Below are 72,089 nucleotides of genomic sequence, written 5' to 3' on the forward strand. Positions count from 1 at the left end.
GAAAGAACTGTCACTCCCTGTTCTTTTCATATTACCAATCCAGAAAAACAAATCGGATATGTACCTCGTCATACCCTTGCCGAGGGCATATATTTCGGGGAAGCTATCGTCACCAATAATAATGGAAAAGTCCATATGCCTATATTCAATACTTCCGAGGAAGAATTGACCCTTAATATTCCATTCATAGAATTGCAAGATTATGATACTCATGAAATAACAGAGAATCCCACGGGAACCCAAGGGCTTCCCAGAGGATTAATCAGAACTTTTAACTCCAACAATCTCGCTGGACTAGACGAACCCCGAGTGGAATTCGTCAAAGCCATAGATAATCCCATTTACTTTAACCAGGCATTATCAACACCAACAGATAGAACTGTTGATGTCATAAACCTTCTACGCCTCGAACATCTGAATTCCGAGGAATCAGAAAATGTTCGACTACTAGTTTTCAAACACTCCGACAGATTTCACCTTCCCGGTGAACATCTCCAAGCGACAAACGCCGCTCAGCATTCTATTCCTACTATTAATGAAATGCCTGTCCACACGAAACAATATAGATTTCCTCCTGTACATAAGGAAGAAATTAATAAACAAGTAAATGAATTATTATCTTCTGATTTAATAAGACCTTCTACTTCCCCTTATAACTCTCCTTTATGGATAGTTCCGAAAAAGCCAGATTCCCTAGGGAATAAAAGGTGGCGAATGGTTATCGATTATCGAAACCTCAATGAAAAAACAATAGGCGATGCCTATCCTCTTCCAAATATAACGGATATATTAGATCAACTTGGATCTGCAAAATATTTTTCAGTACTGGACTTAGCCTCCGGTTTCCACCAAATACCCATGGCATCAAAAGATGCTCATAAAACTGCTTTCTCTACACCTTACGGACATTACCAATTCAAACGAATGCCATTTGGATTAAAAAATGCTCCTGCAACGTTTCAAAGATTGATGGATAACGTTCTATCCGGACTTCAGGGAAATGAATTATTTGTCTACATGGATGATATTGTCGTATATGCACGATCATTGCAAGAACACGAAAGCAAGTTCGAAAAATTAATGCAGAGATTGAGAGCTGCAAATTTAAAATTACAACCAGATAAATGCGAATTCTTACGACGTGAAGTTATGTATCTAGGACATATAATCGGATCTGACGGAGTCAAACCTGACCCCGCTAAGATAAAGGCTATAATGAATTTTCCTACTCCAAAGAATCCGAAAAACATCAAACAATTCCTAGGACTAGCCGGATATTATAGAAGATTTATTCCAAATTTTTCCAAAGTCGCAAAACCATTAACTGATCTCTTAAAAAAGGATAAGAAATTCGACTGGCAGGACAAACAAGCAGAAGCATTCGATATTCTAAGGAATTCACTATGCTCTGAGCCTATTTTACAATATCCCGACTTTACTAATCCATTCATTCTAACCACCGATGCATCTGGATATGCGGTCGGAGGAGTGCTCAGTCAAGGAATAATAGGGAAAGATCTACCCGTTGCCTACACATCTCGAATTCTAAATTCCGCTGAACAAAATTATTCTACAATAGAGAAAGAATGTTTAGCTATCATTTATTGCGTAAATCATTTTAGACCCTATTTATACGGAAGGATATTCACTATAGTAACTGACCATAAACCATTAGTGTGGCTACACTCCATCAAGGACCCTTCCTCAAGATTATGGAAGTGGAGAATGAAACTCTCTGAATATCAGTATGAAATACAATATAAAAAGGGAACTCTAAATTATAACGCTGATGCCTTATCCAGAAATCCACCCGTCGACGTGGCTATTCCGTTATTCCTCATTGATGAAGGAGAATATTCATCCGACGAATCCATATTTTCGTATAGACCTCAAAGGCCAAAGGGAAAATCTAGTACACCTGAAGGTCAAAATGCAAGACCTAATCAGGAAGACATGGGAAATTATCAAAAACCCGCCGAGACCTCGGCCCCCGTAGAGCGTCAACCAGCAGAAGATTATCAAAATTATTCTGTCGAACAAGAAAATAACAATTATGGAGTCACAATCGAGGAAGTTACTGACTCTGACGAAAGCGACGATACGGATTATACTGAAATAATAGAATCCGACATTGTACCGTATCAGTCAAACCCACAACAACTGAATCCACCAGCTCTTCCACCATGGAGTCGAGCCTTAGTGCGAGAAGTTAGAGAAGATTTACTCCAACAGAAAGATAATCACACAATATTTATTTACCAGAACGGGACAGCTTATGACAATGGCGCAAAATCATATCAAGAAGCCAATTTACTCCCCAAATATGAAGGATTGGCATTCGAAAGGGCCAGGGTATGTACTGTAAAAGGAAACACGTTAATTGCCCTCCCCATCAAATACGACTATCATACCCTTATAGAAGCCCAGAATCTTAAAAACTGTCTACACTCTTTAGTGGATGTCATTACTGAACTTGGACTCTCTTCCATGAGTCTTAGTAAGACCGAACGCTTCGACGACCTTCCATGGTCATACATCCTTAACCAACTCAAAAGATATCTACAGGAATTACCCATTAATATAACGATATGCTTAAATTTAATTCAAACGCCTGAAATCGAAAAACGTCAATCTCTAATTTTGGAAAATCATGCCTCAGCTCATGGAGGACATAAAGGTGTAACGAAGACCTATAACCGCCTTAGATCTCGTTACTGCTGGAAAACAATGAAAAAGGATATTCAGGAATTCATTAGAACCTGTCGGGAGTGTCAAATAAAGAAACTAACTAGAGTAAAAACCAAGCAACCCATGGTTATAACGGATACCCCCGGCGCTGCTTTTGATAAAGTATCCCTGGATATTATGGGACCTCTTCCCCTAACAGTGAGTAACAATCAGTATATACTGACCATGCAGGACTTGCTAACAAAATATTCTACCGCCGTGCCATTAAAGGAGGCCACATCGTTAACAATCGCAGACGCCTTCACTAAAGAATTTATCTGTATATACGGTACCCCTCGCGCAATATTAACCGATCAAGGAACAAATTTTTTATCCGCCTTAATGCGACAGTTAACAAGGAAATTTCGCATTCAACATTTTAGGACCACTGCCTATCATCCACAGTCTAACGGATCACTTGAACGATCACATCATGTCCTAACAGAATATCTAAAAACTCAGGTTGATAAGGAGACAAATTGGGATGAATACATTAAACTTGCGATGTTCTCGTACAACACCAGTGTACATGAGGGCACGAGATACTCACCCTATGAGCTAGTATTTGGCCGAATAGCACGACTACCCTCTGCACACCCCATCATCGAAGAAAATATCGAACCCACATACCGTGACTATATTGTTAATCTCTTTAACAAGATAAACGATTTACAAACGCAAGCTAAGCAAAACCTCACACTAGCTAAAGAACGGAGTAAGCGATATTATGATCGCAATTTGAATTTACAAGAATTTGAGAAAGGAAACCATGTCTTTTTATTAAAAGAGCCACGAAAAGGAAAACTTGCTGACCAGTATACCGGTCCTCACGAAATAATCGAACTTTTACCCCCAAGTAATGTTAAAATTAGAACAGGAAACCAAACCCGAATAGTACACACCAACAAGATCAAACTAGCACATCCCCAGCCGGGATGAGGTAATAATCAGAGTCCTTTGTTACAGATGCTTTGGCACAGAAGGCCCACACAGCCGAGATTGGACGCAACCATTTCAAATCGAATAGAGGAATCCTTCTTCTTCGGCCATTGTGTCCATATAACAGGAGCTCTTTGTCTCTTAGACGAAACGAACTTGTGTAAGGAGTGTTACGATAGACTCCGTACCAATATTATTAAGCAACAATACCGGCCCTTGCGGAGACACTTCTTTGTGAATAGTCACATCGTGCGTAATGACCACTGCTCAGCTTGTGGCACAACGGTCATCGAGACCAATTCTCTTGACAAGTGCATCTCCTGTACACTAACAGCGCACGAATTCTTAGAACTTCTACACAACACCTCAACTTCTATCAATAGTTATAGTTACCCCTTAGTCTTAAACGTATACGATAGGACTCCTACGTTATAAGGGGATGCCATTTACCGGCACAGCCTGCTGTGTAGAATTCAGAGGATATCGGTATGATCCCTTGAACGTCTATCTATGTGAACTTTGCTATCACTACGTATTGTCTATTAGAGTACGATTGCCTCTAGTATCTCTACACTTTCTCTCTCCGGGACCACGCCATATCGATCCTCATTGTGCACATTGCTTCCGAATACTTGTCACACAAAGACCTTTAGATCAGTGTCTCATCTGCACTCGAGGTATTGTTGAACTTATGTCCATATCCTATTTGCTTACACTGAACAATGCTTCATAATGTCTCAGCTTTCTCTTAATGCTGTATGCATCAAACTGCATGGTTATCTCAATCTAAATAATCACAACCATTATTGCTGTGCATGTTATTGTATGCTACATACTCCCTGTAACCAAAGGTTTTTCTTTCCAATAGACTCCCATATTATTTCTATCGCTCCACACCCTTATAGAACGATCTGTTCGTACTGTCAACGACCCATCACCATAATACGACCCCTACACACCTGCTCCACCTGTACTAGGAATATCGCTCAAATATTCCGAGAGACTCACCCCACCTTTCTCTCAATAAATGAAGAGAATCCCCCAACCTCCCAACCTTGAAGAATTGAAGAGTTAATATGCTATCGGATACATCTTCCGACACCCTGAACTGTACTGTGCACGAAGAATTCGATGGATATTACTCTCTGGAAAATGGCCTGTATTACTGCCCTATATGTAAAATACACGCGGATCATGAATTAGTCCACATAAATTATCACAGCATATCAGAAAATTTTCCTCATATTAGTCCTTCTAAATGCTGTTTATGTAATCGTAAAGTGTCTCTCATAACTCCCATAATTGATTGCAGGCCGTGCTTCCTAAATTATCTGGAAGAAGAACGAAAAAGAGAATTTGCTAGAGCAAGGCAACATGAATAACGCAAGCAATCCCTGTTGCAATCACCCAATCCATGAATTATTGTCCCACTTCCCCAACATGCATGAGGCAAAATGCAGAAAAGTAATTTTTTACAAAAGATATACCGGGAAAACTCGCACTCCTAGCCGCATGTGTTGCGCATTGTTACGTCCCGCAACGAAAAATTTAAAATCTTACTTATAAAAGTATAATCCCTACTTATTCTCTCATCCTATATAATCTTTGCGCGATACTATATATAATCACTATATATTTGCGTCATAATATTATATATAATCAATATATATATACATCAATTTAATAATAATCAGTTCTCATGTAGTCAAAATACTAGTAACCACCAGTACTAACCGAAAGCTGGACTTATACACATCTATCAATCAAGAAAAAGTAATAGGCTCTTTGAAACAGTCATTTATAATAATCGTAAAAGAATTTCGATATAAATATAATTATTATTTATGCAATTTTAATAAAGCTGCAAAAGCCCCACACAATCACCTTAAAATCGCTTATGAAATTTCATAAATCAATAGCAAAGTGCTGTATATATATATATATATATATATTTATATATATATTCGCCATAATCTCATATTAATACAATACATTGATTGATGTGGTATATAGCCAGAAAAATATTACAATGAATTAGCAGTACTGGTACTGGTCGTATATAATGATACTAATCTTAATAACTAACCTTACTAAGAAAAGAAATTTATTCGAAACTTTATTATCAAGAAAAACTCTTAGCAAAACACTTGCAACAAGACTTCGTATGAATCGGTATGTGAACAAATTCGTCGGTGACTGGCTTATAGCCTCTTGTGCGTTCCTTCACATTCTTCTGGTAAATTTGGCATGGGAAAATTTCCATAGCCATGAATCCCGAAACCTGAAAATATTATAACTAATTAGTATTTAGACAAATAAAGACATAAATCAATAAACAATGAAAAACACATATATATATAAAAGTTTAATTATTATCAAATAATAAATATATTTACTTTGATTATTTAATTATAAAATTAAAACGTAAAAACAGATGACCAGTAACAACTAAATAATAATCCTTTGTAAAATAACAAGCTTCTTTTAAAAAGGAAAATGATTTAAATAATTCTTAACGAATAAAATATAATTTGTTTCGAAGAATAGTATAAAGAATTTCGTATCTTATATAATCTTTACTTGTAATTATATATAATCACTATAAATCCACTTTATATTATATGTAACCAATATATATAGATATTCACTCAATATTCATATTATTCCGTTATCACATATAACCAAAAAAGGATATCCCTATGCGTGTATATGCGCTTACTACAAAGGAAAAGACATAAATCAAAATATTTTATCAAACGATACTCACCTAAATTCTATTAATAAATGATTTTGAGCCCATGCGTATCTTTTTAATAAACAGTATGTTCGGTTGTCATAAAAGAGATGCAGCGATTATAAATTTTGAAACCTGAAAATCAAATAATTAATTAATATTTTGTAATAAATATCTACAGTAAAAATGCTAACAAATGCTCCGAAAGTGAGCCACATAAAATATTAATACGAAAATTTACAAAGAATCATCAATAACAAAAGGAAAGTTATAAAGTTAATATTCTACGTACATATAAGAATATAAAACAATAAATAAATGTACCAAGTCAAACAAAAAATTAATGCCCATGAATAATAATTGTTACTAAAACAATACGCTCTAAAAATCAGTAATAATAATCCGTAATAAAATAATTAACAATATATATATATTTTTTATATTCATGAGAAACAAAATTAATAAATTTTCCTTGAATAAATATTTTCCTAAATGTTATAATAAATCTTTACTGTACATTAATACCATTGGCCAAATATGTCTGTATAAAATTCTAATTATTACTGAATAACATTTAACTTTGACTATTTAATTACAAAATGTAAATGGCCAATAACTAAATAATAATCTTTTATAAAGTAACGAGCTTCTTTTAGAAATTAATGATCTAAACATTTCTTAATAAAATATAATTAATAAAATATATATATATAATATAATTAATGAATAAAATATAATTAATTAAGCAAGAATTTCCTTTAAAAATCATAGATTATTTTAATTTTTGGTCCTCGTTGAGTTCCCGTAAATATATATATATGTTCACTATCAGGAACTAATTTTCCTCAGAGTCTTGATACCTGAAAAATATAATAAATGTATAAGAAAATCTACTATAGAAATTATTAAATAAACCATTCAAAATATAATACATACTTACACACTTTTTATGATCCTATATATATATAATATTTATCCTCTTCCTAATAATGTAAGACAACTTCTTATAAATAAGTAGCAAGAATTCCAAGTCCCAGCAACTGAAAATAATAATCAAATAATATTTGGCCGTATGAAAAATTAACTTAACAAAAATGTACTAAAAAATCAATCTATACAAAAATCTATTATCATTATAAAAGTTTGATTGATCAAAATTACTATATTAAAAAGGTTTAATATTTTATAAATGTATATAATTATATAGGAATAAAAGAAATCAAATAGTAAAAGAAGTATAATAAATCAAATATTAATATATTAAATTTCAACAATAAATATATTAAATTAAATAATAATTACTAAACAATAACTAAATAATAAAGAAATGTCAAGAAATTATTATGAATAAAATTTTATACGTAACTCTTCGCTGCATGCAGAATAGTAAGTCACCCTATAAACATAGCCTCCACTTGGTTGTCCACCGGGTGTCCCAATATTTTCATCACCTAACGAAAACGCTATACGGAAAAATAAAAATATATTTATTAATAAAATTCCTTAGAAATATATTTCAATAACAAACCACAAATATGCCTCCTCAAATATATAATTAACCGACTGCATCTATCGAAATTTATACACGAGACCTCAATAGGTAGTAGTACGTGAAAGTGAGAGAGACCGCACTATCGGGTGACTCGCGCGAGTGAGAGAGACAGCGCTATACGTAATACCATATGTAAAAATTAATAAGAATTAAACCGCGAAACAAGCTCGGACAGACTTGTCACCCTCATTATTAGTATAAATACATATGTAGTTATTAATAAAAATTTAAAAGATAATCCATTAAAATACTAAATATTAAATACATATAAAATACATAATATTATACATGAATACATATATTATATATATGTATATATAATATATATTTTATAAATATATGATATAATTAAATAAAACCTTTAATTCATTAATTAACTTATCAAAATAATAAACTTACCAAATAAACTCCCGAAATAATTCGCACAGATTCCTCAAAATCCTTTCAATGCTGCATATTCTTATATGGTTTAAGCCTGTCTGTTGTCCGTGAATAATCCATTGGTCCATATCCCTTCCAACATATATATATATATTATATATGCAACCTAGACAAATAAGAAAAATTCAAATAATAACACGTTTAAACTCTAAGCATAAGAACATAATAATTAATACATTATAAAAATCTCTTTTCATATACGTATATTCTATATAGTTATTCAAATAAAACTTCACTATATAATAATAAATTATATAAAATCTAATTTCTTATCCACCCATTATTGCCAAATAATACATATATTTTTCATTTTGATTATTAATTGCAAAATTTTATATACAATTAAAATATAATGAGTAAGCAATGATAACTAAATAATAAACCATTTTCATTATGTGAAAAGCTCAACATTAATTAATGTATGTATATATTTAATAAATGACCGAAAGTTGTCAAGTCAAGCGCATTCAAAATAATATTAACATATTTCAAAATATCCAAAACTTATCCGCAATTAGAGGTGCATAGAGTTAATAAGTCATGGCCAGATGATCCTATGTGAGTATTTTGATCCGCTCCGACAATAGTCTAATAAACGTTCTATATTGTCGATCAAAATACAGCCAAGCTATAAATGATATGCACCCTCGAATATCTTCTGTATAGAATGACGTTTTACAAAATATCTGAAAAATATAATAACTATATAAGACAAATATATTAAATTATTTAAATTATTAATAATTATAAATAATAAAGATTCTGATTTAATAAAACCAATAATGCAAAATAAAGCTCATAACTCTTTACTGTGTGCAGAATTATAAATCTATATAACTACTAAATAAATTTTGTTATAACAAAACTTTACACATATATAACACACATGAAATATAAAGTTCAAATAATAATAATACAAGGTAATAAATATACATATTAATAATAATAATGAATGTATGGTCTTATAAAATTCATTATGCATGATTTTATTATTGAGACGAATAATAAGTCTCCTTATAAGAGCACAAGGCTAAGTCCAGCGTACCGCGTTATCTCCCCTATTACTTTGTTATCTCCCCTAATGTTTTCGACGTCCGTGCCGAGTCTTAATGCGAAAGGGACTCGCGAATATATAATGTATGAATATTATAAGGAGCGCTTTCTTATTGCAAGAGTAATAAGTTATTACGAAATTATAAATTATAAAAGAATATATATATATATTATATGTTAAATTAATCCATATCATTAACTAACAAAGATCCAACAGTAATGCAATTTTTTAGCAAACTTTCAAGCCTTCAAAAGAGAAATAACAATATGTATAATACATATTTGATTAATAAAATAATGAAGATAAAATTTTTAACAATTACATTTATTAACTTTTACAAACAATATATATAAGTATATATATATATATATCCTATACAATTAACAAGTAAAGAATATATGAATAAATTATAACGAACGAAATTATTAAATCGATTTATAAAGCGTTATAAATTCACTCACCAAAAGATAAGCGACCCTCCGAGCTTCATCCGGTGCAGCTGCACATGAGCTCACTCAGCGATAAGATAAGGCCTGGCGCGACTGCCTGGCGCGACTGCCTGGCGCGACTGCCTGGCACGGCGAACGCCTGCATCCGGTGATAAAACAGCCCGCCACATCCTTTGTTCCAAGAGCTAAATAATGAAAGAATAATTAATACACTTTTATATTATAATGTAACACAATTATTATTAACAACTATCTAGACCATGCACCTATATGCACATACATATATATATATATATCATATAATTATTATATAGCAAATTGTAATTATAATGGTTTATAACACCAGAATTTGTTTATAACATTGTTAACTAGAACTATATAATTAATATAAAGAAAGTTAAAAATCAATTCTAAACGGAACATGCTAGAACGATCATTCACACTTCTATTGAAAGAGGTTGAGATTCTATATTAAAAAATATATGCATGCAAATTATTAAAATTCTGGTGACTAAAAACCTATTGTAAAAGCCTTACCTTTTGTAAAATGAATTAACGAGCTCGATGCATGGACAATACTGACAGCTCCGTCGTCCCCACTATCCCCACGCAAGAGCGCGGCCACTACGTCATAGCGCGCTCGAAGAAGAAGGACAGCTATAGCGGCAAGCGGCGGTCGAGCCGCCTACGCCCGGGAGCGCCGCATTCTCCTACCACTGCGGATAGCCGGCACGGAGTAGGGACCAGAGGGTACCTCAGGGAGCGCAGCTCAGTCTTCCGCGCATTTGACCAGGAGCTCTCGAGAAGAAACCAACTAAAGCGATCACGAGCGTATTATAGAACATTTTTCGAGCCAAAAAAGAACTTAGTCGCAGGATATTTTTCCGGACTAAGAACTTAGTCTAGAGAGCAGTCGAATATTATAGTATACTTAAAGAAAATAAAGTGTCTTTGAACCATCACTTGGGTCTTCTGCCAATCATTTGTCACCGGTTCCTCCGACTCTCCTACAGGGACATCGCCGAGGCAGACCGTCCTCCACGGAGATTCATCGCATATCCTGACAGCAGTACTTTTGGGTAAGTACTCGTTTTAATTATTCAATAATTTCCTTTTCATCTCTCGTGATCTGCAACCATCAACCGAATATTATTAATTATTATTTTTGCATGACATATTGAAGAATTTTATTACACATAATAGTCAACAACTTACCTTCATACAATTCCAACGTCTTCTCCTTCTGATAACACGAGTACGTTGATTGCCTTTGAATGTTCAACGCTCAGTCTGTCTTTGGTTTTATCCACAAGAGTGAATCGTCGCCTTCGACTTGTCAATCGATGTGCATTGGGTAGTCTACTCTACCCCTCTGCCGTTTCCGCGAAGAATTTTCTCCAGGGAAATTTCTTTACGGACTCTGTGCCGCTGTGACGTGACGTCTTGCACATCGAAACTTGTCGTAGAGCACGGGACGCGCTCTTTAAGGACCGACTGACACATAGTATGATAACTCTGGTTTAGTATAATATATTAGAGGAATTATTTTATAATAATAAAACTAAACCAGCAGGCACGGTATCCATCTTATATTTAAATATCCCTACACACCCTTCCTTACCACGTCACTGCACGTAAGGTAACTATCTAATAATTTTCTCTTATAATAAATGAGGAGTCGCGATTTCAGAATCTGTCCTGTCTCTTTCTTTAAACCGGTCACGAAACTTTAGATTTACGCGGTACATCCTTTGTTGACAGTTGACCCCTCGAAATTTCCATCGTAAGTATTAGATGCCGCGAAATAATTTCAAATTATCCTTTCAATAGAACAAATTTAAAATTTAAATTATTTCAATAATAGATGGTTAGCGCCCGACGACCAGATCCAATAACTCGCCGCGAATTTCCCTTACAAAATCCAGGTGTAACCCGGCGGGAAATATTTAGACAGCGATTATTACGAGATCGCCCCTCCGTCGCTCGTCAATTATTTATAGATAGGGACGAGATTCCTACCGGAATAGCAAGGGCCGCAACCGACCGCGAAGACACACTCTTCGACCTCTCCTTCGCACCCTTGCCCCCGGAGCTTAACCCCGAAACCACCGACGGCAATCTCCCTGCGATACCAGCTAGTGCAGAGTCCGAGGAAGAGGAAATTGAATCTGCGGAATCGGACACATCAAGCGACGCATCCACAATAATTATTGATTTGGAAGACCGAACGGACGGAATTCCCTTGGGACTGCTCCGCGCTTGGGAGCGAAACGGGGAAATAAGGAGGAGCCCAGCGACGTTGGATCGACGGGTCCAAACTTCACCGCCGCCTAGCCTCCCACGAACCCCAGACTCTTTTCCGGGGTATTCGCCGCCAAATTATTCTCCTGTCTTGCCTGGAGAAGTGGATTTAGATTCCACAAATATCACTCCAAGTGAAGAGGACTTTATAGATTACGAAATTAACCAGCTTCTTGATTATTTAGATAGCGAAGAGTTCCTCGATTCTATTGTCGAACCATAAAATCCTAAATAACTTTTAACTATACATATATATAAATATATCCAATACATATATATAATTTAATTTCACTAAAATTACCTTACAAACTAATGTAGAAGAACGAGGAAGGATAAAATAAATAAAAAGAAAAAAAATAGAATTTATAATATAATAAATTTGCATATTTATTTGTCAACCTTAAATACCTCCGAAAAGAAGCGTCCTATAGATCCTAATCTCTCGGCGTCCCAGGGTATAGCCGGCTTAGCAGGTTGCCCTGAAAAAGAAATAGAGAGATATAATATTGTTCGTCCCTGCACGGTGCGCCCTGCAGAATCGTTGAATAAACGATCGAATAGGACGTAACACAAACATTAAATTTTTGGTGGCAGCGGTGGGATTTGCCAAAAAGGATCTAAGCTTCTGAGAGGAAATTAAGTGTTTGACGAATAAATTTTTTATAAAGTATCTAAATCCATTATGCAGACTCGATCAAGCTCGACGAGCTCTGTAGCCACAGGGGCTACAAGGAAACAATACACAGCAGAGGAAACCGAAATCCTCATGCAAAAGGTAAACGAAAAGGAGAAACAGTTAAAAGAACAGGCTGAGGCCTTGCAAGTCAAAAACGAACATCTGATAAAAATGCAAGAAGAAATGAATCGAAAGGAAATGGCCGCAAGCCAAGAACAACCAGCTGTAGAGCAATTAATGGCTTCTATGCAAACGATTACCAATTATATTGAGAGGATTAATTCAAGGCTCATGAATCTAGAGACCTCGCAAAGAGAAGAAAGATATGTTCCACATGAAGAACGAACATTTTCTCAACCGACATCCCAACATTTTGATATCGCGGACCAACCATCTCCGATACGCCTTAAGGATGCTATCGATACAATACCTAAATTTGATGGCCATAAAATGTCCGTTTTCCACTTCAGTAAAATTTGCGAACGTGCTCTCGATTTAATACCCGCATATCATGAATATCATTTAGTGCAGCTTATTATTAATAAACTGCAGGGACATGCATATTCTGCCATAGAAGGGGTAGAATGTCACACCGTTTTCGAGCTAACGAAACGACTAAAATTAATTTTTGGACCAAATAAATCCGTCGACCAATACCGAGGAGAACTAGCTAACATATACATGAAACAAAATGAAAATATTTTTGATTATATAAGCAGAGTGCAAGAACTACGTACCGCAATAATGGATGGAGAATCTGATTTATCCGGAAACATAGGAGAACGAAGAAAGGACGCCATCGAAGCAACCACTATGAACAGCTTTATCAACGGACTTCCATCTGACCTATTAGTACGCGTAAAACTCGAACATCCGAGGACCTTCGAGGAAAGCATTAGCACAGCCATACAATTATCCAAAACTATTGAAGCTGAAAACATTCGGAAGCGCACTCTCTTCCGCCCAAATTTTCAACCCCGTGCTGACCTCCCCAATAACGTCAGCAATGCAGCTCGCCAAAATCCTATGAGCAACAACACTAACAACCGTTACCATCCCAACAATGGACATACAACCTCGCAACCACCTTTCCCCGCATCACCAGTTAAATTAATTGCTGGACAGCCTCAACAAAGTTATCAGACCAAAATCTGTCGCTATTGTAAAACTCCTGGACATCTTATAGAAGAATGTCGGAAGTTAGCTTACAGAAGAGCTCAAGAAGGGAACCAACAACCCGGTACTTCGGGAAACGCGCAAGGCGTTCCGATGAGAACCGACGTCCGCCGGAACGACCCGCAACCAGGACGTCCGACTTACCACATTCAAAAGAAAGTCAACATAATAACACCACAGGAAACTCCCGCACAAATTTCCGAATCTGCCAAATAAACGACAGACAACAATCTACAGAATTGCCCACAGTAACGTTATCCTCTCCAGATCTAATAGCAGATTGCAAATTTATGATTGATTCTGGATCTGGACTAAACCTTATTAAACAAAAATGTTTAAATCCAAACGTTACTCTCGACAAAACTAATCCTTTATGTCTGCAAGGAATAGCTTCTGAAACTATCGTTACACTAGGAGCTGTTTCCCTATCTGTACTTGGAAAACTATCTGAATTTTATGTCATATCTGATTCGATAGGATTCTTACAAGATGGAATATTAGGCAACAAGTTCCTGAAGGAACGAGCTGTTATAGTCAACTATAGAGACAACTTTATACAGTATGAGGATATGAGAATTCCATTCTCAAACTCAAGTACAATATGTCTTAAAGAAAGAACTGTCACTCCATGTTCTTTTCATATTACCAATCCAGAAAAACAAATCGGATATGTACCTCGTTATACCCTTGCCGAGGGCATATACTTTGGGGAAGCTATCGTCACCAATAATAATGGAAAAGTCCATATGCCTATATTCAATACTTCCGAGGAAGAATTGACCCTTAATATTCCATTCATAGAATTGCAAGATTATGATACTCATGAAATAACAGAGAATTCCACGGGAACCCAAGGGCTTCCCAGAGGATTAATCAGAACTTTTAACTCCAACAATCTCGCTGGACTAGACGAACCCCGAGTGGAATTCGTCAAAGCCATAGATAATCCCATTTACTTTAACCAGGCATTATCAACACCAACAGATAGAACTGTTGATGTCATAAACCTTCTACGCCTCGAACATCTGAATTCCGAGGAATCAGAAAATGTTCGACTACTAGTTTTCAAACACTCCGACAGATTTCACCTTCCCGGTGAACATCTCCAAGCGACAAACGCCGCTCAGCATTCTATTCCTACTATTAATGAAATGCCTGTCCACACGAAACAATATAGATTTCCTCCTGTACATAAGGAAGAAATTAATAAACAAGTAAATGAATTATTATCTTCTGATTTAATAAGACCTTCTACTTCCCCTTATAACTCTCCTTTATGGATAGTTCCGAAAAAGCCAGATTCCCTAGGGAATAAAAGGTGGCGAATGGTTATCGATTATCGAAACCTCAATGAAAAAACAATAGGCGATGCCTATCCTCTTCCAAATATAACGGATATATTAGATCAACTTGGATCTGCAAAATATTTTTCAGTACTGGACTTAGCTTCCGGTTTCCACCAAATACCTATGGCATCAAAAGATGCCCATAAAACTGCTTTCTCTACACCTTACGGACATTACCAATTCAAACGAATGCCATTTGGATTAAAAAATGCTCCTGCAACATTTCAAAGATTGATGGATAACGTTCTATCCGGACTTCAGGGAAATGAATTATTCGTCTACATGGATGATATTGTCGTATATGCACGATCATTGCAAGAACACGAAAGCAAGTTCGAAAAATTAATGCAGAGATTAAGAGCTGCAAATTTAAAATTACAACCAGATAAATGCGAATTCTTACGACGTGAAGTTATGTATCTAGGACATATAATTGGATCTGACGGAGTCAAGCCTGACCCCGCTAAGATAAAGGCAATAATGAATTTTCCTACTCCGAAGAATCCGAAAAACATCAAACAATTCCTAGGACTAGCCGGATATTATAGAAGATTTATTCCAAATTTTTCCAAAGTCGCAAAACCATTAACTGATCTCTTAAAAAAGGATAAGAAATTCGATTGGCAGGACAAACAAGCAGAAGCATTCGATATTCTAAGGAATTCACTATGCTCTGAACCTATTTTACAATATCCCGACTTTACTAATCCATTCATTCTAACCACCGATGCATCTGGATATGCGGTCGGAGGAGTGCTCAGTCAAGGAATAATAGGGAAAGATCTACCCGTTGCCTACACGTCTCGAATTCTAAATTCCGCCGAACAAAATTATTCTACAATAGAGAAAGAATGTTTAGCTATCATTTATTGTGTAAATCATTTTAGACCTTATTTATACGGAAGAATATTCACTATAGTAACTGACCATAAACCATTAGTGTGGCTACACTCCATCAAGGATCCTTCCTCAAGATTATGGAAGTGGAGAATGAAACTCTCTGAATATCAGTATGAAATACAATATAAAAAGGGAACTCCAAATTATAACGCTGATGCCTTATCCAGAAATCCACCCGTCGACGTGGCTATTCCGTTATTCCTCATTGATGAAGGAGAATATTCATCCGACGAATCCATATTTTCGTATAGACCTCAAAGGCCAAAGGGAAAATCTAGTACACCTGAAGGTCAGAATGTAGGACCTAATCAGGAAGACATGGGAAACTATCAAAAAACCGCCGAGACTTCGGCCCCCGTAGAGCGTCAACCAGCAGAAGATTATCAAAATTATTCTGTCGAACAAGAAAATAACAATTATGGAGTCACAATCGAAGAAGTTACTGACTCTGAAGACAGCGATGATACGGATTATACTGAAATAATAGAATCCGACATTGTACCGTATCAGTCAAACCCACAACAACTGAATCCACCAGCTCTTCCACCATGGAGTCGAGCCTTAGTGCGAGAAGTTAGAGAGGATTTACTCCAACAGAAAGATAATCACACAATATTTATTTATCAGAACGGGACAGCTTATGACAATGGCGCAAAATCATATCAAGAAGCCAATTTACTCCCCAAATATGAAGGATTGGCATTCGAAAGGGCCAGGGTATGTACTGTAAAAGGAAACACGTTAATTGCCCTCCCCATCAAATACGACTATCATACCCTTATAGAAGCCCAGAATCTTAAAAACTGTCTACACTCTTTAGTGGATGTCATTACTGAACTTGGACTCTCTTCCATAAGTCTTAGTAAGACCGAACGCTTCGACGACCTTCCATGGTCATACATCCTTAACCAACTCAAAAGATATCTACAGGAATTACCCATTAATATAACGATATGCTTAAATTTAATTCAAACGCCTGAAATCGAAAAACGTCAATCTCTAATTTTGGAAAATCATGCCTCAGCTCATGGAGGACATAAAGGTGTAACGAAGACCTATAACCGCCTTAGATCTCGTTACTGCTGGAAAACAATGAAAAAGGATATTCAGGAATTCATTAGAACCTGTCGGGAGTGTCAAATAAAGAAACTAACTAGAATAAAAACCAAGCAACCCATGGTTATAACGGATACCCCCGGGGCTGCTTTCGATAAAGTATCCTTGGATATTATGGGACCTCTTCCCCTAACAGTGAGCAACAATCAGTACATACTGACCATGCAGGATTTACTAACAAAATATTCTACCGCCGTGCCATTAAAGGAGGCCACATCGTTAACAATCGCAGACGCCTTCACTAAAGAATTTATCTGTATATACGGTACCCCTCGCGCAATATTAACCGATCAAGGGACAAATTTTTTATCCGCCTTAATGCGACAGTTAACAAGGAAATTTCGCATTCAACATTTTAGGACCACTGCCTATCATCCACAGTCTAATGGATCACTTGAACGATCACATCATGTCCTAACAGAATATCTAAAAACTCAGGTTGATAAGGAGACAAATTGGGATGAATACATTAAACTTGCGATGTTCTCGTACAACACCAGTGTACATGAAGGCACGAGATACTCACCCTATGAGCTAGTATTTGGCCGGATAGCACGACTACCCTCCGCACACCCCATCATCGAAGAAAATATCGAACCCACATACCGTGACTATATTGTTAATCTCTTTAACAAGATAAACGATTTACAAACGCAAGCTAAGCAAAACCTCACACTAGCTAAAGAACGGAGTAAGCGATACTATGATCGCAATTTGAATTTACAACAATTTGAGAAAGGAAACTTTGTCTTTTTATTAAAAGAACCACGAAAAGGAAAACTTGCTGACCAGTATACCGGTCCTCACGAAATAATCGAACTTTTACCCCCAAGTAATGTTAAAATTAGAACAGGAAACCAAACCCGAATAGTACACACCAACAAGATCAAATTAGCACATCCCCAGCCGGGATGAGGTAATAATCAGAGTCCTTTGTTACAGATGCTTTGGCACAGAAGGCCCACACAGCCGAGATTGGACGCAACCATTTCAAATCGAATAGAGGAATCCTTCTTCTTCGGCCATTGTGTCCATATAACAGGAGCTCTTTGTCTCTTAGACGAAACGAACTTGTGTAAGGAGTGTTACGATAGACTCCGTACCAATATTATTAAGCAACAATACCGGCCCTTGCGGAGACACTTCTTTGTGAATAGTCACATCGTGCGTAATGACCACTGCTCAGCTTGTGGCACAACGGTCATCGAGACCAATTCTCTTGACAAGTGCATCTCCTGTACACTAACAGCGCACGAATTCTTAGAACTTCTACACAACACCTCAACTTCTATCAATAGTTATAGTTACCCCTTAGTCTTAAACGTATACGACAGGACTCCTACGTTATAAGGGGATGCCATTTACCAGCACAGCCTGCTGTGTAGAATTCAGAGGATATCGGTATGATCCCTTGAACGTCTATCTATGTGAACTTTGCTATCACTACGTGTTGTCTATTAGAGTACGATTGCCTCTAATATCTCTACACTTTCTCTCTCCGGGACCACGCCATATCGATCCTCATTGTGCACATTGCTTCCGAACACTTGTCACACAAAGACCTTTAGATCAGTGTCTCATCTGCACTCGAGGTATTGTTGAACTTATGTCCATATCCTATTTGCTTACACTGAACAATGCTTCATAATGTCTCAGCTTTCTCTTAATGCTGTATGCATCAAACTGCATGGTTATCTCAATCTAAATAATCACAACCATTATTGCTGTGCATGTTATTGTATGCTACATACTCCCTGTAACCAAAGGTTTTTCTTTCCAATAGACTCCCATATTATTTCTATCGCTCCACACCCTTATAGAACGATCTGTTCGTACTGTCAACGACCCATCACCATAATACGACCCCTACACACCTGCTCCACCTGTACTAGGAATATCGCTCAAATATTCCGAGAGACTCACCCCACCTTTCTCTCAATAAATGAAGAGAATCCCCCAACCTCCCAACCTTGAAGAATTGAAGAGTTAATATGCTATCGGATACATCTTCCGACACCCTGAACTGTACTGTGCACGAAGAATTCGATGGATATTACTCTCTGGAAAATGGCCTGTATTACTGCCCTATATGTAAAATACACGTGGATCATGAATTAGTCCACATAAATTATCACAGCATATCAGAAAATTTTCCTCATATTAGTCCTTCTAAATGCTGTCTATGTAATCGTAAAGTATCTCTCATAACTCCCATAATTGATTGCAGGCCGTGCTTCCTAAATTATCTGGAAGAAGAACGAAAAAGAGAATTTGCTAGAGCAAGGCAACATGAATAACGCAAGCAATCCCTGTTGCAATCACCCAATCCATGAATTATTGTCCCACTTCCCCAACATGCATGAGGCAAAATGCAGAAAAGTAATTTTTTACAAAAGATATACCGGAAAAACTCGCACTCCTAGCCGCATGTGTTGCGCATGTTATAAACTTCGACAATTAAGAGTGAAGCCTGATTTAATTGTTTGCCACTGGGTAACTTCGGGAGATATAAATCTTGCTAAGTGTAATTACTGTCAATCCACCCTGGAAGCTGTTCGTCCCATCCTTCAATGCCAGGAATGCGTATATTCCTATTTTGAAAGAGCAATATTTGAAAGAAATCAGGGAAGGGACATAAGTAACCTAACTGCTTTTGCTTTTTGCAGGACTCACAGACAAGGCATATACGCATAAAATGTGCCCGCTTTCCAAATTTAAGCGACCTGCTCACCCACTACTAGACTACTCCCTCTTCAACAGCCTTAACGTAAAATGCGTGGTTATAATGACACATGATGTCCTAACCGCTAACAGTCCTCATCTTATATGTACGGATTGCTATAATCCTGCAACTTATAACAGGGTCTTGACGCAATACTCACACACATTCCAATATGGCAATGTGCCAACGAATCAGTGTGCTAATTGCGGTAGTAATTGTCATGAAAAACGACCCCTTCTTGAATGCACTAAATGTTTTAAAGCCTATAGTCAATTTGTAGACATGATCGTTAAAAAGGGAGAAGAAAGAACCTACAGGCAAACTATAGGCCTGTCTGTAAATTCAATCACACTGAAGATAGATTATGGAGTGGCTGAAATAACGGTTGATCCTAATGATCCAGAAATTCTAGAGGAAAGATTATTAAATTAAACAATAAAAGAAAATGGATCATCTCAATCCTTGTTTCACCAATAAACTTAAATATTTTATCTATTACGAACTATACGTATATATATATATATATATCCATAATAAATATGTTAACAAACTGCATTTATAAGAAAAAAAAAACAAAACAAAAACAAAAACAAAAATAAAAACTTTAAATAAAATATATATATATAAAAAAAAAAAAATATATATATATAAAAAAAAAATATATATATATTTTTATGTATACGTATAACATAAAATTTCTTATATATATATATATTCTAAAATATATATATATATATATATAATTATATATTCATATATAATTATCCTTTAATCGATTTACTATTAATAACTAGTAATAATAATCACTCATATTTACCATATAAATATAAATATATACATACATATAATAATAACAATAAAAAAAAAACACATAGTATAATGATAATAATATACATACAAATTTAGTCAGATTACCTCTCTATATATATATATATATATAGATACATATACCCATGTTATATTATAATCACATTGAGCGACGCTACAAAGATACCTCTTGTGTATTCAAATACTTTCATAAGTAATTATAATTTAAATACACCTAAGATTCAATGTATAATTATGAATCAATTCTGCGACAATTATTCGTAATCAAACTTTCACGAACATTGTACCATCAATCATGTAACCACAAAATGTAATATAAACATCTACACGTACATCAAAATTGTAATCATTTCAGACCATCATGACGCCCCTAATCCTAGTAATCTTCTTAAGTAAAACTGCCGCTTTAATCGGATTTGATTGCGGAGGACAACACCTCAACGTAACAGCCGTCTCTCTCCTTGATGTTGGCGAATGCGATCTGAACATACGACAACCCAACACCACAGATGTTCATATTCAGCTACTACAACTATCCGACTACAGTTATACAGAAGTCATACAGTGCAAGGTTGAAATATCCCGAAATATATATCATTGTGGCATGCATTCACATATATCTGCTGTTCACAATGGAAGAGCCGATTATGTGCATGAGACTGGATACACTCAGTGCCTAAGGATGTTCCAAGACGGAACTATTTCTTTGGGAGACAACACCCTTGTCGCGGGCATAAAAGCAAATCAGACGACCTACCGAAGTATTACCTTGGTGGGCCGCGTACAAGTTGACGGATACTGCAAGGGATCCCAGTACAACGATCCATATGGAACATGGGACGACGTAGTCGTCCAAGCTGCTGTGAAAATATCACTAAAATCTTCCTACGTTCCCGTACAATTGAATACTGGAAGAATTAAATTAAAATCTGGAACAGTATGTAAACTCGTTGACAGCTACTGTTTAGACGCTGACGACGGATACACCTACTGGAAACCTATGCCTACGGATACTTGTAATTTTCAACAATATGATGTCCTCTACGAAGGACCTGCAAACAAAATTTCTGAAGACATCTCCAAGACAGATACCCCAATCATCTATAGTCTTGTGACTCAGGAAATCACTTTCGCCCTTATGAAAACCAAGGAAATACCTCTATGTGGTTATACTCTCCTGTGCACGGAACACCCGAAATTATTCATTCTTGAAGCTAAACCTGGCAATACATTTGCTAGTCGGAAAACTATTCCTGTCAATAATCTTGACATCTTTACATACATGAACTCCAAGTTCGTGTATATAGAAAAACATGTCAAACAACAGATGACGTCTCTCTATAACAATGTAATTTCGCAAAAATGCGAGTTAGAAAGACAGGTAATTACTAATGCCTTATCTTTTGCTACACTCCAACCAGACGAATTTGCCTATCAGCTCATGAAAGGGCCAGGATACATGGCCGTTACAACAGGAGAAGCAGTACAAATAATTAAATGTATCCCTGTTGAAGTGATGGTAAGAAAAACTGGAGAGTGTTATACCGAACTTCCCATTTCTGTACGAAATCATTCCTTCTTCCTTACACCAAAGTCAAGAATTATCACCAAAATTGGCAACGAACGAGAATGCAGTTTAGAACTTCCTACTGTTACGTCCTATTCGATCGTTTATTCAACGATTCTGCAGGGCGCACCGTGCAGGGACGAACAATATTATATCTCTCTATTTTGTTTTTCAGGGCAACCTGCCACGCCGGCTATACCCTGGGACGCCGAGAGATTAGGATCTATAGGACGCTTCTTTTCGGAGGTATTTTAGGGTTGACAAATAAATATGTAGATTTATTATGTTATAAATTTCTATTTTTTCCTTTTATTTATTTTATCCTTCCTCGTTCTTCTACATTAGTTTGTAAGGTAATTTTAGCGAAATCAAATTATGTATGATATATGTCATCGACTGTATCTAAGAATTCTTCGCTGTTCAGATAATCCAGAAAATGATTAACCGCTTGGTCCGCCAAGTCTTCTTCTGCTGGGGAGATATCCACGGGGTCAAACCCGAATTCTCCGGGTCTAACCGGGGAATAATCTGGGGTCGAATAATCCGAAAATGAGGCCGGGCTATCGGGGCGACGGGGAGACGTTTGGACCTGCCTGTCCCGTCTTATTTCGGCGTTGGCCTCCCAAGCTCGGAGTAATCCCCGTGGTATTCCAGCAGTAAGGTCATCCGGGTCGAGGACAATCGTGGAAGCTGTTGAGCTGACAGAGCAACTATCTGATGATTCCTGTTCTTCTTCCGGTTCTTCTCCAGCCGGTATCGCTTGGGGTTGTCTGCTGTTCTCGGGGTTTAGTTCGGAGGGCAAAGGGGCAAATGAAAGGTCGTGTGGGGTGTTTTCACGATCATTGACCGCTCGAATTATCTCGCTCGGAATTTCATCTCGGTCTACGTATAAATGGTAAGGAACAGTACGTCGGTCTCTCAACAGACGCTGTCGGAAATACTCGCGACGCCTTATACCCGCCCGATGAAAGGGGATCTCGCGACGGAGAACTGGATCGATGCGTAATGCGTTTACCATCTATTATTGAAATAATTTAAATTTTAAAATTTGTTTTATCGAAAGGATAATTTAAAATTATTTCGCGGCATCTAATACTTACGATGGAAATTTCGAGGGGTCACCTGTCAAAAAAGAATGTACCGCGTGAATCTAAAGTTTCGTAACCGGTTTAGAGAAAGAGACAGGACAGATTCTGAAATCGCGACTCCTCATTTATTATGAGAGAAAATTATTAGTTAATTACCTCACATGCAGTGACGTGGTAAGGAAGGGGGTGTAGGAATGTTTGAATATCAGATGGATACCGTACCTACTGGTTTAGTTTTATTATTATTAAATAATTCTTCTAATATATGATACTAAACCAGAGTTATCATACTATGTGTCAGTCGGTCCTTAAAGAGCGCGTCCCATGCTCTACGACGAGTTTCGATGTGCAAGACGTCACGTCACAGCGGCACAGAGTCCGTAAAGAAATTTCCTCTAAAGAAAATTCTTCGCGGAAACGGCAGAGGGGTAGAGTAGACTACCCAATGCACATCGATTGACAAGTCGAAAGCGACGATTCACTCTTGTGGATAAAACCAAAGACAGACTGAGCGTTTAACGTTCAAAGGCAATCAACGTACTCGTGTTATCGGAAGGAGAAGACGTTGGAATTGTATGAAGGTAAGTTGTTGACTATTATGTATAATAAAATTCTTCAATATGTCATGCAAAAATAATAATAATATTCGGTTGATGGTTGCAGATCACGAGAGATGAAAAGGAAAATATTGAATAATTAAAACGAGTACTTACCCAAAAGTACTGCAGTTGGAAGTGCTCGTCGAACCTCCGCTGTGGACTGTCGACCTCAGTGATGCCTTGGCAGGAGAGTCGAAGGAGCCGGTAGTAAATAAATGGCAGAAGACCGCGATGATGTTCAGTTAAAACACTTTTATTGTTCAAGTATACTACTGTCTTACAGCTCTCGCGACTAAGTTTTTAAGTCGAATAATGTTTTGAGACTAAGTCTTTATTTCGATTTTAAATGGTTCGTGACTGCTACTGTTCTTGTTCTTCAGAGAGCTCCTGGTCAAATGCGCGGAAGACTGAGCTGCGCTCCCTGAGGTACCCTCTGGTCCCTACTCCGTGCCGGCTATCCGCAGTGGTAGGAGAATGCGGCGCTCCCGGGCGTAGGCGGCTCGACCGCCGCTTGCCGCTATGGCTGTCCTTCTTCTTCGAGCGTGCTATGACGTAGTGGCCGCGCTCTTGCGTGGGGATAGTGGGGACGACGGAGCTGTCAGTATTGTCCATGCATCGAGCTCGTTAATTCATTTTACAAAAGGTAAGGCTTTTACAATAGGTTTTTAGTCACCAGAATTTTAATAATTTGCATGCATATATTTTTTAATATAGAATCTCAACCTCTTTCAATAGAAGTGTGAATGATCGTTCTAGCATGTTCCGTTTAGAATTGATTTTTAACTTTCTTTATATTAATTATATAGTTCTAGTTAACAATGTTATAAACAAATTCTGGTGTTATAAACCATTATAATTACAATTTGCTATATAATAATTATATGATATATATATATATATGTATGTGCATATAGGTGCATGGTCTAGATAGTTGTTAATAATAATTGTGTTACATTATAATATAAAAGTGTATTAATTATTCTTTTTATTATTCAGCTCTTGGAACAAAGGATGTGGCGAGCTTTTTTATCACCGGATGCAGGTGTTCGCCGTGCCAGGCAGTCGCGCCAGGCAGTCGCGCCAGGCCTTATCTTATCGCTGAGTGAGCTCATGTGCAGCTGCACCGGATGAAGCTCGGAGGGTCGCTTATCTTTTGGTGAGTGAATTTATAACGCTTTATAAATCGATTTAATAATTTCGTTCGTTATAATTTATTCATATATTCCTTACTTGTTAATTGTATAGAATATATATATATATATATACTTATATATATTGTTTGTAAAAGTTAATAAATGTAATTGTTAAAAATTTTGTCTTCATTATTTTATTAATTAAATATGTATTATACATATTGTTATTTCCCTTTTGAAGGCTTGAAAGTTTGCTAAAAAATGTATTACTGTTGGATCTTGTTAGTTAATGATATGGATTAATTTATTATATAATATATATATATATATTCTTTTATAATTTATAATTTCGTAATAACTTATTACTCTTGCAATAAGAAAGCGCTCCTTATAATATTCATACATTATATATTCGCGAGTCCCTTTCGCATTAAGACTCGGCACGGACGTCGAAAACATTAGGGGAGATAACAAAGTAATAGGGGAGATAACGCGGTACGCTGGACTTAGCCTTGTGCTCTTATAAGGAGACTTATTATTCGTTTCAATAATAAAATTATGCATAATGAATTTTATAAGACCATACATTCATTATTATTATTAATATGTATATTTATTACCTTGTATTATTATTATTTAAACTTTATATTTCATGTGTGTTATATATGTGTAAAGTTTTGTTATAACAAAATTTATTTAGTAGTTATATAGATTTATAATTCTGCACACAGTAAAGAGTTATGAGCTTTATTTTGCATTATTGGTTTTATTAAATCAGAATCTTTATTATTTATAATTATTAATAATTTAAATAATTTAATATATTTGTCTTATATAGTTATTATATTTTTCAGATATTTTGTAAAACGACATTCTATACAGAAGATATTCGAGGGTGCATATCATTTATAGCTTGGCTGTATTTTAATCGACAATATAGAACGTTTATTAGACTATTGTCGGAGCGGATTAAAATACTCACATATGATCATCTGGCCATGACTTATTAACTCTATGCACCTCTAATTGCGGATAAGTTTTGGATATTTTGAAATATTTTAATATTATTTTGAATGTGTTTGACTTGACAACTTTCGGTCATTTATTAAATATATACATACATTAATTAATGTTGAGCTTTTCACATAATGAAAATGGTTTATTATTTAGTTATCATTGCTTACTCATTATATTTTAATTGTATATAAAATTTTGCAATTAATAATCAAAATGAAAAATATATGTATTATTTGGCAATAATGGGTGGATAAGAAATTAGATTTTATATAATTTATTATTATGTAGTGAAGTTTTATTTGAATAACTATATAGAATATACGTATATGAAAAGAGATTTTTATAATGTATTAATTATTATGTTCTTATGCTTAGAGTTTAAACGTGTTATTATTTGAATTTTCTTATTTGTCTAGGTTGCATATATAATATATATATGTTGGAAGGGATATGGACCAATGGATTATTCACGGACAACAGACAGGCTTAAACCATATAAGAATATGCAGCATTGAAAGGATTTTGAGGAATCTGTGCGAATTATTTCGGAAGTTTATTTGGTAAGTTTATTATTTTGATAAGTTAATTAATGAATTAAAGGTTTTATTTAATTATATCATATATTTATAAAATATATATTATATATATATATATATATATAATATATGTATTCATGTATAATATTATGTACCTTTAGTATTTTAATGCATTATCTTTTAAATTTTTATTAATAACTACATATGTATTTATACTAATAATGAGGGTGACAAGTCTGTCCGAGCTTGTTTCGCGGTTTAATTCTTATTAATTTTTACATATGGTATGGCGTATAGCGCTGTCTCTCTCACTCGCGCGAGTCACCCGATAGTGCGGTCTCTCTCACTTTCACGTACTACTACCTATTGAGGTCTCGTGTATAAATTTCGATAGATGTAGTCGGTTAATTATATATTTGAGGAGGCATATTTGTGGTTTGTTATTGAAATATATTTCTAAGGAATTTTATTAATAAATATATTTTTATTTTTCCGTATAGCGTTTTCGTTAGGTGATGAAAATATTGGGACACCCGGTGGACAACCAAGTGGAGGCTATGTTTATAGGGTGACTTATTATTCTGCATGCAGCAAAGAGTTACGTATAAAATTTTATTCATAATAATTTCTTGACATTTCTTTATTATTTAGTTATTGTTTAGTAATTATTATTTAATTTAATATATTTATTGTTGAAATTTAATATATTAATATTTGATTTATTATACTTCTTTTACTATTTGATTTCTTTTATTCCTATATAATTATATACATTTATAAAATATTAAACCTTTTTAATATAGTAATTTTGATCAATCAAACTTTTATAATGATAATAGATTTTTGTATAGATTGATTTTTTAGTACATTTTTGTTAAGTTAATTTTTCATACGGCCAAATATTATTTGATTATTATTTTCAGTTGCTGGGACTTGGAATTCTTGCTACTTATTTATAACAAGCTGTCTTACGTTATTAGGAAGAGGATAAATATTATATATATAGGATCATAAAAGGTGTGCAAGTATGTATTATATTTTAAATGGTTTATTTAATAATTTCTATAGTAGATTTTCTTATACATTTATTATATTTTTCAGGTATCAAGACTCTGAGGAAAATCACTTCCTGATAGTGAACATTTACATATATTTACGGGAACTCAACTAGGACCAAAAATTAAAATAATCTAGGATTTTTAAAGGAAATTCTTGCTTGATTAATTATATTTTATTTATTAATTATATTATATTTTATTAATTATATTTTATTAATTATATTTTATTAAGAAATGTTTAAATCATTAATTTCTGAAAGAAGCTCGTTACTTTATAAAAGATTATTATTTGGTGATTATTGGTCATTTACATTTTGTAATTAAATAGTCAAAGTTAAATGTTATTCAATAATAATTAGAGTTTTATACAGACATATTTGGCCAATGGTATTAATGTACAGTAAAGATTTATTATAACGTTTAGAAAAATATTTATTCAAGGAAAATTTATTAATTTTGTTTCTCATGAATATAAAAAATATATATATATATTGTTAATTATTTTATTACGGATTATAATTACTGATTTTTAAAGCGTATTGTTTTAGTAACAATTATTATTCATGGGTATTAATTTTTGTTTGACTTGGTACATTTATTTATTGTTTTATATTCTTATATGTACGTAGAATATTAACTTTATAACTTTCCTTTTGTTATTGATGATTCTTTGTAAATTTTCGTATTAATATTTTATGTGGCTCACTTTCGGAGCATTTGTTAACATTTTTACTGTAGATATTTATTACAAAATATTAATTAATTATTTGATTTTCAGGTTTCAAAATTTATAATCGCTGCATCTCTTTTATGACAACCGAACATACTGTTTATTAAAAAGATACGCATGGGCTCAAAATCATTTATTTAGGTGCGTATCGTTTGATAAAATATTTTGATTTATGCCTTTTCCTTTGTAGTAAGCGCGTATACACGCATAGGGATATCTTTTTTTTGGTTATATGTGATAACGGAATAATATGAATATTGAGTGAATATCTATATATATTGGTTACATATAATATAAAGTGGATTTATAGTGATTATATATAATTACAAGTAAAGATTATATAAGATACGAAATTCTTTATACTATTCTTTGAAACAAATTATATTTTATTCGTTAAGAATTATTTAAATCATTTTCCTTTTTAAAAGAAGCTTGTTATTTTACAAAGGATTATTATTTAGTCGTTACTGGTCATCTGTTTTTACATTTTAATATTATAATTAAATAATCAAAGTAAATATATTTATTATTTGATAATAATTAAACTTTTATATATATATATATGTGTTTTTCATTGTTTATTGATTTATGTCTTTATTTGTCTAAGTACTAATTAATTATATTATTTTCAGGTTTCGGGATTTATGGCTATGGAAATTTTCCCATGCCAATTTTACCAGAAGAATGTGAAGGAACGCACAAGAGGCTATAAGACCAGTTACCGACGGATTTGTTCGTATACCAATTTATACGAAGTCTTGTTGCAAATGATTTGCTAAGAGTTTTTCTTGATAATAAAATTTCGAATAAATTTCTTTTCTTAGTAAGGTTAGTTATTAAGATTAATATCATTATATACGACCAGTTCCAGTACTGCTAATTCATTGTAATATCTTTCTGGCTATATACCACATCAATCAATGTATTGTATTAATATGAGATTATGGCGAATATATATATAAATATATATATATATATATATATATAGTATTTTGCTATTGATTTATGAAATTTCATAAGCGATTTTAAGGTGATTGTATGAGGCTTTTGCAGCTTTATTAAAATTGCATAAATAATAATTATATATATATTGAAATTCTTTTACGATTATTATAAATGACTGTTTCAAAGAGCCTATTACTTTTTCTTGATTGATCGATGTGTATAAGTCCAGCTTTCGGTTAGTACTGGTGGTTACTAGTATTTTGACTACATGAGAACTGATTATTATTAAATTGATGTATATATATATTGATTATATATAATATTATGACGCAAATATATAGTGATTATATATAGTATCGCGCAAAGATTATATAGGATGAGAGAATAGGTAGGGATTATATTTTTATAAATAAGATTTTAAATTTTTCGTTGCGGGACGTAACACCTCCCCCCTAATAAGAACAAAATCCGATTGTTTTCGGAGGATTTTGTACTAGGGAGATTAAATATTTTCATCTAAGGTGTTTAAGCGGTCTCTTAGGTTTGTATATGATATAGGTATATTTACGTTTTTGGTGATTTCTTCGTGGCAAGGTTTCATTGTCCTTGGAGGTTTGGCTGGTGGAGGTTGTTGAGTAATTACTTCCGCAGGTACAGTGGGATCGATGTTGGAGGTTTGCATGGTTGTTCCTCCGCCAGGTGATTGATTGTCTCGGTTATCGTCTCCAGATTTTCTAGAAGATTCCCGTGCCAGATGCAGCAGCAAATTTGCGAGGGAGCTCCATAAAGCTCCGAGTAGATGAAGGCTGCAACCATACACAGTGTGAAGAGCGTATCCATGAATGACTGTGTCAATGACTAATTTTACTAGGCGAATAATCATGAAGATTCCGACGAGTCCTGCAGTTGCTGATCCAAAATTTATGAATCCCTTCCAGATTCGCGAGGCTGTGCTTTCGACAATTTTATTTAAAGAATTTTCATCCAGCAAGTTGTACACTGAGATTCCTTCAGTGTTCATGGAATGGCCAGTTAGTCCTCTAGCAACGGCATTGAGTAAAGCTGGCTTTTCGGCTGGGAACATTATGTGATTTCGTAATTTCTCCAGATCTGTATCAGAATATATTCCGCTTACGGCCAAAGGTCCCGGTGTGAGATATCTCCAGGTTAAGGCAGTCATGGGTTTTAGCTGTTGAGGTGGCAGTTGTCTAACTTGAATGTTAGGTGTAAGTTGCACCCATGTATCTTCGATTCGATACAAAGTAGGAAGTTCTAAACTGCATTCTCGTTCGTTGCCAATTTTGGTGATAATTCTTGACTTTGGTGTAAGGAAAAAGGAATGATTTCGTACAGAAATGGGAAGTTCGGTATAACACTCTCCAGTTTTTCTTACCATCACTTCAACAGGGATACATTTGATTATTTGTACTGCTTCTCCTGTTGTAACGGCCATGTATCCTGGCCCTTTCATGAGCTGATAGGCAAATTCGTCTGGTTGGAGTGTAGCAAAAGATAAGGCATTAGTAATTACCTGTCTTTCTAACTCGCATTTTTGCGAAATTACATTGTTATAGAGAGACGTCATCTGTTGTTTGACATGTTTTTCTATATACACGAACTTGGAGTTCATGTATGTAAAGATGTCAAGATTATTGACAGGAATAGTTTTCCGACTAGCGAATGTATTGCCAGGTTTAGCTTCAAGAATGAATAATTTTGGGTGTTCCGTGCACAGGAGAGTATAACCACATAGAGGTATTTCCTTGGTTTTCATAAGGGCGAAAGTGATTTCCTGAGTCACAAGACTATAGATGATTGGGGTATCTGTCTTGGAGATGTCTTCAGAAATTTTGTTTGCAGGTCCTTCGTAGAGGACATCATATTGTTGAAAATTACAAGTATCCGTAGGCATAGGTTTCCAGTAGGTGTATCCGTCGTCAGCGTCTAAACAGTAGCTGTCAACGAGTTTACATACTGTTCCAGATTTTAATTTAATTCTTCCAGTATTCAATTGTACGGGAACGTAGGAAGATTTTAGTGATATTTTCACAGCAGCTTGGACGACTACGTCGTCCCATGTTCCGTATGGATCGTTGTACTGGGATCCCTTGCAGTATCCGTCAACTTGTACGCGGCCCACCAAGGTGATACTTCGATAGGTCGTCTGATTTGCTTTTATGCCAGCGACAAGGGTGTTGTCTCCCAAAGAAATAGTTCCGTCTTGGAACATCCTTAGGCACTGAGTGTATCCAGTCTCATGCACATAGTCGGCTCTTCCATTGTGAACAGCAGATATATGTGAATGCATGCCACAATGATATATATTTCGGGATATTTCAACCTTGCACTGTATGACTTCTGTATAACTGTAGTCGGATAGTTGTAGTAGCTGAATATGAACATCTGTGGTGTTGGGTTGTCGTATGTTCAAATCGCATTCGCCAACATCAAGGAGAGAGACGGCTGTTACGTTGAGGTGTTGTCCTCCGCAATCAAATCCGATTAAGGCGGCAGTTTTACTTAAGAAGATTACTAGGATTAGGGGCGTCATGATGGTCTGAAATGATTACAATTTTGATGTACGTGTAGATGTCTATATTACATTTTGTGGTTACATGATTGATGGTACAATGTTCGTGAAAGTTTGATTACGAATAATTGTCGCAGAATTGATTCATAATTATATATTGAATCTTAGGTGTATTTAAATTATAATTACTTATGAAAGTATTCGAATACACAAGAGGTATCTTTGTAGCGTCGCTCAATGTGATTATAATATAACATGGGTATATGTATCTATATATATATATATACATATAGAGAGGTAATCTGACTAAATTTGTATGTATATTATTATCTTTATACTATGTGTTTTTTTTTTTATTGTTCTTTATGATTATTATTTCCTATGAAATATTTTTGAAGCATTTTCTTTTCCCCCCTTTTTTTTTTTTTTTTTTTATTGTTATTATTATATGTATGTATATATATATTTATATGGTAAATATGAGTGATTATTATTAATGGTTATTAATAGTAAATCGATTAAAGGATAATTATATATGAATATATAAATATATATATATATATATATATATTTTAGAATATACAAGAAAGTTTATATGTTATACGTATACATAAAAATATATATATATTTTTTTTATATATATATTTTTTTTTATATATATATATATATTTTATTTAAAGTTTTTGTTTTTGTTTTTTTTTTTCTTATAAATGCAGTTTGTTAACATATTTATTATGGATATATATATATGTATAGTTCCTAATAGATAAAGTATTTAAGTTTATTGGTGAAACAAGGATTGAGATGATCCATTTTCTTTTATTGTTTAATTTAATAATCTTTCCTCTAAAATTTCTGGATCATTAGGATCAACCGTTATTTCAGCCACTCCATAATCTATCTTCAGTGTGATTGAATTTACAGACAGGCCTATAGTTTGCCTGTAAGTTCTTTCTTCTCCCTTTTTAATGATCATGTCTACAAATTGACTATAGGCTTTAAAACATTTAGTGCATTCAAGAAGGGGTCGTTTTTCATGACAATTACTACCGCAATTAGCACACTGATTCGTTGGCACATTGCCATATTGGAATGTGTGTGAGTATTGCGTCAAGACTCTGTTATAAGTTGCAGGATTGTAGCAATCCGTACATATAAGATGAGGACTGTTAGCGGTTAGGACATCATGTGTCATTATAACCACGCATTTTACGTTAAGGCTGTTGAAGAGGGAGTAGTCTAGTAGTGGGTGAGCAGGTCGCTTAAATTTGGAAAGCGGACACATTTTATGTGTATATGCCTTGTCTGTGAGTCCTGCAAAAAGCAAAAGCAGTTAGGTTACTTATGTCCCTTCCCTGATTTTTTTCAAATATTGCTCTTTCAAAATAGGAATATACGCATTCCTGGCATTGAAGGATGGGACGAACAGCTTCCAGGGTGGATTGACAGTAATTACACTTAGCAAGATTTATATCTCCCGAAGTTACCCAGTGGCAAACAATTAAATCAGGCTTGACTCTTAATTGTCGAAGTCTATAACATGCGCAACACATGCGGCTAGGAGTGCGAGTTTTCCCGGTATATCTTTTGTAAAAAATTACTTTTCTGCATTTTGCCTCATGCATGTTGGGGAAGTGGGACAATAATTCATGGATTGGGTGATTGCAACAGGGATTGCTTGCGTTATTCATGTTGCCTTGCTCTAGCAAATTCTCTTTTTCGTTCTTCTTCCAGGTAATTTAGGAAGCACGGCCTGCAATCAATTATGGGAGTTATGAGAGACACTTTACGATTACATAAACAGCATTTAGAAGGACTAATATGAGGAAAATTTTCTGATATGCTGTGATAATTTATGTGGACTAATTCATGATCCGCGTGTATTTTACATATAGGGCAGTAATAAAGGCCATTTTCCAGAGAGTAATATCCATCGAATTCTTCGTGCACAGTACAGTTCAGGGTGTCGGAAGATGTATCCGATAGCATATTAACTCTTCAATTCTTCAAGGTTGGGAGGTTGGGGGATTCTCTTCATTTATTGAGAGAAAGGTGGGGTGAGTCTCTCGGAATATTTGAGCGATATTCCTAGTACAGGTGGAGCAGGTGTGTAGGGGTCGTATTATGGTGATAGGTCGTTGACAGTACGAACAGATCGTTCTATAAGGGTGTGGAGCGATAGAAATAATATGGGAGTCTATTGGAAAGAAAAACCTTTGGTTACAGGGAGTATGTAGCATACAATAACATGCACAGCAATAGTGGTTGTGATTATTTAGATTGAGATAACCATGCAGTTTGATGCATACAGCATTAAGAGAAAGCTGAGACATTATGAAGCATTGTTCAGTGTAAGCAAATAGGATATCGACATAAGTTCAACAATACCTCGAGTGCAGATGAGACACTGATCTAAAGGTCTTTGTGTGACAAGTGTTCGGAAGCAATGTGCACAATGAGGATCGATATGGCGTGGTCCCGGAGAGAGAAAGTGTAGAGATATTAGAGGCAATCGTACTCTAATAGACAACACGTAGTGATAGCAAAGTTCACATAGATAGACGTTCAAGGGATCATACCGATATCCTCTGAATTCTACACAGCAGGCTGTGCCGGTAAATGGCATCCCCTTATAACGTAGGAGTCCTGTCGTATACGTTTAAGACTAAGGGGTAACTACAACTATTGATAGAAGTCGAGGTGTTGTGTAGAAGTTCTAAGAATTCGTGCGCTGTTAGTGTACAGGAGATGCACTTGTCAAGAGAATTGGTCTCGATGACCGTTGTGCCACAAGCTGAGCAATGGTCATTACGCACGATGTGACTATTCACAAAGAAGTGTCTCCGCAAGGGCCGGTATTGTTGCTTAATAATATTGGTACGGAGTCTATCGTAACACTCCTTACACAAGTTCGTTTCGTCTAAGAGACAAAGAGCTCCTGTTATATGGACACAATGGCCGAAGAAGAAGGATTCCTCTATTCGATTTGAAATGGTTGCGTCCAATCTCGGCTGTGTGGGCCTTCTGTGCCAAAGCATCTGTAACAAAGGACTCTGATTATTACCTCATCCCGGCTGGGGATGTGCTAGTTTGATCTTGTTGGTGTGTACTATTCGGGTTTGGTTTCCTGTTCTAATTTTAACATTACTTGGGGGTAAAAGTTCGATTATTTCGTGAGGACCGGTATACTGGTCAGCAAGTTTTCCTTTTCGTGGTTCTTTTAATAAAAAGACAAAGTTTCCTTTCTCAAATTGTTGTAAATTCAAATTGCGATCATAGTATCGCTTACTCCGTTCTTTAGCTAGTGTGAGGTTTTGCTTAGCTTGCGTTTGTAAATCGTTTATCTTGTTAAAGAGATTAACAATATAGTCATGGTATGTGGGTTCGATATTTTCTTCGATGATGGGGTGTGCAGAGGGTAGTCGTGCTATCCGGCCAAATACTAGCTCATAGGGTGAGTATCTCGTGCCCTCATGTACACTGGTGTTGTACGAGAACATAGCAAGTTTAATGTATTCATCCCAATTTGTCTCCTTATCAACCTGAGTTTTTAGATATTCTGTTAAGACATGATGTGATCGTTCAAGCGATCCATTAGACTGTGGATGATAGGCAGTGGTCCTAAAATGTTGAATGCGAAATTTCCTTGTTAACTGTCGCATTAAGGCGGATAAAAAATTTGTTCCTTGATCGGTTAATATTGCGCGAGGGGTACCGTATATACAGATAAATTCTTTAGTGAAGGCGTCTGCGATTGTTAACGATGTGGCCTCCTTTAATGGCACGGCAGTAGAATATTTTGTTAGTAAATCCTGCATGGTCAGTATATACTGATTGTTACTCACTGTTAGGGGAAGAGGTCCCATAATATCCAAGGATACTTTATCGAAAGCAGCGTCGGGGGTATCCGTTATAACCATGGGTTGCTTGGTTTTTATTCTAGTTAGTTTCTTTATTTGACACTCCCGACAGGTTCTAATGAATTCCTGAATATCCTTTTTCATTGTTTTCCAGCAGTAACGAGATCTAAGGCGGTTATAGGTCTTCGTTACACCTTTATGTCCTCCATGAGCTGAGGCATGATTTTCCAAAATTAGAGATTGACGTTTTTCGATTTCAGGCGTTTGAATTAAATTTAAGCATATCGTTATATTAATGGGTAATTCCTGTAGATATCTTTTGAGTTGGTTAAGGATGTATGACCATGGAAGGTCGTCGAAGCGTTCGGTCTTACTAAGACTTATGGAAGAGAGTCCAAGTTCAGTAATGACATCCACTAAAGAGTGTAGACAGTTTTTAAGATTCTGGGCTTCTATAAGGGTATGATAGTCGTATTTGATGGGGAGGGCAATTAACGTGTTTCCTTTTACAGTACATACCCTGGCCCTTTCGAATGCCAATCCTTCATATTTGGGGAGTAAATTGGCTTCTTGATATGATTTTGCGCCATTGTCATAAGCTGTCCCGTTCTGGTAAATAAATATTGTGTGATTATCTTTCTGTTGGAGTAAATCTTCTCTAACTTCTCGCACTAAGGCTCGACTCCATGGTGGAAGAGCTGGTGGATTCAGTTGTTGTGGGTTTGACTGATACGGTACAATGTCGGATTCTATTATTTCAGTATAATCCGTATCGTCGCTTTCGTCAGAGTCAGTAACTTCCTCGATTGTGACTCCATAATTGTTATTTTCTTGTTCGACAGAATAATTTTGATAATCTTCTGCTGGTTGACGCTCTACGGGGGCCGAAGTCTCGGCGGTTTTTTGATAGTTTCCCATGTCTTCCTGATTAGGTCCTACATTCTGACCTTCAGGTGTACTAGATTTTCCCTTTGGCCTTTGAGGTCTATACGAAAATATGGATTCGTCGGATGAATATTCTCCTTCATCAATGAGGAATAACGGAATAGCCACGTCGACGGGTGGATTTCTGGATAAGGCATCAGCGTTATAATTTAGAGTTCCTTTTTTATATTGTATTTCATACTGATATTCAGAGAGTTTCATTCTCCACTTCCATAATCTTGAGGAAGGATCTTTGATGGAGTGTAGCCACACTAATGGTTTATGGTCAGTTACTATAGTGAATATTCTTCCGTATAAATAAGGTCTAAAATGATTTACACAATAAATGATAGCTAAACATTCTTTCTCTATTGTAGAATAATTTTGTTCGGCGGAATTTAGAATTCGAGACGTGTAGGCAACGGGTAGATCTTTCCCTATTATTCCTTGACTGAGCACTCCTCCGACCGCATATCCAGATGCATCAGTGGTTAGAATGAATGGATTAGTAAAGTCGGGATATTGTAAAATAGGTTCAGAGCATAGTGAATTCCTTAGAATATCGAATGCTTCTGCTTGTTTGTCCTGCCAATCGAATTTCTTATCCTTTTTTAAGAGATCAGTTAATGGTTTTGCAACTTTGGAAAAATTGGGAATAAATCTTCTATAATATCCGGCTAGTCCTAGGAATTGTTTGATGTTTTTCGGATTCTTCGGAGTAGGAAAATTCATTATTGCCTTTATCTTAGCGGGGTCAGGCTTGACTCCGTCAGATCCAATTATATGTCCTAGATACATAACTTCACGTCGTAAGAATTCGCATTTATCTGGTTGTAATTTTAAATTTGCAGCTCTTAATCTCTGCATTAATTTTTCGAACTTGCTTTCGTGTTCTTGCAATGATCGTGCATATACGACAATATCATCCATGTAGACGAATAATTCATTTCCCTGAAGTCCGGATAGAACGTTATCCATCAATCTTTGAAACGTTGCAGGAGCATTTTTTAATCCAAATGGCATTCGTTTGAATTGGTAATGTCCGTAAGGTGTAGAGAAAGCAGTTTTATGAGCATCTTTTGATGCCATGGGTATTTGGTGGAAACCGGAGGCTAAGTCCAGTACTGAAAAATATTTTGCAGATCCAAGTTGATCTAATATATCCGTTATATTTGGAAGAGGATAGGCATCGCCTATTGTTTTTTCATTGAGGTTTCGATAATCGATAACCATTCGCCACCTTTTATTCCCTAGGGAATCTGGCTTTTTCGGAACTATCCATAAAGGAGAGTTATAAGGGGAAGTAGAAGGTCTTATTAAATCAGAAGATAATAATTCATTTACTTGTTTATTAATTTCTTCCTTATGTACAGGAGGAAATCTATATTGTTTCGTGTGGACAGGCATTTCATTAATAGTAGGAATAGAATGCTGAGCGGCGTTTGTCGCTTGGAGATGTTCACCGGGAAGGTGAAATCTGTCGGAGTGTTTGAAAACTAGTAGTCGAACATTTTCTGATTCCTCGGAATTCAGATGTTCGAGACGTAGAAGGTTTATGACATCAACAGTTCTATCTGTTGGTGTTGATAATGCCTGGTTAAAGTAAATGGGATTATCTATGGCTTTGACGAATTCCATTCGGGGTTCGTCTAGTCCAGCGAGATTGTTGGAGTTAAAAGTTCTGATTAATCCTCTGGGAAGCCCTTGGGTTCCAGTGGAATTCTCTGTTATTTCATGAGTATCATAATCTTGCAATTCTATGAATGGAATATTAAGGGTCAATTCTTCCTCGGAAGTATTGAATATAGGCATATGGACCTTTCCATTATTATTGGTGACGATAGCTTCCCCGAAGTATATGCCCTCGGCAAGGGTATGACGAGGTACATATCCGATTTGTTTTTCTGGATTGGTAATATGAAAAGAACAGGGAGTGACAGTTCTTTCTTTAAGACATATTGTACTTGAGTTTGAGAATGGAATTCTCATATCTTCATACTGTATAAAGTTGTCTCTATAGTTGACTATAACAGCTCGTTCTTTCAGGAACTTGTTGCCTAATATTCCATCTTGTAAGAATCCTATTGAATCAGATATGACATAAAATTCAGATAGTTTTCCAAGTACGGATAGGGAAACAGCTCCTAGTGTAACGATAGTTTCAGAAGCTATTCCTTGCAGACATAAAGGATTAGTTTTGTCGAGAGTAACGTTTGGATTTAAACATTTTTGTTTAATAAGGTTTAGTCCAGATCCAGAATCAATCATAAATTTGCAATCTGCTATTAGATCTGGAGAGGATAACGTTACTGTGGGCAATTCGGTAGATTGTTGTCTGTCGTTTATTTGGCAGATTCGGAAATTTGTGCGGGAGTTTCCTGTGGTGTTATTATGTTGACTTTCTTTTGAATGTGGTAAGTCGGACGTCCTGGTTGCGGGTCGTTCCGGCGGACGTCGGTTCTCATCGGAACGCCTTGCGCGTTTCCCGAAGTACCGGGTTGTTGGTTCCCTTCTTGAGCTCTTCTGTAAGCTAACTTCCGACATTCTTCTATAAGATGTCCAGGAGTTTTACAATAGCGACAGATTTTGGTCTGATAACTTTGTTGAGGCTGTCCAGCAATTAATTTAATTGGTGATGCGGGGAAAGGTGGTTGCGAGGTTGTATGTCCGTTGCTGGGATGGTAACGGTTGTTAGTGTTGTTGCTCATAGGATTTTGGCGAGCTGCATTGCTGACGTTATTGGGGAGGTCAGCACGGGGTTGAAAATTTGGGCGGAAGAGAGTGCGCTTCCGAATGTTTTCAGCTTCAATAGTTTTGGATAATTGTATGGCTGTGCTAATGCTTTCCTCGAAGGTCCTCGGATGTTCGAGTTTTACGCGTACTAATAGGTCAGATGGAAGTCCGTTGATAAAGCTGTTCATAGTGGTTGCTTCGATGGCGTCCTTTCTTCGTTCTCCTATGTTTCCGGATAAATCAGATTCTCCATCTATTATTGCGGTACGTAGTTCTTGCACTCTGCTTATATAATCAAAAATATTTTCATTTTGTTTCATGTATATGTTAGCTAGTTCTCCACGGTATTGGTCGACGGATTTATTTGGTCCAAAAATTAATTTTAATCGTTTCGTTAGCTCGAAAACGGTGTGACATTCTACCCCTTCTATGGCAGAATATGCATGTCCCTGCAGCTTATTAATAATAAGCTGCACTAAATGATATTCATGATATGCGGGTATTAAATCGAGAGCACGTTCGCAAATTTTACTGAAGTGGAAAACGGACATTTTATGGCCATCAAATTTAGGTATTGTGTCGATAGCATCCTTAAGGCGTATCGGAGATGGTTGGTCCGCGATATCAAAATGTTGGGATGTCGGTTGAGAAAATGTTCGTTCTTCATGTGGAACATATCTTTCTTCTCTTTGCGAGGTCTCTAGATTCATGAGCCTTGAATTAATCCTCTCAATATAATTGGTAATCGTTTGCATAGAAGCCATTAATTGCTCTACAGCTGGTTGTTCTTGGCTTGCGGCCATTTCCTTTCGATTCATTTCTTCTTGCATTTTTATCAGATGTTCGTTTTTGACTTGCAAGGCCTCAGCCTGTTCTTTTAACTGTTTCTCCTTTTCGTTTACCTTTTGCATAAGGATTTCGGTTTCCTCTGCTGTATATTGTTTTCTTGTAGCCCCTGTGGCTACAGAGCTCGTCGAGCTTGATCGAGTCTGCATAATGGATTTAGGTACTTTATAAAAATTTATTCGTCAAACACTTAATTTCCTCTCAGAAGCTTAGATCCTTTTTGGCAAATCCCACCGCTGCCACCAAAATTTAATGTTTGTGTTACGTCCTATTCGATCGTTTATTCAACGATTCTGCAGGGCGCACCGTGCAGGGACGAACAATATTATATCTCTCTATTTTGTTTTTCAGGGCAACCTGCCACGCCGGCTATACCCTGGGACGCCGAGAGATTAGGATCTATAGGACGCTTCTTTTCGGAGGTATTTTAGGGTTGACAAATAAATATGTAGATTTATTATGTTATAAATTTCTATTTTTTCCTTTTATTTATTTTATCCTTCCTCGTTCTTCTACATTAGTTTGTAAGGTAATTTTAGCGAAATCAAATTATGTATGATATATGTCATCGACTGTATCTAAGAATTCTTCGCTGTTCAGATAATCCAGAAAATGATTAACCGCTTGGTCCGCCAAGTCTTCTTCTGCTGGGGAGATATCCACGGGGTCAAACCCGAATTCTCCGGGTCTAACCGGGGAATAATCTGGGGTCGAATAATCCGAAAATGAGGCCGGGCTATCGGGGCGACGGGGAGACGTTTGGACCTGCCTGTCCCGTCTTATTTCGGCGTTGGCCTCCCAAGCTCGGAGTAATCCCCGTGGTATTCCAGCAGTAAGGTCATCCGGGTCGAGGACAATCGTGGAAGCTGTTGAGCTGACAGAGCAACTATCTGATGATTCCTGTTCTTCTTCCGGTTCTTCTCCAGCCGGTATCGCTTGGGGTTGTCTGCTGTTCTCGGGGTTTAGTTCGGAGGGCAAAGGGGCAAATGAAAGGTCGTGTGGGGTGTTTTCACGATCATTGACCGCTCGAATTATCTCGCTCGGAATTTCATCTCGGTCTACGTATAAATGGTAAGGAACAGTACGTCGGTCTCTCAACAGACGCTGTCGGAAATACTCGCGACGCCTTATACCCGCCCGATGAAAGGGGATCTCGCGACGGAGAACTGGATCGATGCGTAATGCGTTTACCATCTATTATTGAAATAATTTAAATTTTAAAATTTGTTTTATCGAAAGGATAATTTAAAATTATTTCGCGGCATCTAATACTTACGATGGAAATTTCGAGGGGTCACCTGTCAAAAAAGAATGTACCGCGTGAATCTAAAGTTTCGTAACCGGTTTAGAGAAAGAGACAGGACAGATTCTGAAATCGCGACTCCTCATTTATTATGAGAGAAAATTATTAGTTAATTACCTCACATGCAGTGACGTGGTAAGGAAGGGGGTGTAGGAATGTTTGAATATCAGATGGATACCGTACCTACTGGTTTAGTTTTATTATTATTAAATAATTCTTCTAATATATGATACTAAACCAGAGTTATCATACTATGTGTCAGTCGGTCCTTAAAGAGCGCGTCCCATGCTCTACGACGAGTTTCGATGTGCAAGACGTCACGTCACAGCGGCACAGAGTCCGTAAAGAAATTTCCTCTAAAGAAAATTCTTCGCGGAAACGGCAGAGGGGTAGAGTAGACTACCCAATGCACATCGATTGACAAGTCGAAAGCGACGATTCACTCTTGTGGATAAAACCAAAGACAGACTGAGCGTTTAACGTTCAAAGGCAATCAACGTACTCGTGTTATCGGAAGGAGAAGACGTTGGAATTGTATGAAGGTAAGTTGTTGACTATTATGTATAATAAAATTCTTCAATATGTCATGCAAAAATAATAATAATATTCGGTTGATGGTTGCAGATCACGAGAGATGAAAAGGAAAATATTGAATAATTAAAACGAGTACTTACCCAAAAGTACTGCAGTTGGAAGTGCTCGTCGAACCTCCGCTGTGGACTGTCGACCTCAGTGATGCCTTGGCAGGAGAGTCGAAGGAGCCGGTAGTAAATAAATGGCAGAAGACCGCGATGATGTTCAGTTAAAACACTTTTATTGTTCAAGTATACTACTGTCTTACAGCTCTCGCGACTAAGTTTTTAAGTCGAATAATGTTTTGAGACTAAGTCTTTATTTCGATTTTAAATGGTTCGTGACTGCTACTGTTCTTGTTCTTCAGAGAGCTCCTGGTCAAATGCGCGGAAGACTGAGCTGCGCTCCCTGAGGTACCCTCTGGTCCCTACTCCGTGCCGGCTATCCGCAGTGGTAGGAGAATGCGGCGCTCCCGGGCGTAGGCGGCTCGACCGCCGCTTGCCGCTATGGCTGTCCTTCTTCTTCGAGCGTGCTATGACGTAGTGGCCGCGCTCTTGCGTGGGGATAGTGGGGACGACGGAGCTGTCAGTATTGTCCATGCATCGAGCTCGTTAATTCATTTTACAAAAGGTAAGGCTTTTACAATAGGTTTTTAGTCACCAGAATTTTAATAATTTGCATGCATATATTTTTTAATATAGAATCTCAACCTCTTTCAATAGAAGTGTGAATGATCGTTCTAGCATGTTCCGTTTAGAATTGATTTTTAACTTTCTTTATATTAATTATATAGTTCTAGTTAACAATGTTATAAACAAATTCTGGTGTTATAAACCATTATAATTACAATTTGCTATATAATAATTATATGATATATATATATATATGTATGTGCATATAGGTGCATGGTCTAGATAGTTGTTAATAATAATTGTGTTACATTATAATATAAAAGTGTATTAATTATTCTTTTTATTATTCAGCTCTTGGAACAAAGGATGTGGCGAGCTTTTTTATCACCGGATGCAGGTGTTCGCCGTGCCAGGCAGTCGCGCCAGGCAGTCGCGCCAGGCCTTATCTTATCGCTGAGTGAGCTCATGTGCAGCTGCACCGGATGAAGCTCGGAGGGTCGCTTATCTTTTGGTGAGTGAATTTATAACGCTTTATAAATCGATTTAATAATTTCGTTCGTTATAATTTATTCATATATTCCTTACTTGTTAATTGTATAGAATATATATATATATATATACTTATATATATTGTTTGTAAAAGTTAATAAATGTAATTGTTAAAAATTTTGTCTTCATTATTTTATTAATTAAATATGTATTATACATATTGTTATTTCCCTTTTGAAGGCTTGAAAGTTTGCTAAAAAATGTATTACTGTTGGATCTTGTTAGTTAATGATATGGATTAATTTATTATATAATATATATATATATATTCTTTTATAATTTATAATTTCGTAATAACTTATTACTCTTGCAATAAGAAAGCGCTCCTTATAATATTCATACATTATATATTCGCGAGTCCCTTTCGCATTAAGACTCGGCACGGACGTCGAAAACATTAGGGGAGATAACAAAGTAATAGGGGAGATAACGCGGTACGCTGGACTTAGCCTTGTGCTCTTATAAGGAGACTTATTATTCGTTTCAATAATAAAATTATGCATAATGAATTTTATAAGACCATACATTCATTATTATTATTAATATGTATATTTATTACCTTGTATTATTATTATTTAAACTTTATATTTCATGTGTGTTATATATGTGTAAAGTTTTGTTATAACAAAATTTATTTAGTAGTTATATAGATTTATAATTCTGCACACAGTAAAGAGTTATGAGCTTTATTTTGCATTATTGGTTTTATTAAATCAGAATCTTTATTATTTATAATTATTAATAATTTAAATAATTTAATATATTTGTCTTATATAGTTATTATATTTTTCAGATATTTTGTAAAACGACATTCTATACAGAAGATATTCGAGGGTGCATATCATTTATAGCTTGGCTGTATTTTAATCGACAATATAGAACGTTTATTAGACTATTGTCGGAGCGGATTAAAATACTCACATATGATCATCTGGCCATGACTTATTAACTCTATGCACCTCTAATTGCGGATAAGTTTTGGATATTTTGAAATATTTTAATATTATTTTGAATGTGTTTGACTTGACAACTTTCGGTCATTTATTAAATATATACATACATTAATTAATGTTGAGCTTTTCACATAATGAAAATGGTTTATTATTTAGTTATCATTGCTTACTCATTATATTTTAATTGTATATAAAATTTTGCAATTAATAATCAAAATGAAAAATATATGTATTATTTGGCAATAATGGGTGGATAAGAAATTAGATTTTATATAATTTATTATTATGTAGTGAAGTTTTATTTGAATAACTATATAGAATATACGTATATGAAAAGAGATTTTTATAATGTATTAATTATTATGTTCTTATGCTTAGAGTTTAAACGTGTTATTATTTGAATTTTCTTATTTGTCTAGGTTGCATATATAATATATATATGTTGGAAGGGATATGGACCAATGGATTATTCACGGACAACAGACAGGCTTAAACCATATAAGAATATGCAGCATTGAAAGGATTTTGAGGAATCTGTGCGAATTATTTCGGAAGTTTATTTGGTAAGTTTATTATTTTGATAAGTTAATTAATGAATTAAAGGTTTTATTTAATTATATCATATATTTATAAAATATATATTATATATATATATATATATATAATATATGTATTCATGTATAATATTATGTACCTTTAGTATTTTAATGCATTATCTTTTAAATTTTTATTAATAACTACATATGTATTTATACTAATAATGAGGGTGACAAGTCTGTCCGAGCTTGTTTCGCGGTTTAATTCTTATTAATTTTTACATATGGTATGGCGTATAGCGCTGTCTCTCTCACTCGCGCGAGTCACCCGATAGTGCGGTCTCTCTCACTTTCACGTACTACTACCTATTGAGGTCTCGTGTATAAATTTCGATAGATGTAGTCGGTTAATTATATATTTGAGGAGGCATATTTGTGGTTTGTTATTGAAATATATTTCTAAGGAATTTTATTAATAAATATATTTTTATTTTTCCGTATAGCGTTTTCGTTAGGTGATGAAAATATTGGGACACCCGGTGGACAACCAAGTGGAGGCTATGTTTATAGGGTGACTTATTATTCTGCATGCAGCAAAGAGTTACGTATAAAATTTTATTCATAATAATTTCTTGACATTTCTTTATTATTTAGTTATTGTTTAGTAATTATTATTTAATTTAATATATTTATTGTTGAAATTTAATATATTAATATTTGATTTATTATACTTCTTTTACTATTTGATTTCTTTTATTCCTATATAATTATATACATTTATAAAATATTAAACCTTTTTAATATAGTAATTTTGATCAATCAAACTTTTATAATGATAATAGATTTTTGTATAGATTGATTTTTTAGTACATTTTTGTTAAGTTAATTTTTCATACGGCCAAATATTATTTGATTATTATTTTCAGTTGCTGGGACTTGGAATTCTTGCTACTTATTTATAACAAGCTGTCTTACGTTATTAGGAAGAGGATAAATATTATATATATAGGATCATAAAAGGTGTGCAAGTATGTATTATATTTTAAATGGTTTATTTAATAATTTCTATAGTAGATTTTCTTATACATTTATTATATTTTTCAGGTATCAAGACTCTGAGGAAAATCACTTCCTGATAGTGAACATTTACATATATTTACGGGAACTCAACTAGGACCAAAAATTAAAATAATCTAGGATTTTTAAAGGAAATTCTTGCTTGATTAATTATATTTTATTTATTAATTATATTATATTTTATTAATTATATTTTATTAATTATATTTTATTAAGAAATGTTTAAATCATTAATTTCTGAAAGAAGCTCGTTACTTTATAAAAGATTATTATTTGGTGATTATTGGTCATTTACATTTTGTAATTAAATAGTCAAAGTTAAATGTTATTCAATAATAATTAGAGTTTTATACAGACATATTTGGCCAATGGTATTAATGTACAGTAAAGATTTATTATAACGTTTAGAAAAATATTTATTCAAGGAAAATTTATTAATTTTGTTTCTCATGAATATAAAAAATATATATATATATTGTTAATTATTTTATTACGGATTATAATTACTGATTTTTAAAGCGTATTGTTTTAGTAACAATTATTATTCATGGGTATTAATTTTTGTTTGACTTGGTACATTTATTTATTGTTTTATATTCTTATATGTACGTAGAATATTAACTTTATAACTTTCCTTTTGTTATTGATGATTCTTTGTAAATTTTCGTATTAATATTTTATGTGGCTCACTTTCGGAGCATTTGTTAACATTTTTACTGTAGATATTTATTACAAAATATTAATTAATTATTTGATTTTCAGGTTTCAAAATTTATAATCGCTGCATCTCTTTTATGACAACCGAACATACTGTTTATTAAAAAGATACGCATGGGCTCAAAATCATTTATTTAGGTGCGTATCGTTTGATAAAATATTTTGATTTATGCCTTTTCCTTTGTAGTAAGCGCGTATACACGCATAGGGATATCTTTTTTTTGGTTATATGTGATAACGGAATAATATGAATATTGAGTGAATATCTATATATATTGGTTACATATAATATAAAGTGGATTTATAGTGATTATATATAATTACAAGTAAAGATTATATAAGATACGAAATTCTTTATACTATTCTTTGAAACAAATTATATTTTATTCGTTAAGAATTATTTAAATCATTTTCCTTTTTAAAAGAAGCTTGTTATTTTACAAAGGATTATTATTTAGTCGTTACTGGTCATCTGTTTTTACATTTTAATATTATAATTAAATAATCAAAGTAAATATATTTATTATTTGATAATAATTAAACTTTTATATATATATATATGTGTTTTTCATTGTTTATTGATTTATGTCTTTATTTGTCTAAGTACTAATTAATTATATTATTTTCAGGTTTCGGGATTTATGGCTATGGAAATTTTCCCATGCCAATTTTACCAGAAGAATGTGAAGGAACGCACAAGAGGCTATAAGACCAGTTACCGACGGATTTGTTCGTATACCAATTTATACGAAGTCTTGTTGCAAATGATTTGCTAAGAGTTTTTCTTGATAATAAAATTTCGAATAAATTTCTTTTCTTAGTAAGGTTAGTTATTAAGATTAATATCATTATATACGACCAGTTCCAGTACTGCTAATTCATTGTAATATCTTTCTGGCTATATACCACATCAATCAATGTATTGTATTAATATGAGATTATGGCGAATATATATATAAATATATATATATATATATATATATAGTATTTTGCTATTGATTTATGAAATTTCATAAGCGATTTTAAGGTGATTGTATGAGGCTTTTGCAGCTTTATTAAAATTGCATAAATAATAATTATATATATATTGAAATTCTTTTACGATTATTATAAATGACTGTTTCAAAGAGCCTATTACTTTTTCTTGATTGATCGATGTGTATAAGTCCAGCTTTCGGTTAGTACTGGTGGTTACTAGTATTTTGACTACATGAGAACTGATTATTATTAAATTGATGTATATATATATTGATTATATATAATATTATGACGCAAATATATAGTGATTATATATAGTATCGCGCAAAGATTATATAGGATGAGAGAATAGGTAGGGATTATATTTTTATAAATAAGATTTTAAATTTTTCGTTGCGGGACGTAACACTACTTTGTATCGAATCGAAGATACATGGGTGCAACTTACACCTAACATTCAAGTTAGACAACTGCCACCTCAACAGCTAAAACCCATGACTGCCTTAACCTGGAGATATCTCACACCGGGACCTTTGGCCGTAAGCGGAATATATTCTGATACAGATCTGGAGAAATTACGAAATCACATTATGTTCCCAGCCGAAAAGCCAGCTTTACTCAATGCCGTTGCTAGAGGACTAACTGGCCATTCCATGAACACTGAAGGAATCTCAGTGTACAACTTGCTGGATGAAAATTCTTTAAATAAAATTGTCGAAAGCACAGCCTCGCGAATCTGGAAGGGATTCGTGAATTTTGGATCAGCAACCGCAGGACTCGTCGGAATCTTCATGATTATTCGCCTAGTAAAATTAGTCATTGACACAGTCATTCATGGATACGCTCTTCACACTGTGTATGGTTGCAGCCTTCATCTACTCGGAGCTTTATGGAGCTCCCTCGCAAATTTACTGCTCCATCTGGCACGGGAATCTTCTAGGAAATCTGGAGACGATAACCGAGACAATCAATCACCTGGCGGAGGAACAACCATGCAAACCTCCAACATCGATCCAACTGCACCTGCGGAAGTAATCACTCAACAACCTCCACCAGCCAAACCTCCAAGGACAATGAAACCTTGCCACGAAGAAATCACCAAAAACGTAAATATACCTATATCATATACAAACCTAAGAGACCGCTTAAACACCTTAGATGAAAATATTTAATCTCCCTAGTACAAAATCCTCCGAAAACAATCGGATTTTGTTCTTATTAGGGGGGAGGTGTTACGTCCCGCAACGAAAAATTTAAAATCTTACTTATAAAAGTATAATCCCTACTTATTCTCTCATCCTATATAATCTTTGCGCGATACTATATATAATCACTATATATTTGCGTCATAATATTATATATAATCAATATATATATACATCAATTTAATAATAATCAGTTCTCATGTAGTCAAAATACTAGTAACCACCAGTACTAACCGAAAGCTGGACTTATACACATCTATCAATCAAGAAAAAGTAATAGGCTCTTTGAAACAGTCATTTATAATAATCGTAAAAGAATTTCGATATAAATATAATTATTATTTATGCAATTTTAATAAAGCTGCAAAAGCCCCACACAATCACCTTAAAATCGCTTATGAAATTTCATAAATCAATAGCAAAGTGCTGTATATATATATATATATATATATTTATATATATATTCGCCATAATCTCATATTAATACAATACATTGATTGATGTGGTATATAGCCAGAAAAATATTACAATGAATTAGCAGTACTGGTACTGGTCGTATATAATGATACTAATCTTAATAACTAACCTTACTAAGAAAAGAAATTTATTCGAAACTTTATTATCAAGAAAAACTCTTAGCAAAACACTTGCAACAAGACTTCGTATGAATCGGTATGTGAACAAATTCGTCGGTGACTGGCTTATAGCCTCTTGTGCGTTCCTTCACATTCTTCTGGTAAATTTGGCATGGGAAAATTTCCATAGCCATGAATCCCGAAACCTGAAAATATTATAACTAATTAGTATTTAGACAAATAAAGACATAAATCAATAAACAATGAAAAACACATATATATATAAAAGTTTAATTATTATCAAATAATAAATATATTTACTTTGATTATTTAATTATAAAATTAAAACGTAAAAACAGATGACCAGTAACAACTAAATAATAATCCTTTGTAAAATAACAAGCTTCTTTTAAAAAGGAAAATGATTTAAATAATTCTTAACGAATAAAATATAATTTGTTTCGAAGAATAGTATAAAGAATTTCGTATCTTATATAATCTTTACTTGTAATTATATATAATCACTATAAATCCACTTTATATTATATGTAACCAATATATATAGATATTCACTCAATATTCATATTATTCCGTTATCACATATAACCAAAAAAGGATATCCCTATGCGTGTATATGCGCTTACTACAAAGGAAAAGACATAAATCAAAATATTTTATCAAACGATACTCACCTAAATTCTATTAATAAATGATTTTGAGCCCATGCGTATCTTTTTAATAAACAGTATGTTCGGTTGTCATAAAAGAGATGCAGCGATTATAAATTTTGAAACCTGAAAATCAAATAATTAATTAATATTTTGTAATAAATATCTACAGTAAAAATGCTAACAAATGCTCCGAAAGTGAGCCACATAAAATATTAATACGAAAATTTACAAAGAATCATCAATAACAAAAGGAAAGTTATAAAGTTAATATTCTACGTACATATAAGAATATAAAACAATAAATAAATGTACCAAGTCAAACAAAAAATTAATGCCCATGAATAATAATTGTTACTAAAACAATACGCTCTAAAAATCAGTAATAATAATCCGTAATAAAATAATTAACAATATATATATATTTTTTATATTCATGAGAAACAAAATTAATAAATTTTCCTTGAATAAATATTTTCCTAAATGTTATAATAAATCTTTACTGTACATTAATACCATTGGCCAAATATGTCTGTATAAAATTCTAATTATTACTGAATAACATTTAACTTTGACTATTTAATTACAAAATGTAAATGGCCAATAACTAAATAATAATCTTTTATAAAGTAACGAGCTTCTTTTAGAAATTAATGATCTAAACATTTCTTAATAAAATATAATTAATAAAATATATATATATAATATAATTAATGAATAAAATATAATTAATTAAGCAAGAATTTCCTTTAAAAATCATAGATTATTTTAATTTTTGGTCCTCGTTGAGTTCCCGTAAATATATATATATGTTCACTATCAGGAACTAATTTTCCTCAGAGTCTTGATACCTGAAAAATATAATAAATGTATAAGAAAATCTACTATAGAAATTATTAAATAAACCATTCAAAATATAATACATACTTACACACTTTTTATGATCCTATATATATATAATATTTATCCTCTTCCTAATAATGTAAGACAACTTCTTATAAATAAGTAGCAAGAATTCCAAGTCCCAGCAACTGAAAATAATAATCAAATAATATTTGGCCGTATGAAAAATTAACTTAACAAAAATGTACTAAAAAATCAATCTATACAAAAATCTATTATCATTATAAAAGTTTGATTGATCAAAATTACTATATTAAAAAGGTTTAATATTTTATAAATGTATATAATTATATAGGAATAAAAGAAATCAAATAGTAAAAGAAGTATAATAAATCAAATATTAATATATTAAATTTCAACAATAAATATATTAAATTAAATAATAATTACTAAACAATAACTAAATAATAAAGAAATGTCAAGAAATTATTATGAATAAAATTTTATACGTAACTCTTCGCTGCATGCAGAATAGTAAGTCACCCTATAAACATAGCCTCCACTTGGTTGTCCACCGGGTGTCCCAATATTTTCATCACCTAACGAAAACGCTATACGGAAAAATAAAAATATATTTATTAATAAAATTCCTTAGAAATATATTTCAATAACAAACCACAAATATGCCTCCTCAAATATATAATTAACCGACTGCATCTATCGAAATTTATACACGAGACCTCAATAGGTAGTAGTACGTGAAAGTGAGAGAGACCGCACTATCGGGTGACTCGCGCGAGTGAGAGAGACAGCGCTATACGTAATACCATATGTAAAAATTAATAAGAATTAAACCGCGAAACAAGCTCGGACAGACTTGTCACCCTCATTATTAGTATAAATACATATGTAGTTATTAATAAAAATTTAAAAGATAATGCATTAAAATACTAAATATTAAATACATATAAAATACATAATATTATACATGAATACATATATTATATATATGTATATATAATATATATTTTATAAATATATGATATAATTAAATAAAACCTTTAATTCATTAATTAACTTATCAAAATAATAAACTTACCAAATAAACTCCCGAAATAATTCGCACAGATTCCTCAAAATCCTTTCAATGCTGCATATTCTTATATGGTTTAAGCCTGTCTGTTGTCCGTGAATAATCCATTGGTCCATATCCCTTCCAACATATATATATATATTATATATGCAACCTAGACAAATAAGAAAAATTCAAATAATAACACGTTTAAACTCTAAGCATTGTTACGTCCTATTCGATCGTTTATTCAACGATTCTGCAGGGCGCACCGTGCAGGGACGAACAATATTATATCTCTCTATTTTGTTTTTCAGGGCAACCTGCCACGCCGGCTATACCCTGGGACGCCGAGAGATTAGGATCTATAGGACGCTTCTTTTCGGAGGTATTTTAGGGTTGACAAATAAATATGTAGATTTATTATGTTATAAATTTCTATTTTTTCCTTTTATTTATTTTATCCTTCCTCGTTCTTCTACATTAGTTTGTAAGGTAATTTTAGCGAAATCAAATTATGTATGATATATGTCATCGACTGTATCTAAGAATTCTTCGCTGTTCAGATAATCCAGAAAATGATTAACCGCTTGGTCCGCCAAGTCTTCTTCTGCTGGGGAGATATCCACGGGGTCAAACCCGAATTCTCCGGGTCTAACCGGGGAATAATCTGGGGTCGAATAATCCGAAAATGAGGCCGGGCTATCGGGGCGACGGGGAGACGTTTGGACCTGCCTGTCCCGTCTTATTTCGGCGTTGGCCTCCCAAGCTCGGAGTAATCCCCGTGGTATTCCAGCAGTAAGGTCATCCGGGTCGAGGACAATCGTGGAAGCTGTTGAGCTGACAGAGCAACTATCTGATGATTCCTGTTCTTCTTCCGGTTCTTCTCCAGCCGGTATCGCTTGGGGTTGTCTGCTGTTCTCGGGGTTTAGTTCGGAGGGCAAAGGGGCAAATGAAAGGTCGTGTGGGGTGTTTTCACGATCATTGACCGCTCGAATTATCTCGCTCGGAATTTCATCTCGGTCTACGTATAAATGGTAAGGAACAGTACGTCGGTCTCTCAACAGACGCTGTCGGAAATACTCGCGACGCCTTATACCCGCCCGATGAAAGGGGATCTCGCGACGGAGAACTGGATCGATGCGTAATGCGTTTACCATCTATTATTGAAATAATTTAAATTTTAAAATTTGTTTTATCGAAAGGATAATTTAAAATTATTTCGCGGCATCTAATACTTACGATGGAAATTTCGAGGGGTCACCTGTCAAAAAAGAATGTACCGCGTGAATCTAAAGTTTCGTAACCGGTTTAGAGAAAGAGACAGGACAGATTCTGAAATCGCGACTCCTCATTTATTATGAGAGAAAATTATTAGTTAATTACCTCACATGCAGTGACGTGGTAAGGAAGGGGGTGTAGGAATGTTTGAATATCAGATGGATACCGTACCTACTGGTTTAGTTTTATTATTATTAAATAATTCTTCTAATATATGATACTAAACCAGAGTTATCATACTATGTGTCAGTCGGTCCTTAAAGAGCGCGTCCCATGCTCTACGACGAGTTTCGATGTGCAAGACGTCACGTCACAGCGGCACAGAGTCCGTAAAGAAATTTCCTCTAAAGAAAATTCTTCGCGGAAACGGCAGAGGGGTAGAGTAGACTACCCAATGCACATCGATTGACAAGTCGAAAGCGACGATTCACTCTTGTGGATAAAACCAAAGACAGACTGAGCGTTTAACGTTCAAAGGCAATCAACGTACTCGTGTTATCGGAAGGAGAAGACGTTGGAATTGTATGAAGGTAAGTTGTTGACTATTATGTATAATAAAATTCTTCAATATGTCATGCAAAAATAATAATAATATTCGGTTGATGGTTGCAGATCACGAGAGATGAAAAGGAAAATATTGAATAATTAAAACGAGTACTTACCCAAAAGTACTGCAGTTGGAAGTGCTCGTCGAACCTCCGCTGTGGACTGTCGACCTCAGTGATGCCTTGGCAGGAGAGTCGAAGGAGCCGGTAGTAAATAAATGGCAGAAGACCGCGATGATGTTCAGTTAAAACACTTTTATTGTTCAAGTATACTACTGTCTTACAGCTCTCGCGACTAAGTTTTTAAGTCGAATAATGTTTTGAGACTAAGTCTTTATTTCGATTTTAAATGGTTCGTGACTGCTACTGTTCTTGTTCTTCAGAGAGCTCCTGGTCAAATGCTAGGTGATGTTGTCTCAAGAGCGTCGGGTCAAATGCTAGGTGATGTTGTCTCAAGAGCGTCGGGTCAAATGCTAGGTGATGTTGTCTCAAGAGCGTCGGGTCAAATGCGCGGAAGACTGAGCTGCGCTCCCTGAGGTACCCTCTGGTCCCTACTCCGTGCCGGCTATCCGCAGTGGTAGGAGAATGCGGCGCTCCCGGGCGTAGGCGGCTTGACCGCCGCTTGCCGCTATAGCTGTCCTTCTTCTTCGAGCGCGCTATGACGTGGTGGCCGCGCTCTTGCGTGGGGATAGTGGGGACGACGGAGCTGTCAGTATTGTCCATGCATCGAGCTCGTTAATTCATTTTACAAAGGTAAGGCTTTTACAATAGGTTTTTAGTCACCAGAATTTTAATAATTTGCATGCATATATTTTTTAATATAGAATCTCAACCTCTTTCAATAGAAATATGAATGATCGTTCTAGCATGTTCCGTTTAGAATTGATTTTTAACTTTCTTTATATTAATTATATAGTTTTAGTTAACAATGTTATAAACAAATTCTGGTGTTATAAACCATTATAATTACAATTTGCTATATAATAATTATACGATATATGTATATATGTATGTGCATATAGGTGCATGGTCTAGATAGTTGTTAACAATAATTATGTTACATTATAATATAAAAGTGTATTAATTATTCTTTTTATTATTCAGCTCTTGGAACAAAGGATGTGGCGAGCTTTTTTATCACCGGATGCAGGTGTTCGCCGTGCCAGGCAGTCGCGCCAGGCAGTCGCGCCGGGCCTTATCTTATCGCTGAGTGAGCTCATGTGCAGCTGCACCGGATGAAGCTCGGAGGGTCGCTTATCTTTTGGTGAGTGAATTTATAACGCTTTATAAATTGATTTAATAATTTCATTCGTTATAATTTATTCATATATTCTTTACTTGTTAATTGTATAGAATATATATATATATACTTATATATATTGTTTGTAAAAGTTAATAAATGTAATTGTTAAAAATTTTATCTTCATTATTTTATTAATTAAATATGTATTATACATATTGTTATTTCTCTTTTGAAGGCTTGAAAGTTTGCAAAAAAAATTGCATTACTGTTGGATCTTTGTTAGTTAATGATATGGATTAATTTAACATATAATATATATATATATTCTTTTATAATTTATAATTTCGTAATAACTTATTACTCTTGCAATAAGAAAGCGCTCCTTATAATATTCATACATTATATATTTGCGAGTCCCTTTCGCATTAAGACTCGGCACGGACGTCGAAAACATTAGGGGAGATAACAAAGTAATAGGGGAGATAACGCGGTACGCTGGACTTAGCCTTGTGCTCTTATAAGGAGACTTATTATTCGTCTCAATAATAAAATCATGCATAATGAATTTTATAAGACCATACATTCATTATTATTATTAATATGTATATTTATTACCTTGTATTATTATTATTTAAACTTTATATTTCATGTGTGTTATATATGTGTAAAGTTTTGTTATAACAAAATTTATTTAGTAGTTATATAGATTTATAATTCTGCACACAGTAAAGAGTTATGAGCTTTATTTTGCATTATTGGTTTTATTAAATCAGAATCTTTATTATTTATAATTATTAATAATTTAAATAATTTAATATATTTGTCTTATATAGTTATTATATTTTTCAGATATTTTGTAAAACGTCATTCTATACAGAAGATATTCGAGGGTGCATATCATTTATAGCTTGGCTGTATTTTAATCGACAATATAGAACGTTTATTAGACTATTGTCGGAGCGGATTAAAATACTCACATATGATCATCTGGCCATGACTTATTAACTCTATGCACCTCTAATTGCGGATAAGTTTTGGATATTTTGAAATATTTTAATATTATTTTGAATGTGCTTGACTTGACAACTTTCGGTCATTTATTAAATATATACATACATTAATTAATGTTGAGCTTTCACATAATGAAAATGGTTTATTATTTGGTTATCATTGCTTACTTATTATATTTTAATTGTATATAAAATTTTGCAATTAAATAATCAAAATGAAAAATATATGTATTATTTGGCAATAAGAAATTAGATTTTATATAATTTATTATTATGTAGTGAAGTTTTATTTGAATAACTATATAGAATATACGTATATGAAAAGAGATTTTTATAATGTATTAATTATTATGTTCTTATGCTTAGAGTTTAAACGTGTTATTATTTGAATTTTTCTTATTTGTCTAGGTTGCATATATAATATATATATATGTTGGAAGGAATATGGACCAATGGATTATTCACGGACAACAGACAGGCTTAAACCATATAAGAATATGCAGCATTGAAAGGATTTTGAGGAATCTGTGCGAATTATTTCGGAAGTTTATTTGGTAAGTTTATTATTTTGATAAGTTAATTAATGAATTAAAGGTTTTATTTAATTATATCATATATTTATAAAATATATATTATATATACATATATATAATATATGTATTCATGTATAATGTTATGTATTTTATATGTATTTAATATTTAGTATTTTAATGCATTATCTTTTAAATTTTTATTAATAACTACATATGTATTTATACTAATAATGAGGGTGACAAGTCTGTCCGAGCTTGTTTCGCGGTTTAATTCTTATTAATTTTTACATATGGTATTACGTATAGCGCTATCTCTCTCACTCGCGCGAGTCACCCGATAGTGCGGTCTCTCTCACTTTCACGTACTACTACCTATTGAGGTCTCGTGTATAAATTTCGATAGATGTAGTCGGTTAATTATATATTTGAGGAGGCATATTTGTGGTTTGTTATTGAAATATATTTCTAAGGAATTTTATTAATAAATATATTTTTATTTTTCCGTATAGCGTTTTCGTTAGGTGATGAAAATATTGGGACACCCGGTGGACAACCAAGTGGAGGCTATGTTTATAGGGTGACTTATTATTCTGCATGCAGCAAAGAGTTACGTATAAAATTTTATTCATAATAATTTCTTGACATTTCTTTATTATTTAGTTATTGTTTAGTAATTATTATTTAATTTAATATATTTATTGTTGAAATTTAATATATTAATATTTGATTTATTATACTTCTTTTACTATTTGATTTCTTTTATTCCTATATAATTATATACATTTATAAAATATTAAACCTTTTTAATATAGTAATTTTGATCAATCAAACTTTTATAATGATAATAGATTTTTGTATAGATTGATTTTTTAGTACATTTTTGTTAAGTTAATTTTTCATACGGCCAAATATTATTTGATTATTATTTTCAGTTGCTGGGACTTGGAATTCTTGCTACTTATTTATAACAAGCTGTCTTACGTTATTAGGAAGAGGCTAAATAATATATATATATAGGATCATAAAAAGTGTGTAAGTATGTATTATATTTTGAATGGTTTATTTAATAATTTCTATAGTAGATTTTCTTATACATTTATTATATTTTTCAGGTATCAAGACTCTGAGGAAAATCACTTCCTGATAGTGAACATATACATATATTTACGGGAACTCAACTAGGACCAAAAATTAAAATAATCTAGGATTTTTAAAGGAAATTCTTGCTTGATTAATTATATTTTATTTATTAATTATATTATATTTTATTAATTATATTTTATTAAGAAATGTTTAAATCATTAATTTCTGAAAGAAGCTCGTTACTTTATAAAAGATTATTATTTGGTGATTATTGGCCATTTACATTTTGTAATTAAATAGTCAAAGTTAAATGTTACTCAATAATAATTAGAGTTTTATACAGACATATTTGGCCAATGGTATTAATGTACAGTAAAGATTTATTATAACGTTTAGAAAAATATTTATTCAAGGAAAATTTATTAATTTTGTTTCTCATGAATATAAAAAATATATATATATTGTTAATTATTTTATTACTAATTATTATTACTGATTTTTAGAGCGTATTGTTTTAGTAACAATTATTATTCATGGGCATTAATTTTTTGTTTGACTTGGTACATTTATTTATTGTTTCATATTCTTATATGTACGTAGAATGTTAACTTTATAACTTTCCTTTTGTTATTGATGATTCTTTATAAATTTTCGTATTAATATTTTATGTGGCTCACTTTCGGAGCATTTGTTAGCATTTTTACTGTAGATATTTATTACAAAATATTAATTAATTATTTGATTTTCAGGTTTCAAAATTTATAATCGCTGCATCTCTTTTATGACAACCGAACATACTGTTTATTAAAAAGATACGCATGGGCTCAAAATCATTTATTAATAGAATTTAGGTGAGTATCGTTTGATAAAATATTTTGATTTATGCCTTTTCCTTTGTAGTAAGCGCATATACACGCATAGGGATATCCTTTTTTTGGTTATATGTGATAACGGAATAATATGAATATTGAGTGAATATCTATATATATTGGTTACATATAATATAAAGTGGATTTATAGTGATTATATATAATTACAAGTAAAGATTATATAAGATACGAAATTCTTTATACTATTCTTTGAAACAAATTATATTTTATTCGTTAAGAATTATTTAAATCATTTTCCTTTTTAAAAGAAGCTTGTTATTTTACAAAGGATTATTATTTAGTCGTTACTGGTCATCTGTTTTTACATTTTAATATTATAATTAAATAATCAAAGTAAATATATTTATTATTTGATAATAATTAAACTTTTATATATATATATATGTGTTTTTCATTGTTTATTGATTTATGTCTTTATTTGTCTAAGTACTAATTAATTATATTATTTTCAGGTTTCGGGATTTATGGCTATGGAAATTTTCCCATGCCAATTTTACCAGAAGAATGTGAAGGAACGCACAAGAGGCTATAAGACCAGTTACCGACGGATTTGTTCGTATACCAATTTATACGAAGTCTTGTTGCAAATGATTTGCTAAGAGTTTTTCTTGATAATAAAATTTCGAATAAATTTCTTTTCTTAGTAAGGTTAGTTATTAAGATTAATATCATTATATACGACCAGTTCCAGTACTGCTAATTCATTGTAATATCTTTCTGGCTATATACCACATCAATCAATGTATTGTATTAATATGAGATTATGGCGAATATATATATAAATATATATATATATATATATATATAGTATTTTGCTATTGATTTATGAAATTTCATAAGCGATTTTAAGGTGATTGTATGAGGCTTTTGCAGCTTTATTAAAATTGCATAAATAATAATTATATATATATTGAAATTCTTTTACGATTATTATAAATGACTGTTTCAAAGAGCCTATTACTTTTTCTTGATTGATAGATGTGTATAAGTCCAGCTTTCGGTTAGTACTGGTGGTTACTAGTATTTTGACTACATGAGAACTGATTATTATTAAATTGATGTATATATATATTGATTATATATAATATTATGACGCAAATATATAGTAATTATATATAGTATCGCGCAAAGATTATATAGGATGAGAGAATAAGTAGGGATTATACTTTTATAAGTAAGATTTTAAATTTTTTGTTGCGGGACGTAACACCTCCCCCCTAATAAGAACAAAATCCGATTGTTTTCGGAGGATTTTGGTCTAGGGAGATTAAATATTTTCATCTAGGGTGTTTAAGCGGTCTCTTAGGTTTGTATATGATATAGGTATATTTACGTTTTTGGTGATTTCTTCGTGGCAAGGTTTCATTGTCCTTGGAGGTTTGGCTGGTGGAGGTTGTTGAGTAATTACTTCCGCAGGTGCAGTGGGATCGATGTTGGAGGTTTGCATGGTTGTTCCTCCGCCAGGTGATTGGTTGTCTCGGTTATCGTCTCCAGATTTTCTAGAAGATTCCCGTGCCAGATGGAGCAGTAAATTTGCGAGGGAGCTCCATAAAGCTCCGAGTAGATGAAGGCTGCAACCATACACAGTGTGAAGAGCGTATCCATGAATGACTGTGTCAATGACTAATTTTACTAGGCGAATAATCATGAAGATTCCGACGAGTCCTGCGGTTGCTGATCCAAAATTCACGAATCCCTTCCAGATTCGCGAGGCTGTGCTTTCGACAATTTTATTTAAAGAATTTTCATCCAGCAAGTTGTACACTGAGATTCCTTCAGTGTTCATGGAATGGCCAGTTAGTCCTCTAGCAACGGCATTGAGTAAAGCTGGCTTTTCGGCTGGGAACATTATGTGATTTCGTAATTTCTCCAGATCTGTATCAGAATATATTCCGCTTACGGCCAAAGGTCCCGGTGTGAGATATCTCCAGGTTAAGGCAGTCATGGGTTTTAGCTGTTGAGGTGGCAGTTGTCTAACTTGAATGTTAGGTGTAAGTTGCACCCATGTATCTTCGATTCGATACAAAGTAGGAAGTTCTAAACTGCATTCTCGTTCGTTGCCAATTTTGGTGATAATTCTTGACTTTGGTGTAAGGAAAAAGGAATGATTTCGTACAGAAATGGGAAGTTCGGTATAACACTCTCCAGTTTTTCTTACCATCACTTCAACAGGGATACATTTAATTATTTGTACTGCTTCTCCTGTTGTAACGGCCATGTATCCTGGCCCTTTCATGAGCTGATAGGCAAATTCGTCTGGTTGGAGTGTAGCAAAAGATAAGGCATTAGTAATTACTTGTCTTTCTAACTCGCATTTTTGCGAAATGACGTTGTTATAGAGAGACGTCATCTGTTGTTTGACATGTTTTTCTATATACACGAACTTGGAGTTCATGTATGTAAAGATGTCAAGATTATTGACAGGAATAGTTTTCCGACTAGCAAATGTATTGCCAGGTTTAGCTTCAAGAATGAATAATTTCGGGTGTTCCGTGCACAGGAGAGTATAACCACATAGAGGTATTTCCTTGGTTTTCATAAGGGCGAAAGTGATTTCCTGAGTCACAAGACTATAGATGATTGGGGTATCTGTCTTGGAGATGTCTTCAGAAATTTTGTTTGCAGGTCCTTCGTAGAGGACATCATATTGTTGAAAATTACAAGTATCCGTAGGCATAGGTTTCCAGTAGGTGTATCCGTCGTCAGCGTCTAAACAGTAGCTGTCAACGAGTTTACATACTGTTCCAGATTTTAATTTAATTCTTCCAGTATTCAATTGTACGGGAACGTAGGAAGATTTTAGTGATATTTTCACAGCAGCTTGGACGACTACGTCGTCCCATGTTCCGTATGGATCGTTGTACTGGGATCCCTTGCAGTATCCGTCAACTTGTACGCGGCCCACCAAGGTGATACTTCGATAGGTCGTCTGATTTGCTTTTATGCCAGCGACAAGGGTGTTGTCTCCCAAAGAAATAGTTCCGTCTTGGAACATCCTTAGGCACTGAGTGTATCCAGTCTCATGCACATAGTCGGCTCTTCCATTGTGAACAGCAGATATATGTGAATGCATGCCACAATGATATATATTTCGGGATATTTCAACCTTGCACTGTATGACTTCTGTATAACTGTAGTCGGATAGTTGTAGTAGCTGAATATGAACATCTGTGGTGTTGGGTTGTCGTATGTTCAAATCGCATTCGCCAACATCAAGGAGAGAGACGGCTGTTACGTTGAGGTGTTGTCCTCCGCAATCAAATCCGATTAAGGCGGCAGTTTTACTTAAGAAGATTACTAGGATTAGGGGCGTCATGATGGTCTGAAATGATTACAATTTTGATGTACGTGTAGATGTCTATATTACATTTTGTGGTTACATGATTGATGGTACAATGTTCGTGAAAGTTTGATTACGAATAATTGTCGCAGAATTGATTCATAATTATATATTGAATCTTAGGTGTATTTAAATTATAATTACTTATGAAAGTATTCGAATACACAAGAGGTATCTTTGTAGCGTCGCTCAATGTGATTATAATATAACATGGGTATATGTATCTATATATATATATATACATATAGAGAGGTAATCTGACTAAATTTGTATGTATATTATTATCTTTATACTATGTGTTTTTTTTTTTATTGTTCTTTATGATTATTATTTCCTATGAAATATTTTTGAAGCATTTTCTTTTCCCCCCTTTTTTTTTTTTTTTTTTTATTGTTATTATTATATGTATGTATATATATATTTATATGGTAAATATGAGTGATTATTATTAATGGTTATTAATAGTAAATCGATTAAAGGATAATTATATATGAATATATAAATATATATATATATATATATATATTTTAGAATATACAAGAAAGTTTATATGTTATACGTATACATAAAAATATATATATATTTTTTTTATATATATATTTTTTTTTATATATATATATATATTTTATTTAAAGTTTTTGTTTTTGTTTTTTTTTTTCTTATAAATGCAGTTTGTTAACATATTTATTATGGATATATATATATGTATAGTTCCTAATAGATAAAGTATTTAAGTTTATTGGTGAAACAAGGATTGAGATGATCCATTTTCTTTTATTGTTTAATTTAATAATCTTTCCTCTAAAATTTCTGGATCATTAGGATCAACCGTTATTTCAGCCACTCCATAATCTATCTTCAGTGTGATTGAATTTACAGACAGGCCTATAGTTTGCCTGTAAGTTCTTTCTTCTCCCTTTTTAATGATCATGTCTACAAATTGACTATAGGCTTTAAAACATTTAGTGCATTCAAGAAGGGGTCGTTTTTCATGACAATTACTACCGCAATTAGCACACTGATTCGTTGGCACATTGCCATATTGGAATGTGTGTGAGTATTGCGTCAAGACCCTGTTATAAGTTGCAGGATTATAGCAATCCGTACATATAAGATGAGGACTGTTAGCGGTTAGGACATCATGTGTCATTATAACCACGCATTTTACATTAAGGCTGTTGAAGAGGGAGTAGTCTAGTAGTGGGTGAGCAGGTCGCTTAAATTTGGAAAGCGGGCACATTTTATGCGTATATGCCTTGTCTGTGAGTCCTGCAAAAAGCAAAAGCAGTTAGGTTACTTATGTCCCTTCCCTGATTTTTTTCAAATATTGCTCTTTCAAAATAGGAATATACGCATTCCTGGCATTGAAGGATGGGACGAACAGCTTCCAGGGTGGATTGACAGTAATTACACTTAGCAAGATTTATATCTCCCGAAGTTACCCAGTGGCAAACAATTAAATCAGGCTTGACTCTTAATTGTCGAAGTCTATAACATGCGCAACACATGCGGCTAGGAGTGCGAGTTTTCCCGGTATATCTTTTGTAAAAAATTACTTTTCTGCATTTTGCCTCATGCATGTTGGGGAAGTGGGACAATAATTCATGGATTGGGTGATTGCAACAGGGATTGCTTGCGTTATTCATGTTGCCTTGCTCTAGCAAATTCTCTTTTTCGTTCTTCTTCCAGGTAATTTAGGAAGCACGGCCTGCAATCAATTATGGGAGTTATGAGAGACACTTTACGATTACATAAACAGCATTTAGAAGGACTAATATGAGGAAAATTTTCTGATATGCTGTGATAATTTATGTGGACTAATTCATGATCCGCGTGTATTTTACATATAGGGCAGTAATAAAGGCCATTTTCCAGAGAGTAATATCCATCGAATTCTTCGTGCACAGTACAGTTCAGGGTGTCGGAAGATGTATCCGATAGCATATTAACTCTTCAATTCTTCAAGGTTGGGAGGTTGGGGGATTCTCTTCATTTATTGAGAGAAAGGTGGGGTGAGTCTCTCGGAATATTTGAGCGATATTCCTAGTACAGGTGGAGCAGGTGTGTAGGGGTCGTATTATGGTGATAGGTCGTTGACAGTACGAACAGATCGTTCTATAAGGGTGTGGAGCGATAGAAATAATATGGGAGTCTATTGGAAAGAAAAACCTTTGGTTACAGGTGTTACGTCCTATTCGATCGTTTATTCAACGATTCTGCAGGGCGCACCGTGCAGGGACGAACAATATTATATCTCTCTATTTTGTTTTTCAGGGCAACCTGCCACGCCGGCTATACCCTGGGACGCCGAGAGATTAGGATCTATAGGACGCTTCTTTTCGGAGGTATTTTAGGGTTGACAAATAAATATGTAGATTTATTATGTTATAAATTTCTATTTTTTCCTTTTATTTATTTTATCCTTCCTCGTTCTTCTACATTAGTTTGTAAGGTAATTTTAGCGAAATCAAATTATGTATGATATATGTCATCGACTGTATCTAAGAATTCTTCGCTGTTCAGATAATCCAGAAAATGATTAACCGCTTGGTCCGCCAAGTCTTCTTCTGCTGGGGAGATATCCACGGGGTCAAACCCGAATTCTCCGGGTCTAACCGGGGAATAATCTGGGGTCGAATAATCCGAAAATGAGGCCGGGCTATCGGGGCGACGGGGAGACGTTTGGACCTGCCTGTCCCGTCTTATTTCGGCGTTGGCCTCCCAAGCTCGGAGTAATCCCCGTGGTATTCCAGCAGTAAGGTCATCCGGGTCGAGGACAATCGTGGAAGCTGTTGAGCTGACAGAGCAACTATCTGATGATTCCTGTTCTTCTTCCGGTTCTTCTCCAGCCGGTATCGCTTGGGGTTGTCTGCTGTTCTCGGGGTTTAGTTCGGAGGGCAAAGGGGCAAATGAAAGGTCGTGTGGGGTGTTTTCACGATCATTGACCGCTCGAATTATCTCGCTCGGAATTTCATCTCGGTCTACGTATAAATGGTAAGGAACAGTACGTCGGTCTCTCAACAGACGCTGTCGGAAATACTCGCGACGCCTTATACCCGCCCGATGAAAGGGGATCTCGCGACGGAGAACTGGATCGATGCGTAATGCGTTTACCATCTATTATTGAAATAATTTAAATTTTAAAATTTGTTTTATCGAAAGGATAATTTAAAATTATTTCGCGGCATCTAATACTTACGATGGAAATTTCGAGGGGTCACCTGTCAAAAAAGAATGTACCGCGTGAATCTAAAGTTTCGTAACCGGTTTAGAGAAAGAGACAGGACAGATTCTGAAATCGCGACTCCTCATTTATTATGAGAGAAAATTATTAGTTAATTACCTCACATGCAGTGACGTGGTAAGGAAGGGGGTGTAGGAATGTTTGAATATCAGATGGATACCGTACCTACTGGTTTAGTTTTATTATTATTAAATAATTCTTCTAATATATGATACTAAACCAGAGTTATCATACTATGTGTCAGTCGGTCCTTAAAGAGCGCGTCCCATGCTCTACGACGAGTTTCGATGTGCAAGACGTCACGTCACAGCGGCACAGAGTCCGTAAAGAAATTTCCTCTAAAGAAAATTCTTCGCGGAAACGGCAGAGGGGTAGAGTAGACTACCCAATGCACATCGATTGACAAGTCGAAAGCGACGATTCACTCTTGTGGATAAAACCAAAGACAGACTGAGCGTTTAACGTTCAAAGGCAATCAACGTACTCGTGTTATCGAAAGGAGAAGACGTTGGAATTGTATGAAGGTAAGTTGTTGACTATTATGTATAATAAAATTCTTCAATATGTCATGCAAAAATAATAATAATATTCGGTTGATGGTTGCAGATCACGAGAGATGAAAAGGAAAATATTGAATAATTAAAACGAGTACTTACCCAAAAGTACTGCAGTTGGAAGTGCTCGTCGAACCTCCGCTGTGGACTGTCGACCTCAGTGATGCCTTGGCAGGAGAGTCGAAGGAGCCGGTAGTAAATAAATGGCAGAAGACCGCGATGATGTTCAGTTAAAACACTTTTATTGTTCAAGTATACTACTGTCTTACAGCTCTCGCGACTAAGTTTTTAAGTCGAATAATGTTTTGAGACTAAGTCTTTATTTCGATTTTAAATGGTTCGTGACTGCTACTGTTCTTGTTCTTCAGAGAGCTCCTGGTCAAATGCGCGGAAGACTGAGCTGCGCTCCCTGAGGTACCCTCTGGTCCCTACTCCGTGCCGGCTATCCGCAGTGGTAGGAGAATGCGGCGCTCCCGGGCGTAGGCGGCTCGACTGCCGCTTGCCGCTATAGCTGTCCTTCTTCGAGCGCGCTATGACGTAGTGGCCGCGCTCTTGCGTGGGGATAGTGGGGACGACGGAGCTGTCAGTATTGTCCATGCATCGAGCTCGTTAATTCATTTTACAAAAGGTAAGGCTTTTACAATAGGTTTTTAGTCACCAGAATTTTAATAATTTGCATGCATATATTTTTTAATATAGAATCTCAACCTCTTTCAATAGAAGTGTGAATGATCGTTCTAGCATGTTCCGTTTAGAATTGATTTTTAACTTTCTTTATATTAATTATATAGTTCTAGTTAACAATGTTATAAACAAATTCTGGTGTTATAAACCATTATAATTACAATTTGCTATATAATAATTATATGATATATATACATATATGTATGTGCATATAGGTGCATGGTCTAGATAATTGTTAATAATAATTGTGTTACATTATAATATAAAAGTGTATTAATTATTCTTTTTATTATTCAGCTCTTGGAACAAAGGATGTGGCGAGCTTTTTTATCACCGGATGCAGGTGTTCGCCGTGCCAGGCAGTCGCGCCAGGCAGTCGCGCCAGGCCTTATCTTATCGCTGAGTGAGCTCATGTGCAGCTGCACCGGATGAAGCTCGGAGGGTCGCTTATCTTTTGGTGAGTGAATTTATAACGCTTTATAAATCGATTTAATAATTTCATTCGTTATAATTTATATGAATAAATTATATATTCCTTACTTGTTAATTGTATAGAATATATATATATATACTTATATATATTGTTTGTAAAAGTTAATAAATGTAATTATTAAAAATTTTATCTTCATTATTTTATTAATTAAATATGTATTATACATATTGTTATTTCTTTTTTGAAGGCTTGAAAGTTTGCTAAAAAATTGCATTACTGTTGGATCTTTGTTAGTTAATGATATGGATTAATTTAACATATAATATATATATATATTCTTTTATAATTTATAATTTCGTAATAACTTACTACTCTTGCAATAAGAAAGCGCTCCTTATAATATTCATACATTATATATTCGCGAGTCCCTTTCGCATTAAGACTCGGCGCGGACGTCGAAAACATTAGGGGAGATAACAAAGTAATAGGGGAGATAACGCGGTACGCTGGACTTAGCCTTGTGCTCTTATAAGGAGACTTATTATTCGTCTCAATAATAAAATCATGCATAATGAATTTTATAAGACCATACATTCATTATTATTATTAATATGTATATTTATTACCTTGTATTATTATTATTTGAACTTTATATTTCATGTGTGTTATATATGTGTAAAGTTTTGTTATAACAAAATTTATTTAGTAGTTATATAGATTTATAATTCTGCACACAGTAAAGAGTTATAAGCTTTATTTTGCATTATTGGTTTTATTAAATCAGAATCTTTATTATTTATAATTATTAATAATTTAAATAATTTAATATATTTGTCTTATATAGTTATTATATTTTTCAGATATTTTGTAAAACGACATTCTATACAGAAGATATTCGAGGGTGCATATCATTTATAGCTTGGCTGTATTTTAATCGACAATATAGAACGTTTATTAGACTATTGTCGGAGCGGATTAAAATACTCACATATGATCGTCTGGCCATGACTTATTAACTCTATGCACCTCTAATTGCGGATAAGTTTTGGATATTTTGAAATATTTTAATATTATTTTGAATGTGCTTGACTTGACAACTTTCGGTCATTTATTAAATATATACATACATTAATTAATGTTGAGCTTTTCACATAATGAAAATGGTTTATTATTTAGTTATCATTGCTTACTCATTATATTTTAATTGTATATAAAATTTTGCAATTAATAATCAAAATGAAAAATATATGTATTATTTGGCAATAATGGGTGGATAAGAAATTAGATTTTATATAATTTATTATTATGTAGTGAAGTTTTATTTGAATAACTATATAGAATATACGTATATGAAAAGAGATTTTTATAATGTATTAATTATTATGTTCTTATGCTTAGAGTTTAAACGTGTTATTATTTGAATTTTTCTTATTTGTCTAGGTTGCATATATAATATATATATATGTTGGAAGGGATATGGACCAATGGATTATTCACGGACAACAGACAGGCTTAAACCATATAAGAATATGCAGCATTGAAAGGATTTTGAGGAATCTGTGCGAATTATTTCGGAAGTTTATTTGGTAAGTTTATTATTTTGATAAGTTAATTAATGAATTAAAGGTTTTATTTTAATTATATCATATATTTATAAAATATATATTATATATATATATATATATATATATAATATATGTATTCATGTATAATATTATGTACCTTTAGTATTTTAATGCATTATCTTTTAAATTTTTATTAATAACTACATATGTATTTATACTAATAATGAGGGTGACAAGTCTGTCCGAGCTTGTTTCGCGGTTTAATTCTTATTAATTTTTACATATGGTATTACGTATAGCGCTGTCTCTCTCACTCGCGCGAGTCATCCGATAGTGCGGTCTCTCTCACTTTCACGTACTACTACCTATTGAGGTCTCGTGTATAAATTTCGATAGATGTAGTCTGTTGATTATATATTTGAGGAGGCATATTTGTGATTTGTTATTGAAATATATTTCTAAGGAATTTTATTAATAAATATATTTTTATTTTTCCGTATAGCGTTTTCGTTAGGTGATGAAAATATTGGGACACCCGGTGGACAACCAAGTGGAGGCTATGTTTATAGGGTGACTTATTATTCTGTATGCAGCAAAGAGTTACGTATAAAATTTTATTCATAATAATTTCTTGACATTTCTTTATTATTTAGTTATTGTTTAGTAATTATTATTTAATTTAATATATTTATTGTTGAAATTTAATATATTAATATTTGATTTATTATACTTCTTTTACTATTTGATTTCTTTTACTCTTATATAATTATATACATTTATAAAATATTAAACCTTTTTAATATAGTAATTTTGATCAATCAAACTTTTATAATGATAATAGATTTTTGTATAGATTGATTTTTTAGTATATTTTTGTTAAGTTAATTTTTCATACGGCCAAATATTATTTGATTATTATTTTCAGTTGCTGGGACTTGGAATTCTTGCTACTTATTTATAACAAGCTGTCTTACGTTATTAGGAAGAGGATAAATATTATATATATAGGATCATAAAAGGTGTGCAAGTATGTATTATATTTTAAATGGTTTATTTAATAATTTCTATAGTAGATTTTCTTATATATTTATTATATTTTTCAGGTATCAAGACTCTGAGGAAAATTACTTCCTGATAGTGAACATATATATATATTTACGGGAACTCAACGAGGACCAAAAATTAAAATAATCTAGGATTTTTAAAGGAAATTCTTGCTTGATTAATTATATTTTATTCATTAATTATATTTTATATATATATTTTATTAATTATACTTTATTAAGAAATGTTTAGATCATTAATTTCTGAAAGAAGCTCGTTACTTTATAAAAGATTATTATTTGGTGATTATTGGCCATTTACATTTTGTAATTAAATAGTCAAAGTTAAATGTTATTCAATAATAATTAGAGTTTTATACAGACATATTTGGCCAATGGTATTAATGTACAGTAAAGATTTATTATAACATTTAGAAAAATATTTATTCAAGGAAAATTTATTAATTTTGTTTCTCATGAATATAAAAAATATATATATATTGTTAATTATTTTATTACTAATTATTATTACTGATTTTTAGAGCGTATTGTTTTAGTAACAATTATTATTCATGGGCATTAATTTTTTGTTTGACTTGGTACATTTATTTATTGTTTCATATTCTTATATGTACGTAGAATATTAACTTTATAACTTTCCTTTTGTTATTGATGATTCTTTGTAAATTTTGTATTAATATTTTATGTGGCTCACTTTCGGAGCATTTGTTAGCATTCTTACTGTAGGTTATTTATCCCAAAATATTAATTAATTATATGATTTTCAGGTTTCAAAATTGGTAATCGCTGCATTTCTTTTATGACAACTGACCATACTATTTGTCGAAAAGATACGCATGGGCTCACGAAATCATTTATTAATAGGATTTAGGTGCGTATCATTTGATAAAATATTTTGATTTATGCCTTTTCCTTTGTAGTAAGCGCGTATACACGCATAGGGATATCTTTTTTTTGTTATATGTGATAACTGAATAATATGAATATTGAGTGAATATCTATATATATTGGTTACATATAGTATAAAGTGGATTTATAGTGATTATATATAATTACAAGTAAAGATTATATAAGATACGAAATTCTTTATACTATTCTTCGAAACAAATTATATTTTATTCGTTAAGAATTATTTAAATCATTTTCTTTTTAAAAGAAGCTTGTTATTTTACAAAGGATTATTATTTAGTCGTTACTGGTCTTCTGTTTTTATATTTTAATTTTATAATTAAATAATCAAAGTAAATATATTTATTATTTGATAATAATTAAACTTTTATATATATATATATGTGTTTTTCATTGTTTATTGATTTATGTCTTTATTTGTCTAAATACTAATTAGTTATAATATTTTCAGGTTTCGGGATTCATGGCTATGGAAATTTTCCCATGCCAAATTTACCAGAAGAATGTGAAGGAACGCACAAGAGGCTATAAGACCAGTTACCGACGGATTTGTTCGTATACCAATTTATACGAAGTCTTGTTGCAAGTGTTTTTGACGGTTGCATTATTTAGAGTGATTTGCTGAGAGTTTTTCTTGATAATAAAATTTCGAATAAATTTCTTTTCTTAGTAAAGTTAATTATTAAGATAAATATCATTATATACGACCAGTTCCAGTACTGCTAATTCATTGTAATATCTTTCTGGCTATATACCACATCAATCAACGTATTGTATTAATATGAGATTATGGCGAATATATATATAAATATATATATATATATATATATAGTATTTTGCTATTGATTTATGAAATTTCATAAGCGATTTTAAGGTGATTGTATGAGGCTTTTGCAGCTTTATTAAAATTGCATAAATAATAATTATATATGTATTGAAATTCTTTTACGATTATTATAAATGACTGTTTCAAAGAGCCTATTACTTTTTCTTGATTGATAGATGTGTATAAGTCCAGCTTTCGGTTAGTACTGGTGGTTACTAGTATTTTGACTACATGAGAACTGATTATTATTAAATTGATGTATATATATATTGATTATATACAATATTATGGCGCAAATATATAGTGATTATATATAGTATCGCGCAAAGATTATATAGGATGAGGGAATAAGTAGGGATTATACTTTTATAAGTAAGATTTTAAATTTTTTGTTGCGGGACGTAACACCTCCCCCCTAATAAGAACAAAATCCGATTGTTTTCGGAGGATTTTGTACTAGGGAGATTAAATATTTTCATCTAAGGTGTTTAAGCGGTCTCTTAGGTTTGTATATGATATAGGTATATTTACGTTTTTGGTGATTTCTTCGTGGCAAGGGTTCATTGTCCTTGGAGGTTTGGCTGGTGGAGGTTGTTGAGTAATTACTTCCGCAGGTGCAGTGGGATCGATGTTGGAGGTTTGCATGGTTGTTCCTCCGCCAGGTGATTGATTGTCTC

Source organism: Camponotus vicinus, unplaced genomic scaffold, assembly GCF_025532165.1.
Source record: "Camponotus vicinus isolate PSW18456_S1 unplaced genomic scaffold, iyCamVici1.0 SCAF_13, whole genome shotgun sequence".
Taxonomy (NCBI): Eukaryota; Metazoa; Arthropoda; class Insecta; order Hymenoptera; family Formicidae; genus Camponotus; species Camponotus vicinus.